At 41.3% G+C, this 72089-nt stretch overlaps 2 protein-coding genes and 1 long non-coding RNA gene across 4 annotated transcripts; 1 reads left to right on the top strand and 2 right to left on the bottom strand.

Moving 5' to 3' along the window:
* Window positions 1-39455: 39455 nt before the first annotated feature.
* LOC106581100 (homeobox protein BarH-like 2) lies at window positions 39456-54257 on the bottom strand. The gene is made up of 4 exons (XM_014162834.2): window positions 53732-54257; window positions 45613-45928; window positions 40904-40988; window positions 39456-40573 (listed from the first exon to the last, which is right to left on the bottom strand). The coding sequence occupies exons 1-4, from the start codon at window positions 53916-53918 to the stop codon at window positions 40274-40276; spliced, it is 888 nt and encodes a 295-aa protein (XP_014018309.1). The 5' UTR covers window positions 53919-54257; the 3' UTR covers window positions 39456-40273.
* Window positions 54258-59333: 5076 nt separating this feature from the next.
* Window positions 59334-62025, bottom strand: rbm7 (RNA binding motif protein 7). Its single transcript, XM_014162835.2, has 5 exons — window positions 61635-62025; window positions 61143-61305; window positions 60957-61038; window positions 60729-60831; window positions 59334-60479 (listed from the first exon to the last, which is right to left on the bottom strand). Exons 1-5 carry the CDS (start codon window positions 61725-61727, stop codon window positions 60108-60110), a joined length of 813 nt encoding a protein of 270 aa, XP_014018310.1. The 5' UTR covers window positions 61728-62025; the 3' UTR covers window positions 59334-60107.
* A 59-nt stretch (window positions 62026-62084) lies between these two features.
* LOC123729285 (uncharacterized) lies at window positions 62085-65062 on the top strand. Of its 2 annotated transcripts, XR_006761003.1 has the most exons (4): window positions 62085-62419; window positions 63353-63463; window positions 64217-64338; window positions 64609-65062. It is a non-coding gene; the product is annotated as an uncharacterized lncRNA (long non-coding RNA). The 2 variants fall into 2 exon arrangements; XR_006761002.1 differs by having other exon boundaries at window positions 64217-65062.
* The last annotated feature ends 7027 nt before the right edge of the window (window positions 65063-72089 follow it).

Raw genomic sequence — 72089 nt, 5'->3', positions numbered from 1 at the left:
ATAGTCAAGTGTTTTGGCGACGGACTGTAGGTTCGAGGCCCCCCTACTCTACTTCTCTATTTCGCTAATTTATTGAGGGGGATTCATATCTCATAAAGAGTAAAAACATGGGTTTTCCTACTGGTTTGTCTCAAATTAAATGGTTGAATCCGTAAATGAAAACATTTATATTGGAAAAAGGATTTTATTACTTTTGAAGACATAATGTTTTGCCATCAAAGGCAGAGAACAACTCTGGTGTATTCCATTGTTGACGTTGTTGCCTGGTGAACTAATATGACAGAGAAGATTCTTGTATGAGTGCTAGAAATGTTTATCCATGAATTCAATCTCAGAGTGAGTCAACCACATCAGGAAACAACAATACAAACCTCTTGAGAGTCAGAATCGAGTAGAGATACCGATCGAGTGACACAACAGAGGGCACTTTTCACACAGTTGATAGATGGCTCGGGTGTCGCCATGGAAACCTGTGGCAACGTTTATGTCTGAGGCCTGTGATTCATGATGTGCTCCAGCCTGATGTGGGAATGAGCTGACAGACCATTAAGATTAATGGAAGTGTTAGTTGAATCCTACAGCCATGGAGATTAACAATGGGAGGCCCTAAGATGCCCTGTGTTCACTGTAAACACTGATGGACTCTCCAGCTGAAACCAGAGGAAAATTAAGCTGCCTGGCTCTCTATCAATATCAATCTGTTTCATTCCCATCTCTCCCTCCTCCTTGCACTCCATCACCTCCTTCTCACCAATCTATTTCTCTTCATTGTTGTTCTTTAGCAGTGCATATTTTGGAGAACTGCTATAGTCGTAATGTACGTATGATACATTGTTAATGTTTCCGTTATCCATACCATGCCTGCTTGTTGATATGGCAACATCAGCCGGACACACAATTAATTTATCCCCCAGCATTATGAGACATATCAATACAACTTGAATTAAAATCCAGCAAGTTTTTGCAAGTGGTGTGTTAGACCTGACAGAATGATTGTTGCACAAAGTGATCAAGACAGTAGTTTCAAATCAAATCAAATTGTATTAGTCACATGCGCCGAATACAACAGGTGAAATGCTTACTTACAAGCCCCTAACCAACAGTGCAGTTACAAAAAATACGGATACGATTAAGAGATAAAAGTAACATGTAATTAAAAAGGAGCAGTAAAATAATAATATATGCAGCGGGTCATAATATGAGCGTTTGGCTTTGCAAAAGGGTGTTGTCACAGCTGTATTGATCGCCAGATTTGCAGCTCGCTCTCGACTCAGTGATAAATGAATGCCAGGAATGATTGTCCTGCTGAGTGAGGTTAACTCTTTTCTCGCCCCTGTGTTTGTACAGTAAGATACCTTGGCATAAATCTGTCTACAGTTAGTTTATCAAATGTACTGTAAAGCATTATCCTCTGCGGCTCTGTAGGTTTCGGTCTATTTTGGGGAAAACTGCCCGAAAACGGTTAATGGTTTCTTCGGTTGATTTGTTTGGGTGATTTGAATTGTCCATCACTGTTGAGGGTCTAGTATATTTCCTTAGGTGTTCAGCAGTATGAAAACAATTATGACAGGATGCTTTAGCCTCTGATTTAATTATTTGGTTAACTTAATAAGCAAATAAAACAAGGCAACAGTACACATGTCGTCACCCCCTTGGCCCAATCAGTATAATTTTGTAAATGACAGATCTCTTTGGCAAGACGTGTCATTCATCCAAGTTTTGTCAAAATCGGGCCAGTGGTGTCTGCGATATCACATGTGACTAACGTTCATGCAGTTGATTACAGAGTCAAACAGATCAAGAGACATAAACAGGTGCCCATTATAGTGCCATCGTGTGTTCGATATGAATGTTCTTGCATATGTTGAGTCTTGACAGTGTTTGCAATATGTGTACCAAATTTTGTTACAATACGAATATCCTTGACTGATTTATAGTGCCTTCGGAAAGTATTCAGACCCCTTGACTTTTTCCACATTTTGTTAGGTTACAGCCTTATTCTAAAATGTATTAAATCATGTTTTCCCTCATCAATCTACACAAAATACACCATAATGACAAAGCAAAAACTGTTTTTTAGAAATCTTTGCTAATTTATTAAAAATAAACATCTGAAATATTACATTTACATACTGTAAGTATTCAGACCCTTTACTCAGTGATTACAGCCTCAAGTCTTCTTGGGTATGACGCTACAAGCTTGGCACACCTGTATTTGGAGAGTTTCTCCCATTCTTCTCTGCAGATCCTCTCAAGCTCTGTCAGGTTGGATGGGGAGCGTTGCTGCACAGCCATTTTCAGGTCTTTCCAGAGATGTTCGATCAGGTTTAAGTCCGGGCTCTGGCTGGGCCAATCAAGGACATTCAGAGACTTGTCCCGAAGCCACTCCTGTGTTGTCTTGGCTGTGTGCTTAGGGTCATTGTCCTGTTGGAAAGTGAACCTTCGCCCCAGTCTGAGGTCCTGAGAGCTTTGAAGCAGGTTTTCATCAAGGATCTCTCTGTACTTTGCTCCATTCATCTTTGCCTCGATCCTGACTAGACTCCCAGTCCCTGCCACTGAAAAACATTCCCACAGCATGATTCTGCCACCATCATGATTCACCGTAGGATGGTGCCAGGTTTCCTCCAGACGTGACGCTTGGCATTCAGGCCAAAGAGTTCAATCTTGGTTTCATCAGACTGGAGAATTTTGTTTCTCATGGTCTGAGAGTCTTTAGGTGCCTTTTGGCAAACTCCAAGCGGGCTGTCATGTGCCTTTTACTGAGGAATGGCTTCAGTCTGGCAACGCTACCATAAAGGCCTGATTGGTGGAGTGCTGCAGAGATGGTTGTCCTTCTGGAAGTTTCTCCTCATCTCCACATAGAGGAACACTAGAGCTCTGTCAGAGTGACCATCAGGTTCTTGGTCACCTCCCTGACCAAGGCCCTTCTCCCCCGATTACTCAGTTTGGCCTTGGCGGCCAGCTCTAGAAAGAATCTTAGAGGTTCCAAACTTCTTCCATTTAAGAATGATGGAGGCCACTGTGTTCTTGGGGACCTTCCCAGATCTGTCCCTCGACACAATCCTGTCTTGACGCTCTACTGACAATTCCTTCAACCTCATGGCTTGGTTTTTTCCCTAACTTGCACTGTGACCTTATATAGACAGGTGTGTGCCTTTCCAAATCATTTCCAATCAATTGAATTTACTACAGGTGGAATCAAGTTGTAGAAACATCTCAAGGATGATCAATGGAAACAGGATGCACCTGAGCTCATTTTTTCGAGACTCATAGCAAAGGGTCTGAATACTTATGTAAATGAATTAACAAACATTTCTAAAAACCTGTTTTTGCTTTGTCATTTTGGGGTATTGTGTGTAGATTGCTGAGTATTTTTCTTTATTTAATACATTTTAGAGTAAGGCTGTAAGGTAACAAAATGTGTAAAAAGTCAAGGGGTCTGCAAACTTTCCGAAGGGACTCTATATGCATTTATGTCCTAGACCATGCCCATGTGAATGGTTATTGTTCAATAGCGGCCATGTTGTTTTAGCCTAACAGTCTGAAAAGTATTGCAATTGGAAACCTAATGTCCGTAGATGCCACATATCAAGTTTCATGCCGATTGGTCATTCGGTGCCAGAAGAGTAGCGTTTTAAATGTTTTTCACAAATCCAAAATGGTGGAAAATTCATCATGGTGGACTTTATGGGTCCCTGAGGCAAATTAGTTCCTTGTGAGGAGAGGGACCTATGTACTGAATTTCATGATTTTGAGTCAATCGAGGCGAGGAGCATAACCTTTCAAAGTTTGCATTGTCAATATCTTGTTATAGCGCCACCATCTGGCCAATCAGTGTAATTTTGTGAATGCCGGATCTCTATGGCAAGACGCATCATTCACCCAATTTTGTCAATATTGGGTCAGTGCAGTCTGAGATATCGCCTGTGACTAAAACATGAAAGTACGAGTGGACGAACAGACGGAGAAAGATCCACAGGCCCCTTCCCAATTTTATGGTGGGGGACAATTCAGATGTTACTGAAAGGGAATTGTGTTTATGTTGCATCAATAAGAAAACAGAAATGATCCTTCAACAGAAAAGTTAACCTAGGCGGGTTGATCTCATCTCATCTCATGTATCGTGCATAGTGTCTAGGCGTAAACACTTATTATTTTCAATTTAAGTACCGTAAATTCCGGACTATAAGCCGCAACTTTTTTCCCACGCTTTTAACCCCGCAGCTTAAACAATGACGCGGCTAATATATGGATTTTTCCCGCTTTCAGTTATTTATTTTTTTAAACACATTCTGTGATGTGCTCAGTTTTTGGGCGGCATGAAGCTTTCATTAGACCAATGAAATTGCCGAACGGGTTAAGGTCAAACAACTTTTTTGTTTACTGTTTAGATTAAATCGAGCGCTCTCAAACTTCCCATCATTCTGATTACGGTAGTCATTTTGTCACCCTCATCATGGCAAAGACACGGAGAAATGCATATGATGCAGCTTTCAAGTTGAAGGCGATTGATCTGGCTGTTGGAAAAGGAAATAGAGCTGCTGCACAGGAGCTTGGTCTTAATGAGTCGATGATAAGACGTTGGAAACAGCAGCGTGAGGAATTGACTCAGTGCAAAAAGACAACTAAAGCTTACTGCTAATTTTTAATTTTTTGTTACAAGCCGTGTTTCGTTAAAGCCTATATATTTTTGTTACAAGCCGTGTTTCGTTAAAGCCTATTTCTTTTTGTTACAAGCCGTGTTTCGTTAAAGCCTGTGTAAAGTTCATTTGTTTCAATGTACCGGTAGGCACCTGCGGCTTATAGACATGTGCGGCTTATTTATGTTCAAAATAAAAAAAAACTTTTAATTCAGTGGGTGCGGCTTATATTCAGGTGCGCTTAATAGTCCGGAAATTACGGTATTATCAAACTGTTTGTGCTATATTATTAAAAATCACCTGCGGTGTGAAGGAGTTGTTCACACCTCAGGTGATAATCTGTTGAAATTGTCAATGCCAAAGGCAGTTTTCATTATTATGATTCTCACTATTAGTTCCTTAGCAACTGTTCTTAATCTTCTCCTGTCCTTTTTGTCAGAGGTATTTCTCACACTTCTGAGGATTAATGAATTACATGTATTGATAGCAAAGTATCTCATCCTGTGCATTCACTGGGAAAAAATGCCATCACACATTGACAGAGGAAAATATATTCAGCAGTGGAAAGTAAAAAAAAGCCCCTTATAAAATAAAGATAACTTCTGATAAAGCCATTCTGAGAGAAGCTGTGCATGTCCAGTCCGGAGGAGCAGTGGCGACCCGTTTAGCTATATATTGTTATTATTTTATTTATTTATTTTGTTTGCCTGTTTTGCATGTTAAATTGGTGATAAGACATGTCACATATCAGTCTGCAAACAATGTAAAAAAAAACATTATTGAGTTAATAAAGTTAATAAAGCCACAAACATGGTCTCTTTTTTGCTTTCTTGTATAAGGCAGTTCCAAAATGCAGGTGTTTCAGCCTAGTTCAGTGCTTTTTGTGGTGGTGGGGCAGCCAGCAGAAAATACGGAGTGTAGGGGTTTGTAATGTTCTCTAGTTGCGCCATGATTGACTCAGTGTTCTGTCACTCATTGGGACACTATGTCACCACAAAATCTACGAGAAGATCTCCAAAATTCAAACCCCTTGGGTGCTGCCATTTCAAGTGCCCATCCAAAAAGTCTCAAGGTCATTGACCACAGATATAATTACGTCAAATCACGTTATATCTACCGTTATATCTATCACGTTATATCTAGCTTTGATTGGACTGATCATGCCAACATCATACTTTCAAAATCTTAGCTAGCAAGCTAGACAAGCAGTCATCATCATGAATCAAATCGACAATCTACTGGAAAATCCTTGTCAAACCTTGTCATATGAAGATAAATTATACATAAAATGTATAGGTGCTCATCGGCCATTGGAAATAAACATTAAACAACAATTCGGAAATTGCAAATTCATTAATGAGTGGTTTGGAAGGAATCAGTAGCTAACTGCAAGCATTGCAAAGCAATCGCTAGTCTGCTATTCAGTGGAGTGGGTGTGTGGTCCAAGTCTGGGTTCAAGGATCTCTTTTCCAAGCTTAAAAGGGTAAACATTCAACACCATGGGCCAGAAAATGTTGAATACAATCCAGCATGACTTCTGCCGCATTCAAAACAACTGGAAACTCAGAACTGGGAAATCTCAGACTTCAGTGAGTTTAAAACCTGTTAGGGCTAGGGGGCAGTATTGACACGGCTGGATAAAAAACATACCCGATTTAATCTGGTTACCACTCCTACCCAGTAACTAGAATATGCATATACTTATTACATATGGATAGAAAACACCCTAAATTTTCTAAAACTGTTTGAATGGTGTCTGTGAGTATAACAGAACTCAAATGGCAGGTCAAAACCTGAGAGATTCCTTTACAGGAAGTGGCCTGTCTGACCATTTCTTGAACTTCTTTTCCATCTCTATCATTTACTAAGGATCTCTGCTCTAACGTGACACTTCCCACGTCGTCCATAGGCGCTCATAGCCCGGGAAAAAACAGAATGTCGTCATTCCAGCCCCAGGCTGAAACACATTATCGCCTTTCTCAAGTGGCCGATCAAGGGACACTGGGCTTATGCGCGTGACCCGACCGCCCCCGCCTTTGGGATTTTTTCCTCTGTTTGCCGAAAAGGAGATTCCCTGTCGGAATATTATCGCTTTTCTACGAGAAAAATGTCGTAAAAATTGATTTTAAACAGCGGTTGACATGCTTCGAAGTACGGTAATGGAATATTTAGAATTTTATTGTCACGAATTGCGCCATGCGCGCGACACTTCTTTACTATTTCGGATAGTGTCTGGAACGCACAAACAAAACGCCGCTATTCAGATATAACGATGGATTATTTTGGACCAAACCAACATTTGTTATTGAAGTAGCAGTCCTGGGTGTGCATTCTGACGAAGACAACAAAAGGTAATCAAACTTTTATAATAGTAAATATGATTATGGTGAGTGCTAAACTTGCCGGGTGTCTAAATAGCGAGCCCGTGATGCCTGGGCTATGTACTTAGAATATTGCAAAATGTGCTTTCACCAAAAAGCTATTTTAAAATCGGACATATCGAGTGCATAGAGGAGGTCTGTATCTATAATTCTTAAAATAATTGTTATGCTTTTTGTGAACGTTTATCGTGAGTAATTTAGTAAAATGTTAGCGAATTCCCCGGAAGTTTGCTAGTTCTGAACGTCACATGCTAATGTAAAAAGCTGTTTTTTGATATAAATATGAACTTGATTGAACAAAACATGCATGTATTGTATAACATAATGTCCTAGGGTTGTCATCTGATGAAGATCATCAAAGGTGAGTGCTGCATTTAGCTGTCTTCTGGGTTTTGGTGACATTATATGCTGGCTTGAAAAATGGGTGTCTGATTATTTCTGGCTTGGTACTCTGCTGACATAATCTAATGTTTTGCTTTCGTTGTAAAGCCTTTTTGAAATCGGACAGTGTGGTTAGATTAACGAGAGTCTTGTCTTTAAATAGCTGTAAAATAGTCATATGTTTGAGAAATTGAAGTAATAGGATTTTTAACGTTTTGAAAATCGCGCCACAGGCTGCCAGTGGCTGTTACGTAGGTGGGACGCAAGCGTCCCACCTAGCCCATAGAGCTTAAGACAACCAGGAAATCAACAAACAAAAAAACAGCTCAGACTGGGAAAATATGTTTTGAACGGTAATTCAACTAGGAATTCCAAGTCGGGAACTGGGGACTCTTTCTAGAGCTCCGACCTGAAGATCAATGACATCATGATTCAAACCATGTTTTTTTCAGAGTTCCCAGTTGTCTTGAAAGCACCATAAATCCAGAGAATGAAAGACTTTGATGACAAAGTTTGATGGCAAAATTTGAAGGACACAAGAAGGACCGCTGCACCACCTTCCTGTTCAAGTGAGCACAGCACAGCAAGGTGAGTCCAAAATGTATGTAATATGCCAGGGAGGTCTGTATACTGTAGCTAAGAAAGTAATACTAAGTGTATGTTGTGTAGTAGACTGTTAATAGCCCATGTGCCTCACCCTTATTATTTGGTCCCTTCCCCCCTCATAACTTAGCCTACTGTTCTGACTTGATGGTGCACATGTAGCCGATAGCCTATTTTAGAGAAATGTAATCATCGAATACTGTAAGAGCTTTCATTGTCTGCTTATTTGCCCCCTTTATTTATCTTACAGTTCTGACTAGGTGTACATGGAGAATACTGTAAGAATGTCTCTGCTGATTGCCAGGTATAGCAGTGGTCAGGATTAACTCCATGGTGCTGAAACTAAAGTCTGCTGTTGGGACAGCTTTATGTAGGCCCTAACAGTTTATGGGCACTGTTTGTCACCGTTATAGTGCAATGAATGTATTGTTTAGTGTTGTGTTGTGTGATGGATTTGCTGGCATGCATCTAAAAAATATATTTTAAGTTTGCCCCACCAAGATTTACATACTAAAATCACCACTGCGGAGTAGCCGTCTCAATCCAGAGCAGTGATCTCACTTGTCTTATTAGGACAAAAATGTACACTTCACAACAAATTACCTCCAGTGGCTTCATGCAATTAAAAATGAAAGCATTATTTCCATAATTATATATGAAAAAGCACTGATAGATTAATACCTATGATGACTTGAATGCCTAACAAAAAATGTAAGTGTTAAATTCCCATTTCTGCTTTTACCATCACTCTGACTGTCAGATCATTTGCCCATAGTTTAGGGATCCTCATTGTTCCTGTGGATATGCCCTTCCCTGTGCATGCCCTAGATAGTCAACCATTAGGGTCAGGGCTAATTAGGGAGGCCACCGCTCCACTGGGCACGGTGACGCAGGAGGGTCACAAGGACAGAATCAGTCTCTTCCTTATTGATTCCCCTGCGTTTCCCATGGTGCTGGGTCTACCCTGGTTGGCCTGAAATGACCCCACTATTTCGTGGGAGCAGAGGTCTCTCATGGGGTGGTCACGAAAGTGCTCGGGGAGGTGTTTAGGGGTTTCCGTCGGTGCTACTACGGTGGAAAGTCCAGACCAGGTCTCCACCGTGCGCATCCCCTCTGAATATGTCGATTTGGCTCTCGCCTTCTGTAAAAAGAAGGCAACTCAATTACCACCCCATCGACGGGGGGATCGTGCGATAAATCTCCTGGTAGACGCAGCACTTCCCAGGAGTCACGTGTATCCCCTGTCGCAAGAGGAGACGGCGGCTATGGAAACATAAGTCTCCGAATCTCTGGGGCAGGGGTACATTCGGCCCTCCACTTCCCCTGCCTCCTCGAGTTTCTTTTTTGTGAAGAAGAAGGATGGAGGTCTGTGCCCGTGTATTGACTATCGAGGCATCAACCAAATCACTGTGAGGTACAGTTACCCGCTACCTCTCATAGCCAGTGCGATCGAGTCAATGCACGGGGCGCGCTTCTTCACAAAATTGGATCTCAGGAGCGCTTCCAACCTGGTTCGTATCCGGGAGGGGGACGAGTGGAACACGGCATTTAGTACCACCTCAAAGCACTATGAGTACCTCGTCATGCCGTATGGGTTGATGAATGCTCCATCAGTCTTCCAGGCCTTTGTAGACGAGATTTTCCGGGACCTGCATGGGCAGGGTGTAGTAGTGTATATCGACGACATTCTGATATACTCCGCTACACACGCCGAGCATGTGTCCCTGGTGCGCAGGGTGCTTGGTCAACTGTTGGAGCATGACCTGTACATCAAGGCTGAGAACTGTCTGTTTTTACAACAGTCCGTCTCCTTCCTAGGGTACTGCATTTCCACTTCAGGGGTGGAGATGGAGAGTGACTGCATTTACGTGCGTAATTGGCCGACTCCCACCACGGTAAAGGAAGTGCAGCGGTTTCTAGGGTTTGCCAACTACTATCGGAGGTTTATCCGGGGCTTTGGTCAGGTAGCGGCTCCAATTACCTCACTACTGAAGGGGGGACCGGTGCATTTGCTGTGGTCAGCTGAGGCGGATAGGGGTTTTGCTCAGCTGAAGGCTCCGTTTACCTCGGCTCCTGTGTTGGCTCATCCGGATCCCTCTTTGGCGTTCATGGTGGAGGTGGACGCGTCCAAGGCTGGGATAGGAGCCGTGCTCTCTCAGAGCTCGTGTACGCCACCAAAGCTCCACCCCTGTGCCTTCTTTTCAAAGAAGCTCAGCCCGGCGGAGCGAAACTATGACGTGGGGGACCGGGAGTTGTTGGCTGTCGTCAAGGCCTTGGAGGCGTGGAGACATTGGCTTGAGGAGGCTAAACACCCTTTTCTCATCTGGACTGACCACCGCAATCTGGAGTACATCCGGGCGGCGAGGAGACTGAATCCTCGCCAGGCAAGGTGGGCCATGTTTTTTACCTGTTTTGTTTTCACCCTATCCTACAGACCAGGTTCCCAGAACGCAAAGGCAGACGCACTGTCCCGGATGTATGACACAGAGGAGCGGCCCATGGATCACACTCCCATACTCCCGGCCTCTTGCCTGGTGGCACCGGTAGTGTGGGAGCTGGACGCGGATATCGAGCGGGCGTTACGTACAGAGCCCACTCCCCTCCAATGTCCAGCTGGGCATCTGTACATTCCGTCTGCTGTCCGCGACCGGCTGATCTATTGGGCTCATACGTCACCCTCCTCTGCTCATCCTGGTATTGGTCGGACGGTGCGCTGTCTTAGTGGGAAGTACTGGTGGCCCACTTTAGCTAAGGACGTGAGGGTTTATGTTTCCTCCTGCTCGGTGTGCACCCAGGGCAAGGCTCCTAGGCACCTTCCCACAGGTAAGTTACAACCCTTACCCGTTCCACAATGGCCGTGGTCGCACCTGTCGATAGATTTCCTGACTGATCTTCCTCCTTCACAGGGTAACACCACGATCCTGGTTGTTGGGGATAATTTTTCTAAGTCCTGTCGTCTCCTCCCTTTGCCTGGTCTCCCTACGGCCCTACAGACTACGGAGGCCCTGTTTACACACGTCTTCCAGCACTACGGGGTGCCTGAGGACATAGTATCTGATCGAGGTCCCCAGTTCATGTCAAGGGTCTGGAGGGCATTCATGGAACATCTTGGGGTCTCGGTTAGCCTTACCTCAGGTTTTCAAACAGAGAGTAACGGGCAGGTGGAGAGAGGTAACCAGGATGTGGGTAGGTTTCTGAGGTCATATTACCAGGACCGGCCGGTGGAATGGGCAGCATTTGTGCCCTGGGCAGAGATGGCCCAGAACTCGCACCGCCACTCCTCCACTAACCTCTCTCCTTTCCAGTGTGTATTGGGGTATCAGCCGGTTCTGGCTCCTTGGCATCAGAGTCAGACTGAGGCTCCTGCAGTGGACGACTGGTTCCGGCGCGCAGAGGAAACATGGGACGCCGCCCATGTTCACCTTTAGCACGCCGTGTTGCGCCAGAAAGTTGGCGTAGACTGTCACCGGGTCTGGCTCTCGACCCGAAACCTGCCCCTCTGCCTGCCCTGTCGGAAGCTGGGTCCGCGGTTTGTGGGGCCATTTAAAGTCCTGAGGAGAGTGAATGAGGTTTGTTACAGGTTACAGCTTCCCCCCAATTACCGCATTAACCCCTCGTTCCATGTGTCTCTCCTCAGGCCGGTGGTGGCAGGCCCGCTCCAGGAGTCTGAGGTGCGGGAGGTTCCTCCACCCCCTCTGGACATCGAGGTGGCCCCGGCATACTCCGTTCGTTCCATACTGGATTCGAGACATCGGGCGAGGGGCCTTCAGTATCTCGTGGACTGGCAGGGGTATGGTCCGGAGGAGAGATGCTGGGTTCCGGTGGAGGACGTGTTCGATCCTTCAATGCTGCGAGAGTTACACCGCCTCCATCCGGATCGCCCTGCGCCTCGCCCTCTGGGTCGTCCCCGAAGACGGTGTCGACGCGCAGCTGGAGCCGCGCGTCAAGGGAGGGGTACTGTCATGACTTCGGCCGAAGTTGATGCCTCTCCTTGTTCGGGTGGTGTTCGGCGGTCGACGTCACCGGTCTTCACCGATCCATTTGTCATTTTCCATTTGTTTTGTCTCCTTTTCCCACACACCTGGTTTTCATTTCCCAATTACTGGTCATGTATTTAACCCTCTGTTTCCCCCATGTCTTTGTGTGTGTGACTGATATTTGTTCAGGTCGGAATCTTCCGGCTGGTTTGTACCGGGTGCTGTTTATCACCCATGCTTTGTGGCACTTTGTAAATTGTTTGCTTTGTGCTGTCGAGTAATGTACATTGTTTCACTCATCTCTGCTCTCCTGCGCCTGATTTTATACACCAGCTACACCCACCAACGTGACACTGACATGGGAATAGTTATTGATTATAATTTAGAGTGTGTATTGACATATTAAAGGAGAGCAACATATAGTGGGATGACAAAAGTTCCAGTTCATGTTTTAACGCTCTCAATATTCAAGATTGATATTATCAAAGCACATTTATACATGCTTTGAACAAGTATATTTTACATCGTCCTATTTTGATTCATTTGAACTAATGAGTGAAGCAGCCCTTCTTTTGAAAGTCCTTATTTTACGAACCAAAGTTTCTGTGGTGATGGGTTTAAATATGTCTCAATAACAACAGCTATGATTTATTTGCAGCAGAAGCTTTGCATTTCTGTCTCTCAGTGCTCTAGCAGGAGAATGATTTACAAACTCATGTTCACGCTCAGCCATGGCCATCTATTATGTGTTGACAGGCTTGCCCGAAATGTGAAGCATTATGCAGATGCACAAACATTGTGTTTTTTCAACCAATGCTATAATTGTTTTAAATTTATAGACTTGGGATGCCTTGGAGGGGAATCTCAGGTTGCAAAAACACATTTGTGAGGGGGTTTGGTTGGCACGGTGACGAGGGATTTGATTCCGTGATCCAGATGACATTACATATATGCTATGTACTGTTTCATCCCATTATGGTGTGATTGATGCTCTTTTGAAAAACATATTTACAGCCAGACAGGTGTCTCTATCCCCATGAATTCTTACACAAATGTTGCTGTCTCTGTATGTTTTATTGGCCTTATGGTGTTTATCCCATAGCTACAGACACACTTCTCTTGTGTGAGGTAAACCTGGAGGGAATATTGATTTCACACTCTGTCAGACATTCTCTAACACAACTCTATTTGAACAGATCCAACACAGTGTTGTATTGCGGCTGAAGTCTTGAGGTCACAGTAGGATATACCTTGTGTAACAGATGCATGTCTCTATACCACTTGATGGGAAGCACATCAACTATTTTGTTAAAAGAGAAAGAAAATGGCCTTCAAATGTGTTGCAGATCATTGTTGTCATCATAGCTTGTTAAACTTCACTATAGATGTCTTTGCATATAAAATCAATGTAGTTTCATAAACATATAATTACTTTGCTGTAGTGGCAGTTATTGCTATATCAAAAGCCACTCCAGTAGTAAAAAGTTAATTAATTTAATGACCGAATCAGGAGCTGTTTTCCTCATATAAATAATATACCGTTGGTTGTGGTTTAGTTAGAGTATGTGCAAAGTAAATGTCCCATGCACCTGCACAAGCTGGCATGCTTTGAAAGCCTCCCTCCCACTGCATAAATGAGTGATTGAGCAGTGAAAGTTACAGTTGAAGGATACACCTGGGCTTTTTTGGAAGGAGACCGTTTCATGTATTCATGAGCAGCCCCATGAACCTCGGGGGACGCTCTCTTGGCTGAATGGCTTTATTAGTGCCTTTGCGGTCATTTTAGCCCCTCTTAAATGGAGCACCACTTAGCCATTTGATGAAGTAACGTTGGGCCCATTAGCTCTGAGCGCTCCACACACGGCCATGATGGTGACGACTGACATTGGCGGCAGCTGGGCCGACCAACGACATCCAGCCAAAAGCGTGAAGAGAGGAGGAGGAGGGTGGTGGAAAACTACGCACCTTCTCCACTTCTCAATGTTCACGAGTATTGTCAATGCTCTTGAAAGGGAAAGAAATGATGTCTGGTTAGTTAGATCCAGCTCTTAGTTTTTGACATGTTTAGTAAAATGTTGTTAAACTGATGTAGCTTTAATGAGGTTTACACAAGTGTATGAGTTCCTCAAGATTCTATGAATATCCCTATGTTGGGATTTGTAAATAAGACATATTCCAGCATTGTATCTCATGTTGGGTATGTAAAGAATAATGTTAGGAATTTTATATCAGAATATGTGCAAAAATATTCAAGGAAAATTGAAAGTTGCACTGTAGTGTACATACATGAACAGGAATGACATTTACTCTTACGGGTGCCCCACCCAAAAACATTCTGAAAAGCCACGCCCCTAACAGGCCATGCTTCCTGAAAACAACCTTTGGATTACATTAAAAATACCCAGCTGCTAGGTCAACCCAACTGATTGTTAAAAAAAAAGAAAAAATAAGATGGTTAAATTAACCCATGTTTGGGTATTCCAAACATTTTTTAGAGTGGAGTATTTTCTTCCTGAAAGCACCCTCCATTGCTGACCATGTTTTGCTACAGTCTTTGGAATAGTTTCAATAGAGCTTCTTGTCATGCTACGTGCCGTGTGTCCATTAAAACTTTAATTGAAGTTGTGGAATGTGGAGGAACTTGAGGAACTGTGACACTTGCATTGCAAGTGTTGAGGTGAATATGGTCAGTCAGCTCTTGTCAAAGACGAGACAATCCAGAGGTTCTGAAACACATGCATCTAAGCCTCTGTGATGATCTCTGTGGTCTTACATACACATTCCACCGCTTAACGTGTCATGCAAAGAAGCACACCACAGGATGTGGTTCCTGTGTGAATGAATTTAGTTGTGTGACAGGGAGTGTGTGTTCTGTAAGTGTGACTCTGGACAGCTAAGGAATGTCCCTGGTCTACCCGGTCGAGTGAAACTGCATTGAAACTGGAGCACAAGTACCACCTCAACCGAAAAGAGATACCTGCAAGCTCGTGGTAACCAAGAACAGATGCCAACCTCACACATTCAACTGCTTGCTTCTTTTAGCATATCTGTCATCTGCAAGAACAACTTAAGCGTAAAGAAAATTACATGCTGCAAGGAAGGTTGAAGGAACTCATAAAGTTCATATTTTCTGCTGCCAGCGGTAGTAAGAGCAAGGCCGTCTCAATGTGTTCTGAAATTTTACAGGAAGGTCTTTTCCTGCCAGAGGTCAAATTATGCAGTTAACCTTTCATAAGTAGACATGAACAGTTTGGTGTCAGACAACAGGGGACATGTTATTAAAACAGACATAATTGCACTTCAGCAGTTTAGAGTGACAGGTGCAATTGCAGACACATCGTAATTTCCCCTCGACCTTTCCATAGATACATACATACATACATACATACATACATACATACATACATACATACATACATACATACATACATACATACATACATACATACATACATACATACATACATACATACAGTATATCCACTGTAGGCATCTAGCTAAGATAACTTGAACAAACAAGACAGGCAGGTGATAGAATATGGTGATTGCCACTTTAATTTCAATTTAACTGCTACTCAGTGATGTTACAGCCTGGTGATGCCTCCATAATTTCATTCTCCAGACAATAAGTTTTGTGGAAATCTGAATTGGAGATCTAAGGATAACATGTCATGGTTCCCAAACCGACTGAGACATATCGATAACCTGCCCTGAGCACACAGTTTGCCTTACAATAACCTTAGCAGGAGAAGGTAGAAGAAAAAAGGAAAACGATTAGCTAGATGCTGGTATTTCACGCTCTGTGGATGATACAAGCCTCGTACTGAAACTGGCTTCTCCGCTCCAATGACTGGGCCCTTGTCCCTCGAGGCTGATTTACACAAACCACATCTCTTTCTCCACTCTATTTGTTTTTGCCTGTTCCCTGGCAACCGTAGGTTGTTTTTCGGTACCGTGACCTGTCTTGTTTTCCCTCTGACAAGCGTAGTAAATCATATTGCTTTATTCATTGCCACATAGCATTTAGTTTAAGGATGGTCAGATGCCTTACATCTTCTATTGGTGTAGACAAAGCCTTTGTCTCCAACTCAGACCATCACTTCTAAGGCAGACAGCGTGTGTTGCCAAGAGTGTGCATTCGCCTTCTTGGTCAAATAGTCTTTACACCGCCTGGAGGTGTATTGGGGCATTGTCCTGTTGAAAACAAATGATCGTCCCACTACGTGCAAACCAGATGGGATGGCGCATCGCTGCAGAATGCTGTGGTAGCAATGCTGGTTAAGTGTGCCTTGAATTCTAAATAAATCACAGACAGTGTCACCAGCAAAGCACCCCCACACCATCACACCTCCTCATCCATACTTCACGGTGTGAACTACACATGCGTAGAACATCCGGTCACCTACTCTGCGTTTCACAAAGACACGGCGGTTGGAACCAAAAATCTCAAATCTGGACTCATCAGACCAAAGGACAGATTTCCACAGGTCTAATGTCCATTGCGCGTGTTTCTTGGCCCAAGCAAGTCTCTTCTTATTATTGGTGTCCTTTAGTAGTTGTTTCTTTGCAGCAATTCAACGATGAAGGCCTGATTCACACAGTCTCTTCTGAACAGTTGATGTTGAGATGTGTCTGTTACTTGAACTCTGTGAAGCATTTATTTGGGCTGCAATCTGAGGTGGTTAACTCTAATGAACGTATTCTCTGCAGCAGAGGTAACTATGGGTCTTCCTTTCCTGTGGCTGTCCTCATGAGAGCCATTTTCATCATAGGGCTTGATGGTTTTTTTTGACTGCACTTGAAGAAAGTTCTTGAAATTTTTCCGATTTTGACTGACCTTCATGTCTTAAAGTAATGTTGGACTGTCATTTCACTTTGCTTATTTGCGATGTTCTTGCCATAATATGGACTTGGTCAAATAGGGCAATCTTCTGTATACCACTCCTACCTTGTCACAACACAACTGATTGGCTCAAACTCGTTAAGAAGGAAAGAAATTAACTTTTAACAAGACACACTTGTTAATTGGTGGCAGGTAGCCTAGTGTTTAGAGTGTTGGGCCAGTAACCAAAAGGTTGCTAGATCGAATCCCTGAGATGACAAGGTAAAAATCTGTCATTCTGCAGCTGAACAAGGCAGTTAACCCACTGTTCCTAGGCTGTCATTGTCAATAAGAATTTGTTCTTAACTGACTTGCCTGGTTAAATGAAAAACATTTTGAAATGCATTCCAGGTGACTACCTCATGAAGCTGTTTGAGAGAATGCCAGAGTGTGCAAAGCTGTCATCAAGGCAAAGGGTGGCTACTTTGTAGAATCTAAAATATAAAACATATTTTGTGTGTTTAACACTTTTTTGGTTATTACATGATTCCATGTGTTAGTTCATAGTTTTGATGTATTCACAATTATTCTACAATGTAGAAAATAGTAAAAATAAAGAAAAACCTTTGAATGAGTAGGTGTCCAAACTTTTGACTGGTACTGTAATAAAATGTTTTTTACAAGAATTAGAACATAGGAGTGAAAGTCTTGTAACATTTCAATTCAGTGAATCAAAACAGCTAAAACAGACTTGCCTTAGACAAACTTGTATCTGGGATTTCACATTGAATCGTAGTACATTAATGCTAAACCATTACATGCTTGCTCATTCTTTGAATGACTGCGAGTGCTGTCAGTGGACATGTGAAAACATCTTCTGAGAGAAAGGTTTTGCAAGACTTAGGTGTGGACCAGGATGATTGCACATTCATTAATCCTCCTTTGTTTTGTTCCTCTGTGTCGGGATTACGTGATGATAAACTTGGCTGTGTATTCAGAAATGATATATAATCCCTTTATAATTTATCCGTCAAAGTACATCTTTACCTTAGGTGGCACTGATTCGAGACGGAAATAGATGTCTATTTATTTAGCCCCACCATAGCAATATTTACACACTATCTTTGTTTGCAACCTTAAGCCCATACACACTGCATTATTGAAAATGTGAAGTCTCTGTGGCGTCTTTTATTAGCAGGCATCTACATTAATCCAAAACTATTCTGCGATTTTGTTTGACCCTGGGGGAAAAGATACTGCTGATGAATTCAGATTAGTATTTTCATTGGTTTGGTGCAATGCCATTCTTGAGAAAAGAATGATCACTCAAATGCTGAGAGACATGAGAAACAACATACATCAAAACAAATAAAATCCCAATAAAATAATGAAAAGGTTTCAGAGAGGATTCAAGACAAACAGGGTGCATCTGACAAATGACTATATTCCGCTAGGTGTTACTGTTTCCCGGAATGTATCCCTACAGGTGAAATAGCTTTTAAAATGGGTACGTACCTTAACAATGATTATTCTTGGATGCTTCACTGGTTACACTGCTTCACTGAATTAAGAGTAATTTGTGCTATTTGTCATGTCAATTACTTCTGTTTTACTAACTTATTACGTCACAAGTTTCTTGGAATTGTCGTTTTTATTGCTCGCTATTTTAAGATAATGACATATAACTGAATTACTCTATGTAATACACATAGTACAATGTGCACAGATAATAAAGCAAAGCTTACACTATGTTATGATGAACACTAAAGACATATTCTGCCAGGTATGAGGTAAAATTGTGAAATTCAAACCACATTTAACATTACTGAAGGTACCTATTTTTAGGCAGGATTGCCTTTACCAGATCATTTTTGTTTGTGCTAATTTCTAAATAATTTAAAAACCAAGTTAAAGCCATTTTATTTTTTTTATGAATGAGACAAAATACAGCCTGTTGAGCTGGCCCAAATCGGGGGCTAAACTGCCTGTTCTGGGCAACTGTGTGGCAACAGGTGCTCCCACTGTCTCCTCTGATGGATATCATAGCCAGGCTCTCTCTGGGATTCTCAGAGGCAGCATAATCCAGCTAAATCTCCCTGTAATTCAGGGAGGATTGGGTTCTTCAGATGAGCTAGTGGAAACCTCCCTGGTTGTGTGGGAGTTAAACAGAACTAAATTGGCCCTGCATGAAAAGCAGACACAGATTTTTTTTTATGTCTCTACAGCAATCCGCCTTTTTCTGCATCCAGAAGCCACAGCCTGGGCTTCTACTGAAAAAACTACTGCTGTTGTATGTTTGCTACTGTTGGTCGTATTGAGTTTGTGTGCAGTCCTTAGAGATAGATTTACACTTGAGTGTACTGCATGTAATTTGTATTATGTTTTGTCAACTGTAGTTTACATTTCTGAATATTCTTTCCACAATTTATTCGGTCACCATAATTCCACCACGTTTTGAATGTTACATTCAACACATGCCTATAAAGGCTAACACACATCTTGTTTAAAAAATAATAATTTGATTAAATCAATTAACAGTAGATACAATATTTTTTCCTTCCTTATCTACAAGACTATCCTCCTTTGTATTGTAGCAGAGCACAGTAGGTTTGACTTGCTCAGTTCGCTCAGGGCCCATTATATAGTTAAAGGGGACTGGTGTCTGAGGAACAGGATGCTCTCTGCTGTCATGTGTCACAGTGTCATCAAGGCAACTCGCTCTGAGCTCACCCAGCAGGTTACTGTCAGCAGACACACACGCCCAAACTAACACACACACATACAGTAATGACTGAGCAATCCACTTGCATGTGCCAACAGTTTCCTTTCACCTGAGAACTATAGAAGAGGAGGAGGAGAGGAAAAAGGAGTAATTGAGGAGGGTGATGAAGAAGATAGTTGTTTATTTATATTGAACATCTCTGCCAAGGTGAAAAGAAGGTTTTTATTTCCTCGCTGTGCGGTGGTCCTGATAGATTTATTGCCTCAATAAAATAAAGAATTTGTAACAAGGATCCTTGTCTAATAACTATTGAGAAATTAAAAACCTTCTGAGATGGAGATCTACAATGAACAAGGGATGGTGTGGGAGGTCTTCAGCCGACTTTGAGGGTTTTAATGAAATTAAGAGAAAATAAAGGGTGGACACACTATGCCAGAGAAGCCCTTTGTTCTCAATTACCTCATCCTAAGCTGCTCTTATGAATGGTTTGTGTAAATCCATTTCATTTGATGATGTTTCGAATGTCGAATAATCTTTTTTTGAAATTATTGATAGACTTTATTTTGGATCATTGGAAAAATCTTTGTTGATGTTCTGCACAATGGAAACATTGGTTTGTTACACGTCATATTATCTTCTCCCCGATTATGACAATCAAATCAAATCAAATTGTATTTGTCACATGCGCCGAATACAACAGGTGAAATGCTTACTTACAAGCCCTTAACCAACAATGCTTTACATACCATCATTACTTCACGTAGAATTAGGAATTAGATTACTAATAATATTGCAATATGACGTCTATGTTCCCTTATTTGCTTGTCATGGCCATTGTGTACATTCAGAAGGGATGCTCATCTTGTTAAATACAGTTTATACTGCATGTTTTAACAGCAGGCAAAAAAGTTCAATATATAGGGTGGAAGACTGTCATCTGATACAGGACAGACATTATTAACATACAGGACAGACATTATTAACATACAGGACTGTTATTACTAACATACAGGAGAGAAATTATTAACATACAGGACAGGTATTATTAACAGACAGGGCAGATATTACAAACGTACAGGACAGATATTATTAACATACAGGACAGGTATTACTAACACACAGGACAGATATTATTAACATACAGGACAGGTATTACTAACATACAGGACAGATATTATTAACATACAGGACAGGTATTACTAACATACAGGAAATATATTATTAACATACAGGACAGGTATTACTAACACACAGGACAGATATTATTAATATACAGGAAATATATTATTAACATAGAGGACAGATATTACTAACGTACAAGACAGATAATATTAACATACAGGACAGATATTATTAACATACAGGAGAGATATTCTTAACATATAGGACAGATATTATTAACATACAGGATAAATATTATTAACATACAGGACAGATATCACTAACATATAGGACAGTTATTACTAATATACAGGACAGATATTACTAACATACAAGACAGGTATTAGTAACATACAGGACAGTTATTATTAACATGCAAGACAGGTATTATTAACATACAGGACAGATATTACTAATATACAGGACAGATATTACTAAAATACAGGACAGATATTATTAACACACAGGACTGGTATTACTAAAATACAGGACTGGTTTTATTAACAAGCAGGACAGATATCACTAACGTACAGGACAGATATTATTAACATACAAGACAGATATTATTAACATACAGGACTGGTATTACTGACATACAGGACAGATATTATTAACATACAGGACAGATATTATTAACATACAGGACTGGTATTACTAACATACAGGACAGATATTACTAACATACAGGACAGATATTATTAACATACAGGACAGATATTATTAACATACAGGATAGGTATTACTAACATATTGGACAGATGTTGTTAACATACAGGACAGATATTATTAACATATAGGAGAGATATTATTAACATACAGGACGGATATTATTAACATACAGACAGATATTATTAACATACAGGACAGGTATTATTAACATACAGACAGATATTATTAACATACAAGACAGGTATTTTTAACATACTGGAAAGGTATTACTAACATACAAGACAGATATTATTAACATACAGGACTGGTATTACTAACATACAGGACAGATATTATTAACATACAAGACAGATATTATTAACATACAGGACTGGTATTACTGACATACAGGACAGATATTATTAACATACAGGACAGATATTATTAACATACAGGACTGGTATTACTAACATACAGGACAGATATTACTAACATACAGGACAGATATTATTAACATACAGGACAGATATTATTAACATACAGGACTGGTATTATTAACATACATGCAGATATTACTAACATACAGGACAGGTATTATTAACATACAGGACAGATATTATTAACATACAGGACTGGTATTATTAACATACAGGACTGGTATTATTAACATACAGGACAGATATTATTAACATACAGGACAGATATTATTAACATATAGGACAGATACTATTAACATACAGGACAGATATTATTAACATACAGGATAGGTATTACTAACATATTGGACAGATATTGTTAACATACAGGACAGATATTATTAACATATAGGACTGGTATTATTAACAGAGGACAGGTATTACTAACATACAGGACAGATATTATTAACATACAGGACAGATATTATTAACATACAGGACAGGTATTATTAACATACATGACAGGTATTACTAACATACAGGACAGATATTATTAACATACAGGACAGATATTATTAACATACAGGACAGGTATTACTAACATACAGGACAGGTATTATTAACATACAGGACAGGTATTACTAACATACAGGACAGATATTACTAACGTACAGGACTGGTATTACTAACATACAGGACAGGTATTATTAACATACAGGACAGGTATTACTAACGTACAAGACAGATATTATTAACATACAGGACTGGTATTATTAATTAAATTAAATCAAATCAAATGTATTTATATAGCCCTTCTTACATCAGCTGATATCTCAAAGTGCTGTACAGAAACCCAGTCTAAAACCCCAAACAGCAAGTAATGCAGTTGTAGAAGCATGGTGGCTAGGAAAAACTCCCTAGAAAGGCCAAATCCTAGGAAGAAACCTAGAGAGGAACCAGGCTATGAGGGGTGGCCAGTCCTCTTCTGGCTGTGCCGGGTGGAGATTATAACAGGACAGATATTATTAACATACAGGACAGGTATTACTAACATATAGGAGAGATATTATTAACATACAGGACAGATATTGTTAACATACAGGACAGATATTATTAACATATAGGAGAGATATTATTAACATACAGGACAGATATTATTAACATACAGACAGATATTATTAACATACAGGACAGGTATTATTAACATACAGACAGATATTATTAACATACAAGACAGGTATTATTAACATACTGGAAAGGTGTTACTAATATACAGGAGTGGGATTATTAACAGACAGGGCAGGTATTTCTAAAATACAGGACATATATTACTAACATACAGGACAGATATTACTAACATACAGGACTGGTATTACTAACATACAGGACAGGTGTTACTAATAAACAGGAGTGGTATTATTAACATACATGACAGGTATTATTAACATGCACAGTTTTTTACAGTTTATCTTAGCAACTGCTCTGTTTGTATAACCCTGACAATGTAGTGGAATACCTGTTGCAGAATGAACAGGCTAGCTAGTTGGATGCGGGTGTGGGCGAGTGTGTGTATGCTTTATCAGGTGTCTCTTCAAATTAAATGGCTTACTTCTTCCAAGGTATTGGCGTTAAGTAAATCATTTCTCTGTCAGACATTGTGTCAGTCATGACAAACATTTTGTCAATTGCTATTCTGGTTATTCGACTTGTTTGACTTGCTCTGGGCCTGTTGATATAGACAGTCATCAACCATTAGTTTACCTGCAAGGCCGTCCGTGAGCAATCATCTATTGTGCCCTTTGCCACTGACCCACCTATAAGATTAAAGACTATCAAAACGCAAGATGTTTCGCTGAGGTTGGGAATAGGAATGTCTAAAGTCATTCATATCAAATTTTTATGATTTACCTTTACTGGTTGCCACTTTTCTTGCTAACATTTTAGAGGATACCCAACATGTACTTTGTATTTTGCATGCTTTACTACCAATCTAGGGGTTGCCATACAATGCGAGGTCACGCCCACTCCATGTCATCCACAACCCTCCAAATTACATAGGACATCTTAGAGGGCATGCTATACCGACACTACAGTGTCTCTGGCTCTTGTCTTCACTACTGCCATACCAATCCCTGACAGCAGCAGACCCTAAGTAAACCTGACTTAAGTCATGGAAGTGGAGCCCCTGATGGCTGTTATTAGAGCAGCACACAAACACTAACTCTCCCGCCCCCGTGTCACAGCACTCATATTTATGGCAGCTCTTCCTCTCGTCACTTCAACCTCAGTCCCGACTGCTGATGGGAAGGAACACTTCATGCTTCGACAGCACAAAATAACTTGTGTCGACAAGACCTGAGCGATATAGCACCATGAAATGCAGAGATATGTGGTTTAAATACCTATGGCCTATCTGAGAGCGGCAGCCAGGGAAAGCAGAAGAGGTGGTTTTGAGGCCAAAGTGTATTCTTGACAGCACGGTGGTCAGGCTCAGTAGTGTAATGCCCCGAGAAAGTGATGACCACTTCACTTTTGTAGACTGTCCTATAATCTTCTGAATGGGCTTCAACATTATATCATGAAAATTAAAGAATACAAAATCATGTAAGATATATATAAAATTATATTTGTGTTTGTCGATGAATTTACTTCCACCAGGTGGCTTTTTGTTAAGGTTTTTGATTGTGTTAAAATGTTTATATGTTGTTGCTCTTGAAGAGCTTTAAAATATATATATATACAAATGCTGATAACATACAAGGCTGAGGGAGCAGTCACTTCTGGTTACTTTCAGTGTATTACCAAGCTGTACTCAACTCATTAATCAAGTGCTAAAATGTATCTTTCAAAGCATTATATTTAACAATATGTATCTCTGCTTTCCAAATCTCTGATGCAACATTGTGTATTGGTTTTATTTACATTAAACACAGGGGCCAATTTTAAGTGTAGGATGAAAATTTGTGTAAGAACATATTGATAATCATAGTCAAAAGTAAAATAATTTCCAAAATTCTGAATGAAAATCAGTAGCAGTTGTGTTGCCTTTTAGAATCACTGAAACTGGACCCGGTGAAGGTGAAGAGGGGTCAAAGCCAGATTTAGAGAGACTACGCCTGGATGTTTGACCTCGCACTCATGTGCTCCGCTGGTTCAACCAGTGGAAAAGAAGTGAAACTAAACAAACACACTTCCACACCTTTCTGTTGTCTTACCCATGTTTACTGTGAAATCAGGAGGTCCCGGAGCAGCAAGTCCACATATCCTGTGTGATATGACACACTGAAGGGCCTGGGGGTCACTCTCCCATCCTATTTCTTCACGCTCAGATGTCCCAGAATGCCATTGCACATGAGAGGATGGAGGATTAGAGAAAGTGTCCTCTCAGATGACTTGTCCATCTGTCACTAGGATCGAGTTATAAAGAGTTGTGATATTGGGACTATTTGTTTCAATCAACAGCAGATCCAGTTCAAATAACTCCCCAACTAAAAAAAAAAATCCCCAGAGGGCCTGTTCCTTTGGTGGAAGGAAAATAGCACAGTGAAGTGTTTTCTTTCTTTCTATTTGATGACCATGAGACTACATCAAGACAGTGTTTTTCTCTCTCTCTCTCTCTCTCTCTCTCTCTCTCTCTCTCTCTCTCTCTCTCTCTCTCTCTCTCTCTCTCTCTCTCTCTCTTACCTCCCTCCATCATTCTTAAAGCCATTCGGGTGGACATTTTGTTAATCTTTCTTCTGTTCCCTATGGTCTAATCAGGAAGCACCTCGTCCCTGCATATTAGGGAAATCAAATCATTACCACCCACACCACAGGAAAGAAAAACATCATCATTCTCTGATGCATTTTCAGACTGCGACTAGAGTATATGTCATTATGGTTTTTCACATTAGCGTGGGTTACTAGTGGTTTGATCTTTTGAGGTTCAGAGACAGCGCAACTTAACAGGTTGATTTATGTGTCTACATTTACGTCATTTAGCAGACGCTCTTATGCAGAGCGACTTACAGTAGTGAATGCATACATTTCATACATTTTTTCTCCGTACTGGTCCCCCGTGGGAATCAAACCCACAACCCTGGCGTTGCAAACACCATGCTCTACCAACTGAGCCACACGGGACCAGTGTTAAATGTTTTGCTTCCTGTTTTTTGTAAAATGCTAAAATGATTTCCTTTCCTCACTAATGAAAAAAAATTGTTAATGTCATTTTCATCAGTGTGTCCTTTCAATGATCACTGGTGAGAGCCTTTTTTGTCAGTTAAAGTAATGACACACACACAAATCATCCTCACTCAGACTCACACAACAATATAGGTTTTTATCTCGGTCCTATCTGCCATGCCCTTTTGTTTCGTCACCTTTAAGTGCTTATGAAATGATCCACATTCACTGATGACTTGAAGCCTTTTCCTTCTGCTTCACCAGCCAACAATGCTGCCTGTTTCCCAATCTCTGAGTCCTCCAGGCAACCGGCCCTTCGCTCACCTTTTCAAGGGCATGGACACATGAGATCCAGCCACCTCCTCCTCCTCCACCTCCAGTGAGCCCTGAATACAGGGCGGCGTGCCAGACCCAAGCAGATAACATCTTGAAGGAAACATTACAGTATTGCATACTTAATGCAAATTACCCAAATGTTTATAGCAACCAGCATCACAACATGGCGAGGGCAGGGGTGCAGAGTGATGTGCTGGCAGCCTCTCTCTTCATGGGACTGTGGTTTCTGATGATTTTGACAGCTACTCAAGAGGCATCTGACTCACCTGAGTGAGCCCTATGCTGTGAGATAATGGAGGTTTTGTTTGGGGAGTGCAGCAGGAGAGCATAGAGAGAGCACACATACTGTACATATGCATACCGTCTGACCAGATAACTATAGGCAGGCCTACAGTCATATGCTCATCAGCCACAATCACTGACACCTCCACACCATCATTTGCTATCCTATTCCTACTTGCTGCCATTGTCTCATGCCCGACACTGCTTTGGACGCTCTTCTCAAGCTGGCAAGACCATAGCTTACATTTTCATTCACCTAATACGAAGCAGCTGCAGTTTAATAAAGCTTGCAATAACTTTGCAATTGAAACTAATGCTTGTAAAACAAAACTGTATTTCAATGTTTTTTTTCTTCTTCTTTTTCTCCTGACCTCAGTTCTTGTGGTGTTGGAACATGGCAGTTTGAATTACTCCTACATGGAGAGCTTGTGTTTTACTGATGGTGCCACAGCATCCACCGCCTGTGCCAAGGGTCCCTTAAAAATATATGAGGCGGGTAATTGTAGTTATCAGGAGTACAGTCATACAGTCTATAAGGTGAACTCGACTTGTGTTTTTTGTAACAGAAAAAAGCAACATCTTACTTCTGTGGTTAGTAATCCAAACGTGTCATTTATGGCAGCGGTCGTATATAAATCTGTTTGAGTTCTGCAGCGACAAGCGCATAATAGGAGGGATGAATCCTTCCTGTATTCTGGTTCACCTACAGATGCTGTTTTTGCTTTGGGTGTTTATGGTTAACCCTCTGTTTGTTTCGGTGCTAAGTGATGCATGCGGCAGCCATGGGTGGCTCTGGGTTTGTTTGTGAGCTGATGCGTTGGCGGCATCTCCTCCACAGTACCAGTGTTCTATTTAAGTGATAATGCCAGAGAAGCCGGTGTTTGGAGGATATATTGGCAAGGGTGTTGTTCTGTATCTACGGATGCAACCCAGTCGTTCATTATAAATGCTCCATTGCCATACTGGTTGGCACTGTTCTTATCCCTTGCTTGCTAGCTAGCCAACTACGGCGAACTTACGGTCACGTCAAACGTAAAAAATAATAACAACAGCTGCATTTGCATTTGTTTAAGCTGTTTTCTAGTGACATTTATTTGGATACTGTAACGGCCGTCGTCAGAATTAGACCAAGGTGCAGCAGAGGATGTGTTCATCATTAGAATTTTAATTCAAAAAACAAGAGAACACTACAAAAATGAACAAAAACGACAGCAAACAGTCCTGTTAGGAAAATACTCAAAACAGAAACAATTGCCCACAAAAGCCAAAGGAAAAACATGCTCCTTATGTGTGACTCCCAATCAGCAACAACGAGCTTCAGCTGTGCCTGATTGGGAGCCACACACGGCCCAAAACAAAGAAATACAAAAACATAGAAAAAGGAACATAGAACGCCCACCCAATGTAACACCCTGGCCTAACCAAAATAAAGAACAAAAACCCCTCTCTATGGTCAGGGCGTTACAGATACATCCATAACAATGAGCTAATGAGGCACGATTTTGCCTGGCATGGAAAATGTGCTCTCTCGTCAGGACACTGTTGTTCAAAGGGGCTAGCCAACAAAACAGCTAACACAATCACTTCAAACACTGAAGCTGTAAAGACTGCAAACTAGCTGCACTTCGTTTCATTTTACCTTTTTTCAATTTACATTTCTTTGTAAATATCCATAAAAATGATGCCAGCTGATTTATGATTTTGACTAGCTGAGAAATGCTGCCTGCCTGTCTGTCTCGTCCTGAACCCCGACCCCTACACGTTCATTACTATGGGACAGCTGGAGATCGAATTTGAATATTGAAACATTGTTGCTAATGTCAGAGAGACAGACAGCAAGGTTTATGCAAATCTCCGATGTTGAAAAAAAAAATGTTGTCTAAAAGAAATGTGAGAATGTCTAGATGCTTTTTATAGTGGAGATCAAGTTCATAAATTGCCTGGCTGGGCTGATGAGACAGTGGATTGCGCAGTCAGATGGAAAAGAGTAAATAAGCATTTTAACGTCATAGATTTAGCCAGTGGTAACTTGTAGAATAGACACTGGCTGGAATGTGCTTTTAACCAATCAGCATTCAGGATTAGACCCACCCGTTATATAAACTTTATTGTGATCACCACCACAATCCCTCCACCCAAGAGAAAGAGCCTTCCTGTTCAAGGACCTGTCACTCACATAGCCAGGCCCTGCCCTTTGGCTGATGGCTGACCCCTGGCTCCTCACTGACATCAGCCAGGCAGCATAGAGGAGCAGGGGCCTTCACAACCACACTGACATGTGTCTCTGTCAGAGCAGAAGACAGAGTAGACGGTAAATGTGCTGTGAAAATAAATAGAAGCACCTCACAGTCTGCCAATCACAAATATCTCTTATTTTTTTCCCCTGTGTAAATATCAAGATACACATCACTCACCTGAGCTCATTAATGCCCGACACAACAGAATGGCTGACAATAAACCTGTCCATACACACCATTCCCTGTGGAAAGAGGCCGTAAGCGTCCACCCCTAGCCAGGGAAAATCTACTCTGTCAACACAGGAAAGTGTCCTAGCTCAAGAGTGAGGATTCATGTCTGAAAGCAAGAATAACTTTAATCAAAGAAAACTTGACTGAGAGGAAACAGGCTTTTGGGGAAGTTTTCTTTGCTTGCTCTCAGAGAAGAGAACAATCAAGAGCCAGATTAAAACGTGACTGACTGTGGAGGGAGTCGTCTGACTGGCACGGCTCCTGATTGACTGTGGAGGGAGGGAGTTGTCTGACTGGCACGGCTCCGGCACAAAAACATTGGCACATTTCATTTCTATTGGGCACAGGAACTATGAATAGGGCTTTCAGCAAATACGTAATTGTGCAGCAATCCTGAAACTCAGTTGATCCCGCATTACACAGTCAGCGGTGTTGCACTTTTTCCCCTCTTTCAGAGACATTTCCTTGGCTTTGCGTAAGCTTCCCTTATAAACCTGCGACTCAGTGTAAAATATAGATTACAAGCCTATTGAGCTTGGGTTTCATGTTGCTTAAATTAAATGCATTAGGAGCTGCTCTTTATCATTAGGGAAAACCCTGAGTGAAAGCCTGGCAAAGGGAAGGAGGTGACTGGAAAAGGAGAAAAGGGAGCGAGGGAAGTAGAGTTGTGTGTTAACAAAGCCCCTGCAGCCAATATATGTTGGCATGGCCTCCTATCCACAGCCCCTGTTGCTGGAGCCTAATGTTGCCATGAAAGCTGTCCCCCCTTGCTCCGTTGCTGAGAGGATTTGAGGGTCTGTGTATCTTATGGAAGGAAAAACACTATAAAACCAGGGGACTAAACCAGCCAATGGAGGTAGTTCCCAGAGGCCTGACCAGGCCGTGATGAAAGAGAAACACATAGGGTCTGCCTGCTCAGCTGTACCTCAGGATGAGTTACGATCAAACTGTGCAATTACTATGACAGTACCCACCACCATTTTAGCCTCCATGCCCTTTTAGTGTTGTTTAAATTTTACTGCCAGCCGAGATAGTTTGTTTGGTTGTCGCAGGTCGCCATCTGCCTGGGAGACGAGTCATTAAGATGAATATATAAGATGGCGCCTGTCATGTGTGCTCCCTCTCCGGCCTCTAGGTCACCAGACTGCTTATTATGGCGCACACCTGTCACCATCGTTACGCGCACCTGTGTGCCATCAGACTCACCTGGACTCCATAACGTCCCTGATTACCTTCCCTATATATGTCACTCCCTTTGGTTCCTTCCCCAGGCGTTATTGTTTATGTTCCTGTGTCATGTCTGTGCGTTGTTCGTGTTTCTTATATTGTATTACGTTGTGTTTATTTATTAAAACACTCAATCCCTGAACTTGCTTCCCGACTCTCAGCGCATATCGTTACAGCGCCAAAGAGAATGGCTGATGTTTTACGTGCTCCTAACCAACTGTGCTATTTTGTTAATTTTTTTGCATTGTTTGAAACCTATTTTGTACATAATGTTGCTGCTACCGTCTGACCGAACAGCGATTACTCACCTCGAACTGGATGAAGCTTTTTCCTTTAACGAGTCCGACGAGAAGGATTTTCCATGCACTGGCAGAACAGAGAAGCTACGTCTGGTAAAACGAGGGGTAAGGGTGTGTGTCTATTTGTCAATAACAGCTGGTGCGCGATGTCTAATATTAAAGAAGTCTTGAGGTATTGCTCGCCTGAGGTACAGTACCTTATGATAAGCTGTAGACCCCACTATCTACCAAGAGAGTTCTCATCTATAGTATTCATAACCGTCTATTTACCACCACAGACCGATGCTGGCACTAAGGCCGCACTCAACCAACTCTATAAGGCCATAAACAAACAAGAAAATGCTCATACAGAAGCGGCGCTCCTAGTGTCCAGGGACTTTAATGCAGGCAAACTTAAATCAGTTTTACCACATTTTTACCAGCATGTCACATGTGCAACGAGAGCAAAACAAACTCTAGACCACCTTTGCTCCACACAGAGATGCTTACAAAGCTCTCCTGCGCCCTCCATTTGGCAAATCTGACCATAATTCTATCCTCCTGATTCCTGCTTGCAAGCAAAACTAAAGCAGGAAGTACCAGTGACTCGCTCAATACGGAAGTGGTCAGATGACGTGGATGCTACGCTACAGGACTGTATTAACACATATTGGCATTTCTTCCGGGATTCATCCAATGGCATTGAGGAGTATACCACCTCAGTCATCGGCTTCATCTATAAGTGCATCGACGACGTCGTCCCCACAGTGACCGTACGTACATATCCCAACCAGAAGCCATGGATTACAGGCAACATCTGCATCGAGCTAAAGGCTAGAGCTGCCGCTTTCAAGGAGCGGGACACTAATCCAGACACTTATAAGAAATCCCGCTATGCCCTCAGATGAACCATCAAACAAGCAAAGCGTCAATACAGGATTAAGATAGAATCCTACTACAATGGCTCTGATGCTCGGCAGGGTTTGAAAACTATTACTGACTACAAAGGGAAACCCTAATGTGAGCTGCCTAGTGATGCGAGCCTACCAGATTAGCTAAATTCCTTTTATGCTTGCTTCGAGGCAAGCAATACTGAAGCATGCATGAGAGCACCAGCTGTTCTAGATGTCTGTGTGATAACGCTCTTGGTAGCCGATGTGAGCAAGACCTTTAAACAGATAAACATTCACAAAGCCGCGGGGCCAGACGGATTACCAAGAAGGGTACTCAAAGCACGCATGGACCAACTGGCAAGTGTCTTCACTGACATTTTCAACCTCTCCCTGACCAAGTCTGTAATACCTACATGTTTCAAGCAGACCACCATAGTCCCTGTGCCCAAGGAAGCGAAGGTAACCTGCCTAAATGATTACCACCCCGTACCACTCACAAAAGGAACACCTATGTGAGAATGCTGTTCATTGACTGCAGCTTAGCATTCAACACCATAGTGCCCACAAAGCTCATCACCAAGCTAAGGACCCTGGGACTAAACACCTCCCTCTGCAACTGGATCCTGGACTTCCTGACGGGCCACCCTCAGATGGTAAGGGTAGGCAACAACACGTCTGCCACACTGATCCTCAACACTGGGGCACCTCAGGAATGTGTACTTAGTCCCCTCTTGTACTCCCTGTTCACCCACGACTGTGTGGCCAAACACGACTCCAACAGTGGTAGGCCTGATCACCAACAATGATGCGACTGCCTATAGGGAGGAGGTCAGAGAACTGGCAGTGTGGTGCCAGGACAACAACCTCTCCCTCAATGTGAGCAAGACGTAAACTACAGGAAAAGGCGGGCCGAACAAACCCCCATTAACATCGACGGGGCTGTAGTGGAGTGGATCGAGAATTTCAAGTTCCTTGGTGTCCACATCACCAACGAACTATCATGGTTCAAACACACCAAGACAGTTGTGAAGAGGGCACGACAAAACCTTTTCCCCCTCAGGAGACTGAAAAGATTTGGCATGGGTCCCCAGATCCTCAAAATGTTCTACAGCTGCACCATCGAGAGCATCCTGACCGGTTGCATCACCACCTGGTATGGCAACTGCTCGGCATCTGATCGTAAGGCGCTACAGAGGATAGTGCGTACGGCCCAGTACATCACTGGGGCCAAGCTTCCTGCCATCCAGGACCTATATAATAGGCGGTGTCAGAGGAAAGCCCATAAAATTGACTCCAGTCATCCAAGTCCTAGACTGTTTTCTCTGCTACCGCACGGCAAGTGGTACCGGAGCACCAAGTCTAGGACCAAAAGGCTCTTCAACAGCTTCTACCCCCAAGCCATGACTTCTGCACAATTAATGAAATGGCCACCGGACTGTTTACATTGAACCCCCACTCCATTTGATTTGTACACTATTGCTACTCGCTGTTTATTATCTATGCATAGTCACTTCACCCCTACCAACATGTACAAATTACCTCAACTAACCTGTACCCCCGCACACTGACTCGGTGCTGGTACCCCCTGTATATAGCCTTGTTATTGTTATTTTATTGTGTTCGTTTTTATTATTTTTTACTTTAGTTTATTTGGTAAATATTTCCTTACCTCTTCTTGAACTGCACTGTTGGTTAAGGGCTTGTAAGTAAGCATTTCACAGTAAGGTCTACATTTGTATTCGGCCCATGTGACAAATAAAGTTTGATTTGATTTAACACCAGGGCTGGACAGAGGGAGAGCTGGGATGAGTGGGATGGTTTGACCAGGGCTTTAGCTAGAGCAAGATGACAGGGAGGCTGACATCACTGTAATAAACACAGTAAATGCATTAGCTGCAGAAGAGACCTTAAAGCGGAGAAAGGAAGATCAGATTGGGCCATACCAAGGTGTTGGTGTAAAGAGGCTGACCTCTTTAAATGAAAGAAGCTGATTAGTTAACAACAGGAAGGGATACAGAAATGGTAAAATTCATTGGGTCTCCTCCACTTATGAATGTCTCCTGGAGTTTTTGAAGATTGCTGTTAGTTGATGAGGAAGACAGGAGATAGGTTGTGCTCATTTTAAAATTGATCCTAATGATAATAAGCCTGTTGAATTGGTTGTAAAATACTAAATCATTTTCCGTATCAGTATCTGTCAAATACAACTGATACTAATACCGAAAATGATACAGTATTTGAATGCCAAGCTTTATGAACATTTCACGACCAAGCTTGCATTGACGTGGGGTGGACCAGTGTACGTGTCATCCATATGAATGGTCATGTACAGTACCAGTCAAATGTTTGGACACACCTACTCATTCAAGGATTTTTCTTAATTTTTTACTATTTTCTACATTGTAGAATCTTAGTGAAGACATCAAAACTATGAAAAAACACACATGGAATCATGGAGTAACCAAAAAAGTGTTAAACAAATCAAAATCTATTTTATATTTAAGATTCTTCAAAGTAGACACATTTGCCTTGATGACAGCTTTGCACAGTCTTGGCATTCTCTCAACCACCTTTATGAGGTAGTCACCCTGAATGCATTTTAATTTAATTTTAACAGGTGTAAATTGTTAAAACTTAATATGTGGAATTTATTTCCTTCTTAATGCGTTTGAGCCAATCAGTTGTGCTGTGACAAGGTAGGGCTGGTATACAGAAGAAAGTCCTTTTTGGTAAAAGACCAAGTCCATATTAAGGCAAGAACAGCTCAATTAAGCAAAGGGAAATGACAGGCTGTCATTACTTTAAGACATGAAGGTCAGTCAATCCGGAAAAAGTCAAGAACTTTGAAAGTCTTTTCAAGGGCAGTCGCAAAAACCATCAAGTGCAATGATGAAACTGACTCACATGAGGACTGCCACAGGAAAGGAAGACCCAGTTATCTCTGCTGCAGAGGACAAGTTCATTAGAATTACCAAAAAATGCTTCACAGAGTTCTAGTAACAGACACATCTCAACATAAACTGTTCACAGAAGACTGTGTGAATCAGGCCTTTGTGGTCGAATTGCTGCAAAGAAACCACCAATATGAAGAAGAGATTTGCTTGGGCCAAGAAACACAAGTAATGGACATTAGACCGGTTGAAATCTGTCCTTTGGCCTGATGAATCAAAATTTTAGATTTTTGGTTCCAAACGCCATGTCTTTGTGAGACGCAGAGTAGGTGAACGGATGATCTCCGCATGTGTGGTTCCCACCGTGAAGCATGGATGAGGAGGTGTGATAGTGTGAGGGTGCTTTGCTGATGACACTGTCAGTGTTTTATTTAGAATCCAAGGCACACTTAACCAGCATGGCTACCACTGCATTCTGGTTTGCACTTAGTGGGACTATAATTTGTTTTTCAACAGAACAATGAACCAAAACACACCTCCAGACTGTATAAGGGCTATTTGACCAAGGAGAGTGATGGAGTGCTGCATCAGATGAACCGACCTCAACCCAATTAAGATGGTTTGGGATGAGTTGGACCGCAGAATGCAGGAAAAGCAGCCAAGAAGTGCTCAGCATATGTGGGAACTCCTACAAGACTATTGGAAAAGCATTCCTCATGAAGCTGGTGTAGAGAATGCCAGGAGTGTGCAAAGCTGTCATCAAGGCAAAGGTTGGCTACTTTGAAGAATCTAAAATAAAAAGTATATTTTGATTTGTTAAATCAAATTTAGGTTACTACATGATTCCATATGTGTTATTTGATGGTTTTGATGTCTTCACTATTATTCTACAATGTAGAAAATAGCAAAAATAAAGAAAAATCCTTGAATGAGTAGGTGTGTCCAAACTTTTGACTGGTACTGTACATGTTCACAGTAATGTTCTCCTCTGTTGCTGTTGAAAACAATAGGGTGATTGTTCCTGTTGTCGGAAGGATCTCCCTCTATTGACTTTAGTACGCCTGCTGTGGCTCCTACCCTTGGTATTTAGAAATTGCTTCCCCTGTCATAACAGAGAAGAGACTAAAACACTGAGAGCAGCCCTCAAATCGTCAGGGCTAATTGCCTGCAGAGCTTGAGTTAAGCTGACAGGTGAAGGTGCGCGATGGATGTCTTACCGGTGGGGGGGGGGGGTGTTAGGGATTGACACCAGCTCCAATCTTTATGACCTGAGTCTGAACCTGTGACAAAATTACAGGCTCTCCAATAAGACCTCTTGTGTTTTACCCAGGGCTGTTTCTGTAACCCTTCTTTACCTCGCCACACAACAATTACCCAGCAGCGGTGCTCTGCTCCCTGCCTGTGGAGACCTGCCGCTCCGCATGGCTCAGCTCACAGCTCCTACAACAGGCCTGCCTGCCTAGCTGGCTGCCAACCACAGCCTTTGTTTTCACAAGGCTTTAATATGGACATGTTGCCCTCGGTCTCTGCAATTAAAACAGATCCACTGTACCTGCTCCAATCTATCTGGTTTTCTAGTCCTAATTTAACCAGGTGACTTGGCTGAGTGAATCACTTCTCATTCAACATCAGCATGGCTCTGACTGGCAAGTGGTGTAATAAATGTAAAATAATCAAACATAGACATGGGCCTAAACAAATGATTGGGAACAGTACAACGCAACAGTCATTAACAAATCAGCAATTCCTTGGTAGATCCTGATCGTGATCCATGGCATCTTCACATCTACGTTTTCGTGCAGTCGACTGGCATGGAAATTTGATTCACAGTCATCATTCTCAATGGTGAGGTATTCTTTTTATTCAATGGCTTAGAATGATGGGGTCTTGACAAAAGCAATGACAGTGAAAACATGACATCTGACAGTGCTTTTTAAAGTTGGCAATTGGCATTATGCTGTTGCCCCTTCCACCGCGTGTCTCTGAAAAGAAGATTAATATTTGTGTAGCTTTAATACAATGGATAGATCTTGCCTTGCCTGTTCAAATCGTACACTGGCTTGTACTATAGTGCTAGGCCTGAAGAAATAGCTACTTCGAAAGAGTTTCCCGTCCCCTCTGTCCTCCACCTTGACCTTCCTCAGACCAGTAACACACACACAGACCTGCCTCTTACCCCCCACCGCACCACCACTTCCTGCCCATAGGGCTGTACTGACAGTCCAAAGAAGGGCCCAGGGGTTGCTGTACGCCTCTAAATACACACTCATAGAAAGCATCCTCACTGTGTTTACACAAGGTGTTAGAGCACATTGCATCTAACTCAGTGTCAACCTGCACTGTTTGCTTTACAAATCATCCATGTCCGGTATCATGCACTAAAAATATACTTTACAGCATAACTAGCTTGCCTGGCCTGGGTCAAAGAGGAGTGTCTCTGTGTGCTAAAGGCCAATGTGCTTGCCGAAAAGATCAAGATGATAAATGTCACAACACAGAGTGCATAAAAGCCTTTGTTCTCTAAGCCTGATTTATGGTCAACTTTTCCATAAAGTATTACGAGCACAGTGCAACTTTGTGAATTATTTAATTCTACTGCAGTATTGCAGGAGTTAAATTGTTTTTCATGAATACAAATGTACATTTCAAACCCATGATATGATGTTGTGTATGTTTAACAATTTACTTGACTTGCACAAATGAGTGATTTACACAACTGTCATTAACTACAGTGATGTCAATGGATAGATTAAATACTGTATGTATTTTTTTATATGACATGCAGTACAGTTGTCCTATTATGCATTGCCTCGCGGCCTCGCCTTCTGCCGTATGGAGGGCCTTTTGTGTCAACTCAGCTCGAACCTCTTGCTGCATGTCGGCAGAGGGTTTAACGTCAATGTAGTTACATTGCATATCAGATCAAATGGAAGATTCCTCCTAGCATAGTGAGAGCATCAAGATATTTTTATGGATGAAGATTAAATAAACCCAGGAGTACACTTCATTCTGGTTCAAATAATGCTTAAAAATACAAATGAGTTTTCCTGAAAGTCAACTAAACCTGGATACCATTCTTGTGGTCTTCTATTCAAAGTTTTTCAGATGAAGATCAAAAATATTCTAGAAAGTAGTAATCAATATAATCATAATAATGTGGGACTTTCATCATTCATATGGAAATGATTGTCATTTTATTAAGTGTATTTAAATACACAAAACATACCTTGTATATGGTAAAAATAAAACAATCAGCATTGTGTTGTCCATGCCAAAACAAAAATATTCAGTAGCTTACCAACAAGCATTATTCACATCAGAAAAATACTGTACCAGTTTATATCAAACTAAATATAGATTATTTGTTTTAAAAAAGGAACTCTTTACAAAAAGACATCTTTAGAAGGAAACAACAGGAGGCCAAAGCGGAAAATAAAAGTGTTGACAAGCAGCTGAAGACAGTTTTATGTGGGGAGTCTGTAAGACAGAGTTAGAGGACTGTTCCGTTGATGCAATGGCCTGCGGGCTGAAAACCTCTCTAAAAGATTTTAAATGTTTGTCAGTTTCCTCGTTTCTTTGGCAAAGGGTGTGATTTATTCATTTCTACAGTCTCTGACAGTTTAAGAGGCTTCCCTCGTGGCAGTAAAACCCCTCCACCCCAGTTTCAAAATAGAAAGTTAAAGGGTCAGATACACTCTATTTTTTTCAAAATGAAAATAGAACTCTTTACCTATACTGCATATATACAGTACCAGTCAAAAGTTTGGACACACCTACTCATTCAAGGGTTTTTCTTTATTTTTACTATTTCCATCATTGTAGAGTAATAGTGAAGACATCAAAACCATGAAATAACACATATGAAATCATGTAGTAACCAAAGAAATGTTAAACAAATCAAAGTATATTTTAGATTTTAGATTCTTCAAAGTAGCTAACCTTTGCCTTGATGACAGCTTTACACACTATTTGCATTCTCTCAACCAGCTTCATGAAGAATGCTTTTCCAACATTCTTGAAGGAATTCCCACATATGCTGAGCACTTGTTGGCTGCTTTTCCTTCACTCTGCGGTCCAACTCATCAAAAACCATCTCAGTTGGGTTGAGGTCGGGTGATTGTGGAGGCCAGGTCATCTGATGCAGCACTCCATCACTCTCCATGGTCAAATAACCCTTACACAGCCTGGAGGTGTGTTTTGGGTCATTGTCCTGTTGAAAAACAAATGATAGTCCCACTAAGTGCAAACCAGATGGGATGGCGTATCGCTGCAGAATGCTGTGGTAGCCATGCTGGTTAAGTGTGCATTGAATTCTAAATAAATCTCTGACAGTGTCACCAGCAAAGCACCCCCACAAAATCACACCTCCTCCTCCATGCTTCACGGTAGGAACCACACATGTGGAGATCATCCAATTGCCTATTCTGCATCTCACAAAGACATGGCAGTTGGAACCAAAAATCTCACATTTGGACTCATCAGACCGAAGGACAGATTTCCACCGGTCTAATGTCCATTACTCGTGTTTCTTGGCCCAAGCAACTCAATTTGACCTTGAAGGCCTGATTCACACAGTCTGCTCCAAACAGTTGATGTTGAGATGTGTCTGTTACTTGAACTCTGTGAAGCATTTTTTTGGGCTGCAATTTCTGAGGATGGTAACTCTGATGATCTTATTCTCTGCAGCAGAGGTACCTCTGGGTCTTCTTTTCGTGTGGCGGTCCTCATGAGAGCCAGTTTCATTATAGCGCTTGATGGTTTTTGCGACTGCACTTGAATAAACTTTCTTATTGACTGACCTTCATTACTTAAAGTAATGATGGACTGTCATTTCTCTTTGCTTCGTTGAGCTGTTCTTGCCATAATATAGACTTGGTCTTTTACCAAATAGGGCTATCTTCTGTATACCACCCCTACCTTGTCACAACACAACTGATTGGCTCAAAGCAATTCAGATATATTTTTGATTTGTTTAACACTTTTTTGGTTACTACAAGATTCCATATGTTTTATTTAATAGTTTTGATGTTTTCACTATTATTCTATAATGTAGAAAATAGTAAAAATAAAGAAAAACCCTTGAATGAGTAGGTGTGTCCAAACTTTTGACTGGTACTGTATATCGTTATCTGACATACATTTTTCATTCCAGAATATTACTACAGTATGTTGCAGTGCATGTCTTTATAGATACAAATTGAAATACAGTATATTGTTTTGGAAACCTATCCAATGTAAAGCAACACAACACAAGTTAATTGACCAAATAAACAAGACGATACTGTAGCTCATGGACAGAAATACAATTCCTTTCAAAGCTTGACAAAATAAGTACAACGGCAGTGTTAACTGTAATTCAGAGCATATAGTAATTATTTACCAAAGTGTTGCTCTTTTTAATAAGCAAAAGTAAAACACTGTAAAAGAACACTTGATATGAATTTGGTATTAATAAACCTTGGTGTTGCTAGACTGGTAAAGCTTGTTATATCCTCTGAGAGAAAAAGGCACTATGACCAGTGTGGTCATTTTGTGTTATATCTGTGGCACAGTGTTGATTTACATATAGCTACAACACTCAGGCAAACTGGATAGCATGTGACTAAAGGAGTCCTCTCTCGGTAAACAAGCAGGTCTGAGGCTGGGGAGGTGATAATGTTGTTCTAAAAGGAAAACAAAAACACAGGGACAAAATGCACTGTACAATTCTGGATGTTTCATTTGTGTATACGTCTAACTCTACATGTAAACTATTTTTTAAACACCATTTTATTACAGTATATGGCAAAAGTGATATGGCAAAACCAAACTGATCTACCGTACCTATGAATGTCACCCACTCTAGTCAAACCTCAAACACGACTGACTAATCAATACCAGACAGGCTTTTTTCAGTGATCCTGAGGCACTACAGTAAGTGCTTCTGTTTTCCAGTCAGCACCAGTCTTTGGCTGTTTCATTCAGACATGAATAACTGTCTTCTTTAGCTGGCAGCATGTGTCTCTGACTGCATTGGGAGTGACTGCTCTTGCTGCTCTCGACCCTCGCTCACCGCCGTGGGATTGTAGGTTTCTGGAGCCCCGGCGACCGTGCTGAGGTCCTGGGGTTCCGACTGGGGTGCTTCTCTGTCGGCCAAGGCCCCTTCGGCTGCCCTCCTCATTCTCTCTTCCTCAGCCAGCCTGGCCAGCCTTTCCTCTGCCTCGATCTCCTCGGTGGTGGGGATGGAGTTCTTCTTAGGCCTGCCCTTGGGCTTGGTGGGGGCCTCCTGTCCTCCCTTCAGCACCTGGAGCAACACATCCCACACAAACACAGACACAGGGCTCAGTGGGGTTGTGATGAATGCTGGCCGTGGTCAAAGGCAACCGTGGTTATTATAGCAATTAAGGGAAGATGTATGGCTCTGAGCTGCTCCATGTACAGTCATTAATCTGGAGAGTTAACAGTTTGAGCCTTTTGTTCTCTGAGCTGCTGACCTGACTAGACTAGACTAGACTTTGGTGTCCCAGGCCCTCATCCCTCATCATCCCTCAAACCCAGACATTTACACCCCTATCACTCCTTCTCTCTACACTGACCCGGGGTCATTGTTGTTATGGGTGTGTGGCGCTCTCACCATTTTCTTCCACTTCATCCTTCTGTTCTGGTACCAGGTCTTCACCTGAAGCTGTGTGAGGCCTAGGGATTGGGCCAGGTCTAGTCTGCAGGGAAACAAAGATGTACAGTACACACGGCAACTCAATATACAGTACATGTTTCTGAAACATGAGTTATTTCTTTATAAGATTAAAAGCAGCAGTAGATAGACAATTGATTTCAGTGGAGGCTCCTCAGAAGAGGAAGGGGAGGACCATCCTCCTCAGTGAATTTCATAAAAATAAAAACGGTAAAACATTTAAAAAGTTATCCTTTTTAGATAAAAATATACAAAATATTATCACATGTCACCAAATAATTGATTAAAACACTATTTTGCAAAGGTCTACAGTAGCCTCAACAGCACTCTGTGGGGTAGCACCATAGTGTAGCTGGAGGACAACTAGCTTCCGTCCTCGTCTGGGAGGAGGACAGTAATTATGACAACTTCTGGAGGACGTCCTCCAACCTATCAGAGCTCTTGCAACATGAACTCACATGTTGTCCACACAATCAAAGGATCAGAGAATGAATCTAGTACTGAAAGCATAAGCTACAGCTAGATAGTACTGCAGTGCATAAAATGTGGTGAGTAGTTAACTCAGAGAGAGAAAGACAGTAGTTGAACAGTTTTAAACAAATTATTTTCTTCCAAAATGAAAGAGAAGCAAGAGAGAAATAGAGAGAGAGATTATAATTTTTTTTCAGTTTCACTTACTTAGCTATCAAATACAGCTAGCTAGTTTAGCCTACTGAAACACCCTGCTCAAACAGAGGGATGCTATGTAAGCTACCTGGCTATGACTTTCCAACACAGCACTGGAACTCTTCCAAGTCAAGGTAAGCTTTTGGTTTTACTAATTTGTTGCCACCAGGGCCTGCTGGTGTAATTGCTTACTGAATGTACACTGTAACGTTACTGCATAATTGTAGCGGGTTTACAAACACGTTAGTTATATTAGCTATGCTGACTATGAAGTTACTTTAGCTAATATGGTGACAACAATGTAGGCTGTGTGTAGCAGTTTGGCTTGGAAAGGTTTTATCGCCTGGTCACATACAGCTGATGTGTTGTGCACTGAAGTCCACAAGCAAAGGGAAGAGGTGAGAGGAGGAGAGCGCATAGATGCGAGAAGGAATACAACGTGGCTGCAATGAAAGAGAACTGTGTCTACGTGTGATCAGTGGTGTATTCATTCTGCTGATTCTGTTGAAAAACATTTCCTAAACGGAAGCAAACTGAACAAAAAGGGGATAAACATACCTGAATTTGTCTAACAGAAACTCTAGTTCGCAACTGTTGGACTAATGATTACACCCTATATCAGCTAGATGTAGGCAAGAGTGAGCAAGGTTGTATCGAATGTCAGTCCATGTGTCACTGTCTCAAATTTGTCTCTAGACCTGTGTGCACCTACGTTGTAAACTGTCATTCATAGGCTAGGTTGTAGCAATCTCATGATGGGTATAGGGAAAATTCAAGTATCATGTAGTAGCCTCAACCTATCCCTGTTACATTGAACTGGGCGAATGAAATATGAATGACAGACATCCAATATGCTGTAATAGAAATAAGGCCATGCTCATGAAAAAAAATTGTCCTCACTCATCTTAAACGACACTGACTGCCACTGATTGATTTACACAGAGAGGGTGTAGCTGGAGTAATAAAAACAAATGAATTAGTTACTTTTGCTTTCCAATCACCTATTGACTATCCTACTTTATAACCACATTCTGGTATGGTGCATCAGAGTACTGTAGTCTCCTTGATACAACCCTGTTATGGTCCAGAGAAAGACTTCACACCTGCAGCATACAGGAGAGACCATATTGAACATCTGTAAGGGATGTCAGCAATCGAATCAAAGCATCTGTTTCTGGATGTTCAGGAGGTCACTTCCTGGACACTTCCACCACATGTGCTCTGATCCATGACTAATAAGGGTATTGGATGGCGTGTAACATGATATCCCAGGAAGGGGGGTCAGTGAAAGAGGGATCAGCCTACAGCGGGAGGGAGCTTTATCAGGTTTTTTAAATGAGATTTCAGCCACATCTCAATTCTATGTCCTTCACACTCAAATGAGTGTGAAGGATTCTTTACATTTGATGTAAAGAGATAGATAGAGAGAGAGGAGGTGAGAGAGAGAGGTGAGAGAGAGAGAGAGAGAGAGAGAGAGAGAGAGAGAGAGAGAGAGAGAGAGAGAGAAAGAGAGGATTTGAAAGAGAGCTAGAGAGAGAGAGAGAGAGAGAGAAAGAGAGACTAGATTACTACAGAGCCATCAGCTTGCCCTCTGATCTTTCCACTCTTCCTATCTTCTCATCCTCCCTTCTTTCCCGTCCTCTCCTTCCCTTTCCCGTCCTCTCACCATCTCTATCTGACCTGATTTGAAAGTATTACATAGAGGGAACTCCAGTCCATACAACAGCATACAGTATTGACAGCTGCACTGCCTCAGTGATTGAGTGCAGAAGAAAAGTGTCTGTGCATACTTTGAAAAACCACTCTACACCAAAAATACAGGCAATCAAGCCGTCCATCATGCTTTACTGTCAAACCGCCCAGTGGAGGGACTGGAGGCAAGGAAAGTAATTGCAGGAGAGGAAAGCACCCCAGTTATTTATGGTCATTAGTTTTCTAGGGGGGGAAACCACACACTTACAGCGACAGGCTGCCATACAGTACTGTACGAATGACTCTGCTGGAGGCACTTAGAAGTCCTCTGTTTGCTGTTCGTCTCAAACCTGTATCAGCAGGGATTTTAGTTGCAGCTTAATGCATAATGATATTGATGATGATGCTTACTATACTAATCTCAATTAAATAAAATCATTATTGCTTAATGATTTAAATCATTACAGACTGTGGTGTGGTGTTAGGGGCTTTTTATATGCTGTTTTCCTCAGAACACTGTCTCAGTCAAAGACCACAGTGTCTCCAAGCCAAGAAATAGCAAAATAGAAAAGTAGAGACAAGGAGTTATCTTTGGATCATAACAAAGTGAACTGGGGAGCACGACACACTTGTGATGTTTTGAAAGGGGATTTTCTCTGTTTGTTTTCCATCCAGCTGTGGGTTTAATTAGTTCATCACAGCCAGTGGGAATTTGATTATTGGCATGATACAGATTTGGCAGTGAGGCCAGGATGGGTCATTTGGATCACCGCAGGGCTGTTGTAGTCTACCTCAGCCTGCCTGGGAGTTTACAGAGGAGCTGTGGTGTGGCTCTTTGGCTAGAACAGAGAAGTGTGATTTGCATTGAAGTAGAGATGCATTGTGTGAGTTTTCCCCAGGGATGGGATGTGTATAGACGGGTTAGATGATAACATCATGAAAACAATGTGCGCACTTCAATGGGCCAGAAGTCTGTGTGTTGTTATGATTCTGGATGGCCAGATAGCTAGCAACAATGACAAGAAGCTGCCATGTGGGGAATCGTAGGTGGCTCATTTCAGCTAGTTTCATCTTGTTCTTGATACCATGTCTTGTTTTGAGGTGTTTTTACTTATGTCACATCTAAAAACATTTGCTAGCTAGCTAATCAACAACTGTAACGATGTATTTGAGAGACAACAAGTGCTCATTGTACAAATGTATTTATGTTTCCAATTAACATTGGAGGCGAAAATAGTTTAGATGTTGTCAACAATCTAAACCAACCCTGTCTGTTTTGCCTCATAGTTGCGCACACGGTGGTTTTGTTGGTAAATCACTATAGACAGGGCTGATAACAAGCATCCTCTCCCAAGTCTTTTTGAGATTCTTCAGGGCCAAGGAGAAGGAACACACAGGTTTAAAATTGTAAAGTTCCGGTAATTACAATGGTGCCTTTTTAGTACAAATCTACAACAATATATAAAATAACTGGCCATTTTTAAAGCATTTTGTGGATGTTGTGTTTTAGTAAAATAATGATTTATCTTCTCTCAGATCAAGCTGTTGTAACCATGTGTTGCTGAGGTTTACTAGCTGTCTGATGTTCTTGTTGCTCGACCGAAGGAAAATATGAGGTTTATGGCTCAATATTAATTTGGGTTATAATGGAAATATGTCCGTCAGGCCAAATCTAAAAGTGGAGTTTAAAATAAAATGGAAAATGTGTTATTGCCGTATGTCAGGTATCGAAAATGACCCAGGGACTGGAGCCTACAACATGGATATTACCTCACCTAAATGCAGTGTACAAAGCTAAATATATTTTATATACACCTTCACATATATTACATGATTGGCAGTAAATCAATGCAATACATTCCTGTTTGCTTGTGTTGGCAGACGTCCCTAGTTTCTTGAATAGAGCAGTGATTCTTTGTTGAGGCTTTTTGCTATTCAAGAGCTTAGGGTTAAAACGTTACTCTTGTCTCAACTAGAATGCTGAGGTAATGCCTGGATTAGAGAACTTAACATTACATGACACATTACCCAGGACATAAATCAAAATGTTATGATGTTGATGCTGAACCTCTAGTCAGCTATTGCATTTCTTTTATGTTTTATGAAGTTTGGTTGCTTTCACAGAATTTCAAATTTTCACAAACTTGAGTGTCACCGGACTAAATGCTGTATGAAATTTAAGGTATTACAATACTGATCTATGAGGAAGGAAGCTTCTTTCAAGTAACCAATCAGCCTCTGGGGTGCTTTCATTTTGGCCTATCAGAGGCGAGATGCAATATGATACTGACCTATCAGGGGTGGAGAGGTACTTCTGTTTCTGGAACTTCTTCTCCAGGCCCATGAGCTGCAGCTCAGTGAAGATGGTGCGGCTGCGTCTGGGTTTCTTTAGCCGGGTGGTGCTGTGCTCCGTGTCTGACTCGCTGCTGATGCTGACAGGTGTCTCGCTGTGGGAGGCCTCGGAGACCCGGGAGTGGTGCTGGGGGGAGAGCAGCGGCAGGTGGGGAACCTGGCCGGGAGATGAGGGCTGGGAGAGGTGAGGGGGCATATTGGGGGGCTGCCGCGTGATGACTGAGAGAAGGGGGTAGGCCCGCAGTGAGGAGGATCCTAAAAGAGCAAAAAGAGAGAGAGGTCAGAGACAGGTGAAATGCAGAGCAATAAATACAATTGTACTTTTAAATGTGTATTGGATGGTAGTTTTTATAGACCTGTAATAATCACTAAGACAGGGTTCTTTTTAATTGCTATTTTTTTTACAATGAAAAGTGTTTTGACCTCTTTGATGTAGAAGGCTCTGATCCTAATGACGCACTGTGTGTTTTACTCTGCCACTCTGAACCCACCAATTGAATAATTATTTTGGGGCTAGATAAAGGATGTCTCTCTGCCGCCTCGAACACACACACACACACACACACACACACACACACACACACACACACACACACACACACACACACACACACACACACACACACACACACACACACACACACACACACACACACACACACACTGTAAATCCGAAGTGACTATGGCCCTCGCCATTTAACTCTCCCCCCTCTCTCTATCTCTTTATCTATGCAGACAGAAGCATCGAGACGCCAGAATCAATAAAAAGTAACAAATGTCTGCAGGGGCCACCCACTGGAGCCAAGAACAAAGACTGCGCTCCGCAATGAACATAATATCTGGTGGTGAAAACCTTACGGCTTCTAATAAACATCAGATCCCAATGGCATAATTCACGACTGAACTAAGACAGACAGAGAAACTAATGCTCTGTTTGCTATGTGGCAGGAGAGAGGGATGTGTTGAGGAAGAAGATATATAAAATCCAATGACAGAGGAGATAGGATATTATGCTGTCACATTACATACACAGCATACTCTTTCCCCTTGTGTGTTCCTCACTGCCTGTGGTGCATCTGCCTCTCTTATCTCTCCATCAACCCATAGACAAGATATATTATTCAAACACTACACGTACAACTGAGAGGATACATCCAGGCAGACCTGGGTTGTAAATGTGTATCCCCTTTCTCTGACATTTTCAGTGATGTTCAACAGTTATGGGAGCTGGTGTGACAGGGGGTTGGTTGGTCTGGGAGGTAATTGAGCATGTGTTCGGACACATGGGGGGGGAAAGTGGAGGGAGGTTACGCGCTGCAGCCTTCCCCTACCATATCTACACCCCCACCCCGAACCCTCCTCTCTCTCAGACAGAGCCTCGGGCTCGTCCCTATATACGTGACATCATCGCAGGGCGCTGAGCACATCACTAATCTTTCACCTCAGAGAATCGCTGCTGCTGCTGTCTGGACATGATGCCTCATTCCCTCCACAACACTCTCTCCCTTTTTCTCTTTCTCTCTCGTTCTCTCTCTTTCTCTGTCTGTCTCTTTCTTTCTCTCTCTTTCTCTCTTTTTCTGTCTCTCCCATATTAGCTCTGTCTTTGATGTTGAGTTGTGACAAACTAAGGGGACCTGTGCAGATAATTGTCATAAATAACTTGTTTATTATCTCTTTGTTGCATTTGAACATAAAGTGCCTTCGGAAAGTATTTAGACCCCTTCACTTTTTAAACATTCTGTAACGTTACAGCCTTATTCTAAAATTATATTAAATTGTTTTTTTCCCCCCTCATCAATCTACACACAATACCCCTTAATGACAAAGCAAAAACAAGATTTTTGAAATTTTTACTAACTTTTTTTTTTTTAAATACATGAAATATTACTTTTACATAAGTATTCAGACTCTTTACTCAGTACTTTCTTGAAGCACTTTTGGCAGCAATTACCACCTTGAGTCTTCTTGGGTATGACGCTACAAGCTCGGCACACCTGTATTTGGAGAGTTTCTCCCATTCTTCTCTGCAGATCCTCTCAAGCTCTGTCAGGTTGGATGGGGAGCGTTGCTGCACAGCTATTTTCAGGTCTCTCCAGAGACGTTTGATCGGTTTCAAGTCCGGGCTCTGGCTGGGCCACTCAAGGACATTCAGAGACTTGTCCCGAAGCCACTCCTGCGTTGTCTTGGCTGTGTGCTTAGGGTCGTTGTCATGATGGAAAGTGAACCTTCGCCCCAGTATGAGGGCCTGAGCGCTCTGGAGCAGGTTTTCATCAGGGATCTCTTTGCTCCGTTCATCTTTGCCTCAATCCTGACTAGTCTCCCAGTCACTGCCGCTGAAAAACATCCCCACAGCATGATGCTGCCAACACCATGCTTCCCCGTAGGGACAGTGCCAGGTTTCCTCCAGAAGTGACGCTTGGCATTCAGGCCTAAGAGTTCAATCTTGGTTTCATCAGAATAGAGAACCTTTTTTCTCATGGTCTGAGAGTCTTTAGGTGCCTTTTGGCAAACTCCAAGTGGGCTGTCATGTGCCTTTTACTGAGGAGTGGCTTCCGTCTGGCCACTCTACCATAAAGACCTAATTGGTGGAGTGCTGCAGAGATGGTTGTCCTTCTGGAAGGTTCTCTCATCTCCACAGAGGAACTCTAGAGCCCTGTCAGAGTGACCACTGGGTTCTTGGTCACCTCTCTGACCAAGGCCCTTCTCCCACAATTGCTCAGTTTGGAAGAGTCTTGTTGGTTCCAAACTTATTCCATTTAAGATGAAGGCAACTGTGTTCTTGGGGACCTTAAATGCTGCAGAATTGTTTTGGCACCCTTCCCAGATCAGTGGCTTGACTCAATCCTGTCTCGGAGTTCTACGGACAATTCTTTTGACTTCATGGCTTGGTTTTTGCTCTGACATGCACTGTCAGCTGTGGGACCTTCTATAGACAGGTGTGTGCCTTTCCAAATCATGTCCAATCAATTGAATTTACCAAAGTTGGACTCCAATGAAGTTGTAGAAACATCTCAAAGATGATCAATGGAAACAGGCTGAGCTCAATTTCAAGTCTTATAGCAAAGGGTCTGAATACTTATGTAAATATGTATTTTTAATTATTATTATTATTATAAATTAGCAAAAAAAATCAAAAAACCTGTTTTCGCTTTGTCATTATAGGGTATAGTGTGTAAATTGCTGAGTTTTTTATTTATTTAATCAATTTTAGAATAAGACTGTAACATAACAAAATGTGAAAAAAGTCAAGGGGTCTGAATACTTTCCGAAGGCACTGTATGTATTTATCTTTCGGAAATATATTGGTATTATTATGGAATAATAAAAAAATACACAGAAATAGCAATACATAAAGAGTCCAAGTGAATAATTACTTGCTGTCACTTTAAATGGGAAGATTGATTGAAAAGCAAGGAAGGAAACATCTTGGTTTCTTTCACAGTCTTCAGGAAATCTCCTGTCAATGTAGAGCTTGAGGTTGTCTTGAGAGTTGTGACAGCCGTGTCTTTTGGATGCTTGTCAGAAGGGAAAAATCAGACCTCATGGTGACTTTCTACTGACAACTGAGCCGGGTTCCTTAGCCCAGATCTGACACATTGTTGACAAGTTCCAGTGTCCTGTCAATAGTCTACAAATAAACCATTTGTGTAGCAAGGAGAGTGCACTCTGTCCATGCTAAAGCACACTGATACTCTTGACAAGCACAATCGGAATGCTCGGACTGGCACATGTGCTTGTGGTAGTCATTACAGAATAAATACCTCCTAATAATAGGTAAAGAATAGGCTGGTAGCATTAGACACACACATGCCTGTTTTATCATATGGTATCGATAACATAATAATTATTGGAGAAAAAAAATAGATTTTTGATGTTTAAATTAGATTTTATGTATAATTAGAAGGTTTTGATAATGGCAGGACTTAGTAGAATAAGTCACCATTTTGCAGTGAAATCTCCAGCAACAAGCTCATTGGTTGTTTGATATTTACTTCTTATTTTCTGCACCTTTTCTCTTTGTTTAATTGGATTCCAAGATGATGATTCAAGACTTGGTACTCAGAGGCCACATGAACTTACAGTAATATGTATTGTTTTGGGTGTATCATGTGGTGACAGGTTGAGAAGTGTTACATTAGACATGTACATTTCTTCACTCATCAGCCATCTTGTCAAGCCAGCCCAAGTCAAACACTGCAGGAATGGGATGGGCAACAGGGTATGCTGCTTTAACTATCATTCATTTCATTGGAGTCATTCACCTGCTTTTGACAGATCAGACCAGTTAAGTGTCAATTTCAACTCAAGTTTGGGTTTTATGAGATGTTTTGAGGTTTCTAGAGTGTTATGTGTAGTGTTGTGGTGCTATTTTCTCATGCTCACAGGCAGTTTTGTCAGATGTGTGCCAATCCGAGGGCATTGTGTTTCCTGTAAGTGTTAACTACATAATTCACAATCATGTGAATTTTACCTTGGCATTCGAAAACAGCCTGCAGTGCAATATACTGTAAAACCGATCTCTGATCTGCCTTGATGCAGAGCTCTGATGATGATCTGATGGCTCAGGAATTGTGTGTGTGTGTGTGTGTGTGTGTGTGTGTGTGTGTGTGTGTGTGTGTGTGTGTGTGTGTGTGTGTGTGTGTGTGTGTGTGTGTGTGTGTGTGTGTGTGTGTGTGTGTGTGTGCGTGCGTGCGTGCGTGCGTGCGTGCGTGTGTGTGTGCGCGTGTGCGTGTGCGTGAGTGAGTGAGTGCTTGTGTATGTCAATGCTTTATGTGTTAACAGAGACGTGATCGTACCCCTCAAGCTAGTCTCATGGTTAATGGCAGGCCTTATTGTCTGTGGTGGATTAGCTGTTAAAATGGGATGAAAAGCCTTTGCTCTCCCTGGTTTCTTCCCTAAACCCTCAGCGGTGGCGTAGGACTATGCTGCACTACCTGGGCCCCTCGAGGTCCACACCCTCCTATTTGGTCGTTTTTCATCGCGCTGTCATGTGAGATTACGCCAGAGTTGGTCTTTATCTCTCTCACCTCCTTCCAGAAATCCCACTAAAAGCCTTGCCCTGGGTTCTGCTGAGAGATGAGACTCTAAATTAAATATTGTAACCCACCATTACACTGTTCACTGCTCCCCTGCAAGGTAATGATCTGCTGGAGGTCAGGTCTATCTAGCAGGTCTATCACTCCTGTAGTTTTACAAGGCACAAAACGAGATCAGAGAATAGGCTCAGAGGTCATCAACCGGTTTTACTGTGTACACTGTCGTAAGGGCATTTGGCTTGGCACAGATAAATGGACCATCGTGAAATGTAAAGCAAGGAGCAGAGAGGTGTGATCCTTGACAGACAAGACCATTACAGAGCAGAGGGGGTTGTTGGATCAAAGAGAGGAGTAATCACTTAGTCGACATGTTGAGTGGTCTCTTACTAGTTGATGCCATATTATATCAAGAACAAACAAACATCTTGTAATTTGGGTAAAATTACCTGCTTGGGACCACTGTCCTATAGCAGCCTCTACTGGTAACTGCTGGAGCAGAAGCTCCACACTGTGAGAATGTAGACACGACTTTCACTGATGGGGAACAGCGGGCCAATGGACTTTCACTGGCTCTGGGCCTATAAGCCTGCCAGCTTCTATATTGAGCGTTACAAGCCATTGAAGTGTTTGACTATACTGTGTCTCACACCCCCTCAGCTAAGTGGTGGGCACTGGGTAGTAATATGTGGGCTGGTTACTCTATCCATCCGTCACGGGGTTGCCAAAACCCTTTACAGTGCCCTCTAGCAAATACCCAAACCCCACATCGCCTGCTATTTATATCTATGTCGCTGTCATCATCAAATTGCAGCAGTTATTATTTCATAGTTTAGGTAATTATCATAATGATTATTTGAGAGAGCAGTAGTCAATGTTGTTTTGACTCACAACAGTAGGATAACCCATTAAGAATGGATTTAGAAATTCTGCTGCATTTGAGGGAAAGAAATGTGTTAGTCTTTCAGGCCAGATGCTTTTTAGGGAAATTAGTTTGTCACTTTCCTGTATAATTTTAATACTGTGTTGGAAGCATTTATGACTGACTGCAGATCAACAGTAATTGTGTGGAAATCACAGTTAGTAAGCCATGATAAATGGGAAGAAAAATAAGTTCATGTTGATGATTTAGAGAAATCAAGTGCTAAGCTACATGTTTTGTGAACAAAGCATTATCTGACCGGCTAAGCAAGTGAGACAGCATTCAAATAGTTCGTCTTCACACTTTGTGGCAATGTTTTGTTTTGTTGCTTTTTCAAATTTGCTTGTATTGATTAAGGAAGAACGTGTAATCATTATTTTATGCACTTATTACTTGTTTTGACTGGCCTTTTGGGATACTGAATGAAGAATGAAGTTAGTCTTCCTAAATGAAACAGTTGGATCAAGCGCAGGTAGCCCATGAATTTATAAGTTGCTGAGATGACAATCGCAATGAATGTCTCTTCATAAAGCAACATACTTCTATGAATGAAGGTCATTGGGGCTGACTTGCACACTTCATCACCATACTGTAACCTTTCATGGTGTTTGCACAAGCAACTGTAGTGTCAGGTAGGATAAATGTCCATCAATGATGACATACTAACCTTGCCCTTAACCACCATGTACCTGCCCTCACCAATATCAAACTGTGGAACTTTGGGCACATCCTGCACCCCATATACCCTCCAGAAAGTAAGTTGGGTAAAGGGCATTGCCCATGCTTCAGTAAATGCAAAGTGGCAGCAGTAAAAGTCATTAGGCAAGGCTCTGGGTTTAGCACTGCGCCCAGATTAATCCTTCTGAATCAGGACAAGTGGCATAGTAGTTACTGCTGTAGAAACCAAACGCCTGCTGTTTCATCTAAGTGCAGGGTTAGTTATTGTGTGTTCTGAGTTCATGTGTCTTTTGTCAGAAGTGAATATGTTAAGTTGACAGTGTCAACATAATTCATGGGGAATCAGGTTTCACCTTACTAACCGCCTTGATCACCACACTGGGGCTTGGTTCATCCTGTATTTTTAACATGAACATAAAAGACTGAGGTTGATAATGATATGAATGTCAGAGTAATATATTAGACTAATAATATAGACTTATTGGAGGAATTTGCTGATTGATTGTGAGACAGCATATTGAGTAGATGTTGCATAACTTTCATAGGCCCTAGTACATAACGTTTTATTTGTGAATGAAAGTATATGGAAATGACAGTTAAACTGTGAAATCATGTTTTGGATTGGAAAAGGGTCACATCCGTTCTACTGTTGTAAAAGGAATTTAAAACGGTCAAGTCTATCAAATAGGTTACAACACTTTAGGAGTCTACATTACATCAACTGTACCTGTTGCATTTATTTGGTGTGCTTTATTTCACGGGTCAAAGTTGCATGATAAATCCCTGTAAATAACAGGCTATCACAATATCAACCATAATATAGCCCTTTGATAAATATAGATAGCAGGCCTAACACGAATATAAAGGTGCACCATGAGTAAAAGTGCAAGTGAGGACAGTCGCCTGAATGAAGTTTACACATCATCCATCGCTATAGTACTCGTCTTGCACAGGTAAACTTCAACATGAATTGACAATCATGACGTTTAATGTGATTCTGAACCTGTCCCTGTTCCTTATTTGCTTATATTAGAGATGTATCGAACAGAAGGTTATGCAAATGAAGCTCCATTTCTTTAAAGCTGTTAATTGACAAGTAACGGATTCTGCACAGGTGTGTTGAGCCATGCTATGGCCTCTATTGACAATTTAATACAAGTTATTTTGTCAATACTCCTAATAAAACCATTAGCCTTATGTATTTCGTGATATGAGTAGACCCATGATGGACGACCGCCTGAACATTTACGAAGCATATGCCTAATAACTCACTTTGTCCATGATAAACAAAATCAGATGTAGTTTTAATACAATAATGATTAGCATTCACTGAATGAATAGCAATATTAGATATAAACCATTAACACCATTATGCATTCATCAGCATCCCTTGATTTGACTGAGAGTTCAAGCATATCCACTTACCCGAACATGAGTGCAGAGGTTTAGGCCTAACGATGAGTGAAGGGCATACTGAGTAAAGAGAAAGTTTCTCAAAGTAATCACAAGTTTCCTTGGAAAGAATTTCGTCAATCATAAAAGTCTTGTAGCGACGCCTGGCTGCTTTCAGCTGCCCGGAGGAGGAGAGTCTCAACTCGGCTTGACAGTGCATGATGTCCCGATGTGCTTGGCTTTCGCACTGTGCCCAAATATTAGTTCAAAATGTCAAAATGAAACCAGTTCAAACTTGAGATTTGGGTGTCTTCAAGCAAATTCGTGTTATTGATACATTTTAGTCGTCCGTTTTCCGAAAAGGCTTGTTTTGTTCTATTCCTGGCGGTACTAACTGCAATAGCCTTCAACTTGAGCCGCGCAGTGTGCTTCAGAGTGGTTATTATGAACAATGTGCCCGGACGCGCCGCTATATATAAACGATCTCCCTACACACATCTTTACTGCAGGACACTCCAGATGTCAATCAACGTATCTCTCTCTCTCTCTCTCTCTCTCTCTAGCTCTCTCTCTCTCTCTCTCTCTCTCTCTCGCTCTCGTTCTCTCTCTCTCTCTCTCTCTCGCAATGTCTCTCTCTCTAGCACTATCTCTCTCAGACTTACAGACACACTCGCACTCTTCCTCAACCCCTCTCGCTCTCTCAGAGCAGCCCAAACCGGTCTCGCTTCTTTGTTCTTCCCTATATCCACTCTAATTGCACAAGGCGTTCAAAAACTTTACAGTAGTAACATTGGCCATATGATACAATATTTTAGATGATTATTGGAGGGATTATTATTATTATTGCCATTATTAGTATCTGCTTTAGTGTTATGCCTAACCTTTAGCAGCTAATTATTGTCTTCATATTATTTCTCGAACATCAATAGGACTATGGATGTGCATAGTTGATTGTAATAGAGAAGTGCGTAGCCTATAAATAGACTGAATTTAAATGTATGGTAATAGAAAAGCATGATATTTGGCCAAACGCTTCAGGCCTATTATGTTATGCCTAACTGGTGGGATTAAAATGAATGTATAACTAGGCTACGCATGAATGAATATGGGCTATTTAATGCATTGAGCTCACACGTAAATCAAAAATATATTATTATTATTATTGCAAAACTATTATTTAAAAGCAATTAAGGGATAACAAAACGACTATAAACGACTATACTAAGTAATCGGATTAAAATGAATGTATAGGTAGGCTATGAATGAGTGTATTTAATGCATTTGGGATTACACATACATTTTAAATATATTATTATTGTAATAGCTATTCTTTAAAAGCAATTAAGGGATAAGAAAAACAACTATAAACGACTACAAACTAACAGTAACACTAAACGTATTTTGCAGTGCAACCCTGCTTTCGGACTACGGGGAAAAACGTATTGCAGCAGGTTGGTATTATTCCTTCTTGTGAGTTGAAAGAGGAACTTTTGTAGCGTTTGTAATTTTCTTATGCACATGTTTTTCGATCGTGTTTTTCTATTACACATTTACTTTCATAGCCTAACACAATAACACACTAATGGTCATTTTTTAAATCCTATTTGTATAGAATTATAATTATTTTATTGTTGCTATTATGCCAATATTTGTTTGGTTATTTGTTTATTATGCCGTTATAACGTTTTGTAAGTCTTTTCGTCAACGAATTTGAATTTAAAACCAAAATGTTATGGCATGGATATATTTACAAGGTGAGTAAACAACCGACATTTCAAACATAAAGATTCAAACATAACGATAAGGTTTAAGTAACCTTATGTTCCTTTTTACTTGCCAAAAAAAATGACGACATTCAAATATGTATTATTAACCCTCAATTACCTTCTGGCTTTATTTCTACCAAGGGTTGTCAAATACCTACTGGCTATAAGATAATAACTGCCTAAAAGCGAATACCTTCTCTATTCTGCAATGACGTGCGGAAAGGACCAGGCAATTACTGTTTCGTTTGTGTCTGTGGGTAACTGTCAAGACAATAGGCCTACTGTCTTTCACATTTCAACTTTTGGGTCTTGAAAATTAAAGTTAAATAATTGATTTCACCAGAAAATAAACTGTTGTACTCGATATGTTCATCAGCTGCAGGGCCATCGAAAGTAATTATATAAAACAGGCCTAAGCACTCATAAATCAGTAGTCCTAGAGAAAAGCATTGCATTTTAATGGTGCGTCTTATATGACCTTGCAACCGTTTAGGCTTTTGTCAGAAATAGTTATACCTGTGACTGGGAACAATATTCCAACCGATGCCAAAATGTACAATAATACAACCTATTATCTTACTCGTGAAGTGAGTTAATTAATATCCACGCCCAAAAGTCAATTTTAACCTATTTTTAATGGCTAGCTATCGATACAAGCGAAATTAGTAATCACTCACACACCAGTTGACAAGTGTGATTCCTTAGTTGGCAGGCTGCATATTTTCCGTATGTTTTCCAATATGCTTTCAGGGGCTTCGTTTTGGTTGGACAAGGAAACTTCAATGGCGCTCCACGTTAGCTCTCAGTGGAACCTTTAAAAGGAATTCTAAAAAAGTCCCTTAGAAGTATCAAAAAACGGAGACTTTAATACAACATATTTAATTCGAAGTTACAGATAGGCTATAATGAAAATGTAGGCTAGTAGATCACCCGATTGCTTTCCTGAAACGGCTCAGATAACAATTTATTGTACTCAATGTGCAGTTCAAAGGGCATGATGTTCATTTCAGATGGCTCATTTTATTCTGTCTGTTTAATGAGAGGAGAGACCACAGCAGCATTAACCTCAAAGAGGATAGTGTCAAGTTTACACTTTGAAATCGTGGCCTGAACAGAAATAATTATATTTTTCCAAAGCCATGGAGGTAAATATAACTCACTGCAGACCCTATGTAGATTACAGCCGCCATGTTCAAAGTGTGAAGGATTATGGTGAGGAAACATGGAGCTCTGCATGTGAAAGCTTGGGCTCTTTTGGGTTTGATAGCTTGATCAAAGGGAGAAGATGAGAACAACTGTGAGAGGCTGGAGGGGGGGGGCAAAGGGGGTTTGGATACTTTGTCACCAATGAACCCTGAAACCTGAGTGCATGGATCCAGGGTGATGGAAGCAGGCTCCCGGGCTGCAGGGAGGGAAGGAAGGGAATGGGGAAGGGGGGATTGGTCGATAATTTCATGAAAGTGCTTCTATATACATGGGTGTCATGCACCCCAAAAATCTAATGGGGCACAAAAATATAAATGCAAGATGTAAAGTGTTCACATGCTATTTCTCTCAAATGTTGTGCAGACATTTGTTTACCTCCCTGTTAGTGAGCATTTATCCTTTGCCAAGATAATCAATCCACTTGACAGGTGTGGCATATCAACAAGATGATTAAACAGCATGATCATTACACAGGTGCACCTTGTCCTGGGGACAATAAAAGTCCACTCTAAAATTTGCAGTTTTGTCACACAACACAATGCCACAGATGTCTCAAGTTTTGAGGGAGTGTGCAATTGGTGTACTGACTACAGGAATGTCCACCAGAGCTATTTCCAGAGAATTGAATGTACATTTCTCTACCTCCAGCGTCGTTTTAGAGAATTTGGCAGTATGTCCAACCGGCCTCACAACCGCAGACCACGTGTAACCATGCCAGCCCAGGACCTCCACATCCAGATCACCTGCGGGATCGTCTGAGACCAGCCACCCGGACAGCTGATGGAACTGAAGAGTATTTCTGTCTGCAATAAAGCAGACACTTATTCTAATTGGCTGTGCCTGGCTCCCAAGTGGGTGGGGCTATGCCCTCCCATGTCCGAGCCCCTGCCCAGTCATGTGAACTCTATAGATTAGGGTCGAATTAATTCATTTAAATTCACTGATTTCCTTATATGAACTGTAACTCAGTAAAATCGGTGACATTTTTGCATGTTGCATCTATATTTTTGTTTAGTATACGTGAGGATATCAAGCCCCATCCATAAATTTGAGAATTTTCAAACAAATGAAACAGCTTTTTCCTGAAATCTAGAGCCATAATCATTATGTATTATTTTATGTAAAAATGTGTTTATTTTTCTGTATATCTAAGCATTCCCCTTGAGCTGTCTGTATACTCTTGACTGATGGATCTTTTTTTAAAGAAACTAAACATGCTTCTCTGCATCTCTGCTAAAATCCGGGTAAACGATTGAAAGGAATGTGAGTCTTATTTAGTACATTTAGCAATGTCTTGCTTTTCTAGTCTACTAACCTTGCCAGTAGGCATGCCAGCTAAGATAGTTTGACAATCCAGCTACTCTAACTTGATAGCCTGACATTGATTATGGTAGCTAGTTATGAGGTTGGGAGATTGGGAACCTATCTGGGCTAGCTAAAGCCAACTTAATAACATTGCTAGGTGGTTAGTAGTATTACAGAGCAACAACGATATATATATATTTTTAAACAGGACAAATCTGAGGCGGTATGTACCCGTGCCCCCTATGGACATGATGCCTCTGTCTATATAAATCCACACAGGAGCGGCCACCTAATCCGGCCACTCTAGGGCTAGAGACGCCAAGCAGATCAATCAATTAAAACATTTAGGCCCCAGCCAGCAGGGGTAATTACAGCCTTCCTGGTACTGCCTGTGACAGGGTACTGAGGATCCTCTTCATTAGAGCCACTTCCAATCATCAGGGCGGAATCTGACGTTTGCCAGATTACAAGCAAGACAAAGGGCTTAGTGTAGTAGGTGCAAATACACCTCCACTTTTGGATCCAGAGCTTTATTGGGGATGTACATGTTGATACACAACGGGAGCCGTTGTTAGCGGCCTAAGCACGTTCAGAAGGGTACATTATGACCTCAACGTGGACTTTTAGGGATTTCGGCAGGCACTTTGTTGTAAGCAACCCTTGTTACAGGCGACACAGGGGCATCACATACAGTAGGGCCACTAATTGTAACATGAGATCCCAATCCTGGGCTGAAACAATGACCAAAGTGGAACTAATTCCATGGCTAAACAATAGTTTTAAATCATATCCAAAGGTTACCAGGCTTTAGACCTATAGCCTATGATTCCAAGTTTGTATAAGTCAGAAATAATACCTAATGTGGATGCTCAAGTGACGAAAAAGTGACACTTCTAGGCTATATGTCAACAAGATGATCGTTCCACCACCTTGACAATAGCTAAGTTGCACAGAATGTAAAGAGAATATACATATTGATCCTATTATTTACCTTGGGTAACTTGACTATGTAGAACTTAAGCAGTCACTTGAATGAGCATTCTAAAGACAGTAGGCTACAGATCATCAGTTGGCTTGGTTATCTTTGTCATCCTAATTGATTCAATAAAGAGGTGTGTGTGGCGCCACCTGCAGATTACTTTCTAACCCACTGCACAAGCATATTGGTTACACATGGTCCATTTTTAGAGAGCAGACAAGCCAGGCATGAGTTTGGGCATAACTGCATGTAATAGCATTAACATGCAATAGTTAACTTCCGTAGGAATGTGTTTGGATGGAAAAAGTACCATTTGTATCAACATTTCATTGACATTTTCATAGTAATGCTTTTCCTGTACAAAGAATACCACAAAAAGTGTGTGGACAAATGATGTTTATGCTAATATTTCATGAAAAGATCTAGTTTCACATGTACATGGAATCTGTTGGGTATCTTACAATACTATTCTTAAATTAATAAAAAGACACTAATATAAAATCCATTTTCCATTTAACCTAACAATCAGGAAAACAGTCAATTTCAGCCTACAGAGTAAGTGTTGCTGGTGGAATTAGATTACACAGCTGAAACATGCCAAAATAATTCCAAAACCTTTTTTTTTACTGAATAACTGAGCAATTTCCCACTAAAAATAGTTGAGCACCATACCTTGTATAAAAGGAAATGTACACAGTAATACCAATACTTGACAAACACAGCAAATCTTTTCAAACAATTCTCGCCTTCAAAAAGCTATAACTAATAGGGTAGAATGGTTTAACAATTCCCCAGGGGACGGTATAAAAAAAATCTATCATCTCTAATGAATTTTTTTTAAAATCACAGTAAAACAATTGTGGAAAACCTCACGAGTAAATTTAAAATAACCAATCAATATTTTGTTTACTTGGACACAGTCCAGTGCATTTAAAAATTGTCAATATCATCCTAAACATATGACTAACCAATTGTAAAAAATAAATTAAATAAAAATGCATTTCAAGCATGAAAATGTTTCTCAATATAAATTCATAATTCTGTTTTGATTAGGATTTACATAGTGAGTATGTGACAAATCTGTAAAATACTCAAATGTCCTTTAAAAAAGTGAAAAATATTCACAATTCTGTTCTTAAATTCCCATAGTGCTTCAGTATCGTCTCCACCGGCCATCTCTGGAGCCGTCCCTCCACCTGTCATCTCTGCTACGGTTGCCTCCGCTGCTCCCGCTCCTGTCGTCATGGTTATAGTGTTCACCTCGCTGGCTGCGGTGGTGACGGTTGGAGCCGGTGTCGTCAGAGCCTCCTGGGTACCGCTGGTCCCTGCCGTAGTGGCTGCTGTTGTCCTGCTGGTACCCCTGCCTGTTGCCTCGCTGTGAGGAGCTGTCCGGTTGCCAGGACCCACCACCTCCACCACTCTGTGGCTGTAGCGGTTGTGGTGGTGGCTGCCCCAGAAGACCAGCTGGGAAGCCTCCATTCACTCCCTGGAGCTGCTGCATCTGGAGCTGCCACATGTTGTTAATCTGTTGAAAGGGACCAAAGAGCATTACTTTTACTGATCCATGTAGACTGGTTAAATGTTCGTGACACAGTCCACATAGTTATGTAGTCAAGTTTGCCTTATGCACAGGATACACAGTACAATGAAATGCTTACTTGCAGGTTCACATGTCAACAATGTGACATAAGTGTCACTCTACTGGAGATGAGGACAGTGTGTAATTGAATGGCTTGAAAAGCGTAATGGTCAGTGTGGATGGCGGTAAGCTCACCATGGCCTGTCTCTGCAGACTATCAGGAGAGGAGAAGGACCTCTGGATGTGCTGAGAGGGTGAAAATGATGGGGAGCCCATCTGGTCTGGGCTCTTGTCAAACCTGCATAAGAAACATGGCGTTCCATATCAACTACAGAGGAATAGAAAAGCTATTGATGCATAAAAACATCCCCTACATGCATACGAACATTGTTTTGTAGGAATTTGCATTATGTTACAACATACATGCCCGCAGCCCCATGTGGATTGGGAGTATTCACAGTGCTTTGATTCTGAGAGTGCCCTGGACTGTTAATGTGACTGCTTCCTGTAAATATGTATCGAAAGAATGACAGTTCAGTTGCAGGCAGACCCAAATTATCCATTAGCTAGTCAATTCATGTGACTTGTAAGGGATTTACATTAGTTTACCTGCTCTGAACTGTACTTTGAGAGTCCTTCCGAATAGAGTTTCCCCATTGAGCAGGTTCATGCCATAGGGTACGGACACCTCATGTTTGAAACAGACAAATCCAAACGCTTTCTGTTTTCCATCATTGTCTTTTGGGATTTTCACTTTGAACAGAGGTCCTGCCTGCAACAAAGAGAAAACACAGAACAGACGATGGAGAACAACTGTAAAATTGAAAAGCGACACCGATCAGAGGCAACCCTTAGTCGTCGTTTGATATTCCAGAGCTAGATATGTGTTCGCTAATATATACTTAGCTAACGTCGTTGCTGCAAACGAGTACCTAGTTAGTTAAGGATGAAGGAACTATATTGATCTAGATGGCTAGATAATTACGGGCCAGAGACTTCCTGACCATAATTATTTGTTGAATACTGAAAAAGTATCGCAAATAATTTAGCTAGCTAACGGTAGATATCGTAGCGTAGGTAGCTAATTCAAAGCTACTGCACCTGTAAAAATAGCTCGAATAAAAGTTCCTCCGTCACTTTTGGATCCAAATTTCCAACAAAGAGAGTCCTGTCTGTTTCATCCGCTACTCCCATCTCGTTTTAATTATACCTAATGCACTTTATCGGGTTGCAAATTTGTAAACAAATTACAATGCTGCGATTTTTAAACAGGAGATCCGTGGTACGGCCGTAAAGCAAAACTGACGTAATTCCTTAGCTCGAGTTGCAATAACCATCTTGTTTTACGACAGTAAAAAAAAAGGGCATGCCATCAAATAACATGTCATTAGTTTAGTACACATGAGCTTGGCCCCATTAGCTTCCTGTTACGTTTGTATTTACTGAATGTTACAATATGCTGATCAGTAACACACAATTAACAGTTAATAGTGAAAAAAGTAGCCTTGGTGAGAGCTTTCTTTTTTAAATGATCAGCTCAAAATGTTTACCATGCAAGGATTCCTGAGCCTCCCTAGACCTGCTACCTTATCCCAGATCTGCTGTTTCGACCCTCTCTCACACCTGCTGTCTCGGCCTCTGAATGCTCGACTATGAAAAGCCAACTGACATTTACTCCTGAGGTGTTGACCTCGCAGTGTTGCCAACTCCTCAGTAAGGAAAGTAGCTATTGGCTGTCCTAAAAGTCGCTAGAAGTCGATAAATGACGTCATCGCCGAATTTGCATAATTGGCCATGTTCATGTAATTGTGATGGAGGTTTTGTGTTCGTGTCGCATCGGGGGAATCAAATCAAATTGTATTTGTCACATGCATCGTAAACAAAAGGTATAGACTAGCAGTGAAATGCTTACTTCCAGGTCATTTTCCAACAATGCAGAGTTAAGATAAAGATACAAAATTAAGTAAAAAATAGAAATAGCGACATGATGAATAAATACACTGTGAATACAACTGTAGCATTTTAGCTAACCCTTCCCCTAACCCTTATTCTAAATTTAACCCAATTCACCTAATCTGCTTACGTAAATTCACCTAATCTAACTCATTTTAGTTTCCCTAACCTTTCACATAAATTGTCCTATCCTTTTTTGTTAGTTCACCTAACCACCTACCTAAATTCTCCCCCTAATTGTCCTTTGTGGTAAAGCAACAAGGAACCTGGTCTCAGTGAAAGATGTAAAATACTATTAAAATAATCAAACTTGTATGCTATTGTACGACCGGTTAAGACATATGATAATATACGTCCTCTAATTTGTATGACATTGTGAGACCGCTATTCTATTCATCATGTAACTTAACGTAACATATCATACTTATCATCATCATTTTTGGCTCCCGAGTGGCGTAGCGGTCTTAGGTACTGCATCTCAGTGTATGAGGTGACACTACAGACCCTGGTTCGATTCCAGGCTATATCACAATTGGCTGTGATTGGGAGTCCCATAAGGCGGTGCACAATTGGCCCAGCGTCGTTAGGGTTTGGTCGGGGTACACCGTGATTTAAAATAAGAATTTGTTCTTAACTGACTTGCCAGGTTAAATAAAGGTTAAATAAATAAAATACTAAATGAAGAATTAAAGGTTTACATATAGAATATTACGAATTGCCATGAGACCACATTGCATAACTTCTTCTGGGGTTCTCTGACATTTCCTGCAGCAAGTAGCCTATCCTTACTAACAGCTTTATAGAGTAGAGAAGGTGATGATTCTGACAAGCTGTAATAGTGTGCCCTACTCTAACTGTGTGTATAGGTCTCCTCATCCCCCTGGAAGTTGATGTGCATGCTGATAAGAATTTCCTGTACAAGTACATGCCACAGTCCGGTGCATGCGATCGGATCACTGACTCAAGCACCCTGCGAGGTATGCCCCTGGCCTTGTGGTGATGGCAGCATCATTATAGCGTTGAGGTCAAATGAGCCGTGTGAAAAGCTTGACTTCCTCTCTAATCAGGTGGCAGTTGAACTGTGCGTGGCTGCTATATTAATTAGATTGATTAAAAGTCTAATGATTTTCCCCATGCCTGGAGAAATCCCATAGAGATTGTGATTGCGGCTGTGCATGAGGACCACACTGTAAAGATAAGAGGGACTCTTTTGAAGGCTGTTCTTTTTCCTGCTTTCATGGTCCATGAGGCAGAATTCTTTACAGGATACCCACTATTAGGTCTATTTAACTAGGCAGAGAGTGTTCGTGAAATGGGCTGTACACTAAATGTTCTATGTTCTAGGAATTAGTGAATCAAATGAACATGTCATGTAATCTGTATGACTTATTTATGTCATTTTCACAGGATTTATGGCTATCATTCATAATGTGGCAATAAAATCTATAGTTTAATACTAAAATCATCAATTCTTTTTACAGCCCAGTTTGTTATGGGCATCACGTGTCGTGTACAGTATAGGGTAGTTAACACTTGATGTATCGGCACTTTCACATAAAATATTTATGATTTCAAATGCAGCACATTTTTGACATCTGACAGCAATAAATCTATACCATAAAACCACACCTGTGCAGCAATGCACTCTGATGACTAAGGCACAATCTATTTTTTGACCCAGAATAGTTATTAGCCCATATATCTCCCTGATGCCTTTTCCCTTTTTATAGAGTTGGATGGAATTCATAAGCGCACTAAGGAACAGCAGTTCCACAGAACTATTGGACTTAAAGCAGAAACAGATGAAAATAGGCATGAAATGGAGTAAAGTCGGGAACAACAAGCGAACAGGGTGAGCTAGTGAGGGAGACCGAGCAGAAAGAGTCGCTTTGAGTAAGATAAAAATGAAGAGATGCTGAAAGAAAACAAAGTTTGCGCTGAGCCTTTTTTATTTCACGAATACATCTGCTTAGTAGACTTTCTCCATGGAATTTTGGATGAAACCTAAATCTTGTCATATCTCAGATTCATAATATGAAACACCAATTGGGATTGCTCTCTATTCCAGTGGAATAGTATTATTTTGTAACAGCAGGGAGTTAACCCATTGATTTCTCTCCAGAGTGGCAGCAGATGGCAGTGTTGTTCCGATGATAGACTGGATCCCTATGGAGAACACACTGGTTTGATTTGCTTGCTGTAACAAGGGCATAGCCTACTATTGAGCTTGTTTAAAAGCAAAAAAAGAGAAAGAAAAAACAATCTTAGTGGAAAGAGAAATATGCACGTTTGAGTCTGGCCTTACTGAGTGTACCTGGATTCTATTTCATAGACAATCTCATTCGCACATAACACAGCGTTAGATAGTGGAACTGACCAATGATGCAGTGCAGATAGGGATTGAATATATTGGAACTGCAACATTGTGTAAATTTTGAAAAATGATGCTACATTGTGTCATGCAAGTAGCTTCGGAAATGTAAAACTGTTCAGCTAATTATTCTCAGAATGACATCCTGGCATATTTAACTACAGTGGGGGAAAAAAGTATTTGATCCCCTGCTGATTTTGTACATTTGCCCACTGACAAAGAAATGATCAGTCTATAATTTTAATGGTAGGGTTATTTGAACAGTGAGAGACAGAATAACAACAAAAATATCCAGAAAAATGAATGTAAAAAATGTTATAAATTGATTAGCATTTTAATGAGGGTAATAAGTATTTGTCCCCCTCTCAATCAGAAAGATTTCTGGGTCCTAGGTGTCTTTTATACAGGTAACGAGCTGAGATTAGGAGCACACTCTTAAAGGGAGTGCTCCTAACCGCAGCTTGTTACTTGTATAAAAGACACCTGTCCACAGAAGCAATCAATCAATCAGATTCCAAACTCTCCACCATGGCCAAGACCAAAAAGCTCTCCAAGGATGTCAGGGACAAGATTGTAGACCTACACAAGGCTGGAATGGGCTACAAGATCATCGCCAAGCAGCTTGGTGAGAAGGTGACCACATTTGGTGCGATTATTCGCAAATGGAAGAAACACAAAAGAACTGTCAATCTCCCTCGGCCTGGGCTCCATGCAAGATCTCACCTCGTGGAGTTGCAATGATCATGAGAACGGTGAGGAATCAGCCCAGATCTACACGGGGGGATCTTGTCAATGATCTCAAGGCAGCTGGGACCATAGTCACCAAGAAAACAATTGGTAACACACTACGCCGTGAAGAACTGAAATCCTGCAGCGCCCGCAAGGTCCCCCTGCTCAAGAATACATATACATGCCCGTCTGAAGTTTGCCAATGAACATCTGAATGATTCAGAGGACAACTGGTGAAAGTGTTGTGGTCAGATGAGACAAAAATTGAGCTCTTTGGCATCAACTCAACTTGCCGTGTTTGGAGGAGGAGGAATGCTGCCTGGTCGCAAATGGGTCTTCCAAATGGACAATGACCCCAAGCATACTTCCAAAATGGCTTAAGGACAACAAAGTCAAGGTATTGGAGTGGCCATCACAAAGCCCTGACCTCAATTCAATAGAACATTTGTGGGCAGAACTGAAAAAGCGTGTGCGAGCAAGGAGGCCTACAAACCTGACTCAGTTATACCAGTTCTGTCAGGAGGAATGGGACAAAATTCACCCAACTTATTGTGGGAAGCTTGTGGAAGGCTACCCGAAACGTTTGACCCAAGTTAAGCAACTTGAAGGCAATGCTACCAAATACTAATTGAGTGTATGTAAAAACTTCTGACCCACTGGGAATGTGATGAAAGAAATAAAAGCTGAAATAAATCATTCGCTCTACTATTATTCTGACATTTCACATTCTTAAAATAAAGTGGTGATCCTAACTGACCTAAGACAGGGAATCTTTACTTGGATGAAAAGTGAAGAATTGTGAAAAACTGATTTTAAATGTATTTGGCTAAGGTATATGTAAACTTCCAACTTCAACTGTACCTTTGACACTTAAGCATATTTAAAACCAAATACTTTAAGACTTTTACTCAAGTAGTATTTTACTGGGTGACTTTCACTTTTACATCAGTCATTTTCTTTTAAGGTATCTTTACTTTTAATGATAATTGGGTACTTCATCCACCAGTAGAGTACTGCATTTCTTACCTATTTGATTAAGTGAACAGGACACACACACAAACACACCACACACACACACAGTTAGTTCCTGTGACATTGTATCAGCCCATTTCAAGGCCTCCAAGGATGGATGGCGGAAGATGCTGAGGCAGGCCTCCAAGCACATTATTTATTTAATATTGCACCATGTTTGTTATCTGAATATCACTGCTACATGCTGACACCCTGATATGCTGTGACTGTTTCCAGACTGTGACTCTGACTGCACAGAACTAGTGTATGCAGAAGGGTGTCAGCCTGCCTGTTGCCATAGGACTATGCTACTGCAGTGCTGAGTAGAAGCACTTGGCATCAGCGCCTTGCCACCAACTGCGGCTATAGGCGACAAGCGCTCCAACCCCACATCACTTACGTCTGAGGACCCCCCTTTGGTCCCAGGAGAAGTTTGATTACTTAAATGAACATAAATAATTAAGAGCATGGGAAGGAGCGCAGGTCGTAATAAAATGAATCAAGGGGGCAGCAGTTCATTTTTTACATCGCTTCCCTCTTCCTCTTCACGGTTTTAAGAAATTGAAAGCTCTGCAAATCCTCACCCTCTCTCACCAAGACCACCTGTTGAGACACAAAATAATACCCTCTGCCAAAGGGGCCATATGGAGAGTACATTATAGAGGGAAGATGGAGGGGATTACGACGTTCTTGCAGGAATAATTAATAAGAGATGGATATCCAGAGTATCAAGCGCATCTCATCTCACATCTCACAGCGGCTCTGAAGATCCCTCTCCTCCACTCCCGCTGCTTTTGAAGCCTCAACGCCTTTGGAGAAGATAATGAGCTCTGTCAAAATATTTTTTAATTTTTAAAATGCTTTTTTCCCCACATAATCAACAGTGTGGTGTCCCACATTTCAGCAGTTAAGCAAAAGATTGCCTCATAACCAGTCAATATCATAGCTAAGACAACATTGCATTCAGGAAGTGAGGGCTTCAGATCTGAATGTCCTCTGAGAAGAAAAAAATAATTTTAAAAATCACCCACTTTTCCTTTGAAGGCATCAGCAATATGATAATCAGTTGATCAGGGGTACGGTTTGCTAACACTGACTCGTAATGCAGGTATTTGTTCTGCCAGTGGATCTGATGGACTGAAATCGGGTGATTGTTTGTTTATTGGTAACCAAACCAACAATGTCATTTCTCTGATGACCATCTAGAGATTAAATTAGTTGGTACAAATTAGGAATCAATGGTTAGTCCCAGGAGGAGATCTTGATCCCTTACAATCAAATGTCAGATGTTTAAACAACGCCATTGAGGAATTCCCATCAAACCACTAGAGTAGCATTTGCAGTGTACAGCCAACTGGCACGTGCCGTGATTAAAATATTTTATTTCCATGTTACAAACCTGATAGATTAAACTGGTTGACAATATCAAATATCTATCCAAAGGGTGAACATACATGGTAAAGTCAACGATGGACCATGTCTACCGTATATGATGCACATACATTACAGCATGCTTAAAAACCCTGGTTCAGCCTTGGTTGCCAAATTGCCACCTCCAAAAAGTCAGTGATGGAATTGCAGGAGTGAAATAAGACTGCATTTAGACATGTAATTTAATTGAGAAGCTATTTGTATAGCCGGGTCATTTATGGAGTGCAAAATAAGGTCAAAGAACTCTCAATCTTGTTGGTAAATGTATTGCTGGTGGAGGCTTTATGGAATAATTGAATTGACTACCGGCCTTATATCGGCCTAAAATTGCAGAGCTAACCTTCAGAAACTCAGTGAGCTCTCAGGAGACCTCTCTAGTTTTTTTCTCCTCACCCCAAGCTCTACCTCTTTATCTTCACTGTCGGGATAAACCACATTACTTCAAACCCATGCAGGAGTAGGAGCTCCTTTGGGCTGTGTGTTTTAAACTCTAGAGTGAAAGTTCAAGAGCCATTTTGACAGATTTGGCAAGATGGGACCATGTCAAATCTGTAAGATACTGCTGGATCTATCATTGTCAAAACCAATATGATGATTGTTTTCCGCTATTTTTGGTTTGTCTGTTTTCTTTCCACCTTCATTGTTCACTGCAGTGCCTAATGTAGTCACAATAATTGGTGTTTTATGCATTCATGCTAAGAATTGGAAGCAATTTAAACAAGGGAATACATACCAAATGAAGGGTGGAATGAAACACGATGGGAGATATTAATTCGCTTTTAATCATTTAGTACTCGTCCAGAATTTGTTTTGAGGTACAACAGAGGAACTGTTGCTTTGAGGCAGATGCAATAATATCTCTTTAATCCTTCAATCTGTCATAGATAAACAAAAAACAGTCAGGCATAATTGAGGCACAGTGGCACACACAATTTCCTTGATAATCAAAGCTCATTTTTCTTACACCACATTTATAATATTGTATTTTCAAGAGTGAAATATATTGACTTGCTGTGTGAAATCTATCATTATGGTAATTGAATGTACAGAACATTAACTTCATTGTGTTAACCTAAGTGGAAGTTAATGCATGTATTGGTGCTTTCCTTCACAAATAATAGTTCTAAATTGAATTGAGAGATACTATGGTTTATTCACAAAGTACTCCATGTCAGTTACATAGCAATGAGGACCTAGTGATTGTATTTGGACCGGCACAAAGATGGAAAGTTATTGTGACATTGCTTTTCATTTACCAGACCACTGTGATGCCAGCACCGATGCATCAGTCAGTTGGCCAGGCCGCTAGAAGCTCTGAGGAGAGAACTAGGAATCCTCCAAAAATAGCCTTTGTATCAACACCCCCACAAGCTGGTTCATGCTCGGCCTGGGGACATCAAATTTCATCAATCTTTCAGCCATTTATTGACGGGATGTCCACACAAATTTGTCTGACAGGCGATGCAGCACTATGAAATATTAATTTTATGTTATCTGGCTTGTATTCCTAGATGTGGGGGACAAAACTCTTCCCTCTGGCAACCATTTCATACATTAACCCATAATGGCTATGGGAAGTAGAACAGTAGGACATGTAAGCCTATTAATGTTAGGCGGTCTGCCGGTCACTACTACCCATGCTGTAAACACCACATGTAGTGGACTGGGAACAGTTATGTGGAAGTCCCATAGTAAACTGAGTAAAAGTGCTGCTCTCTCCTGACTACCTTTCCTGGGTGTTGAAATCAGACGTCAGCAGTGATGATGACATTAGGTCTCTTCCTTAATTCCAGTTTGATTGCTCTCTCCTCTGTTTATGTGTCCTTTCCATGTCCACTTCTATATATACGGCCCATAAACTTGCATATCAAAAGCATCATAATGGAAAGGCTTATAATGGTCATATTCATAGGAGTAGACTACTTGCTGACGACAAACAAAAGAGGAAGTCACCATCGTACGCTGTAGCCTTTGCCATGGTTTATAGAAAGGCATCAGATTTGCACATCCCCACTCTTTTTTTCAAAGTGACAGCGACTCAACTGGACTTGCAAGATGTGCCAAGGATATGCCGTGGTTTGGTGCTTCTTATTTAAAAACGTTCTGAAAGTAAATAAATTCTGAACATCAATCTGCGCAGCAAGTGCAATAAAAATGCCTTAAGTACAATTACAGCACTGGATATGGATTTGGAATGGAGGGATGATGGGAGTGTTCCATAAATAACATATGTTTATTACACGGCCCAGCATGTGTATCTAATAGTATCACATGGGCTATCTGTGCTTTTATGGTAGCACACTCAAAGCCTGCAACCTGTACAATGGAGATGATGCAAGCACATTATTGTACAGGAGGAAGTGTACATTGGAGATTTACTGCTTTTTGCTATTGTGTTTTACAAGATGACTGGACAAAGCCATAAGCTGCATGGCAAAAACTCTAAATCAATATCATGCCTGCAGGCAGGACCAGGAACAAATCAAAGAATGGAGTCACTGTATTTATCCTGGAAATGACGGGAAATGGATCTCAGATATTATTATGATGAAGGGTAGCTCTTGCCAAATCAATTTACTTTCCTTAGAGAGGTAAAGGTACTGCCAGGGCAAAGGGTGTAGTGGGAGATTGGGGATGGCTATAGAGTTCCCAGGAACAGCCACGTGGTCAGACACCCAAAGCTGTTAAAATGAAAAATGACTTTATTAAAAGATCATAAACGAGAGGAGAAATTAGGACTAGGCGTTCCCAGAGAGGAACATTTCCCCCATCCATTCCAAGCCTCTTATCCCTGACATATTTTTAATACTATAATGATTCTGGGATTAGATAAACTGTTGTCTAGGTCAAATGGATTGAATCAATGAAGCTATCTAGCCTACCCAAAGGCTAGGGTTTTGAGTTGAGAGGGTCAGGATACAGTAGTAATTTGGTGGAATGTAATAAGTCTTGTTATGTTATTTAAAGATCGCATTAGATTTTAGGGACAGGATTTGATTTTGATTTTAAGCAGATCAAGGCAGTCCCTTCAGAACTTGATAAGACTTCTATAGCTTTTGGCATGTCTTCTCCCATGTGTGAAGTTAAACAAAGCAAAGCATTCTACCTTTTATGCTCTTAGAGGTTTTCATAATTGTAATTTTTTTATACCTCAACTGTGCATGTAGAGTTTTATTTTCTCTCTCTATTTTAATCTTGTTTTTTATGTTTTTTTGGCTATGAGCACATAAACTAAACTCTGCTTTTTTTTACCCATGAAGCCTTGCACTGGGGGACGACTTCATATTAACTCATTTTAATAATTTCCATCTGCCTAATGAGGCCTTATTTTCATGTGCCCAGAGGTGCAGCTGTTTGTGTTGTTTGGTTTAACCACTTGGTTAAATGTTAATTGAGTTTCTTCATATCATTTGCATTGAGTTAATGTCTCACTTAAAGGATTTGTCCCAAATTATCTTTAAGGATCTCTGCAGGTGTTTAAATTCCAGTCATATTGTTGGAATCGCTGTTGTTAAATCATGTTTGTTCACTTGGGCCATTTGCAGGGCTTGTAACAGCCAAGACATTGAGCCATTGACTGACAGTCATATTTCTCTTGTTTCTCTTCTCAAAATGTTTATTTTCATGGAAGTGATTCACTCAACAGCAACACTTTATTCGATAGCCTCATTTACTTCACAACTATACTCCGGCTGCAAATGGATTTTGTTCCCCTCTTCGCTGTAATCGATGAGCTGTTGTATCCAACCCTCAGAACCCTTCTGTGAGTCGACACTGTAATTACTCTGAAGAATTCCACACACAGTCCTATTAGCGTACCGGTATGCTAATTGCTGCTGGAACGATAGGCCTGTGCGGCTGCCTGGCTCCTCGCCGGATGGGCTGATTATGAACAATCTGCAGGATGTATGGCTCTGCAGTGTGGTGCCACGCCTTCCCCTGATTAAAACAGTTCCAAGTGGAATGTACGCTGTGCCTCTTGTGGAGGGCTGATGCACTTGAGAAGGCAAGGCAACCCACTGTTTGGATGTTGTTAGTGGGTTTTAGACACGAGGTTGGAT

The sequence above is a fragment of the Salmo salar genome, chromosome ssa20 (assembly GCF_905237065.1).
Source record: "Salmo salar chromosome ssa20, Ssal_v3.1, whole genome shotgun sequence".
In the NCBI taxonomy this organism is placed as follows: Eukaryota; Metazoa; Chordata; class Actinopteri; order Salmoniformes; family Salmonidae; genus Salmo; species Salmo salar.
The sequence above is the reverse complement of the archived record's forward strand: the minus strand, read 5'-3'. Positions and strand labels throughout refer to the sequence as shown.

Bases quoted from the DNA above. Each gene is read 5' to 3' on its own strand.
- LOC106581100 (XM_014162834.2), bottom strand. From the start codon at position 53,918: ATGCACTGTCAAGCCGAGTTGAGACTCTCCTCCTCCGGGCAGCTGAAA. The intron at 40,989-45,612 runs GTCAGTATCATA...GTTTCCCTGCAG, and splicing joins TACCTCTCCACCCCTGATAG to ACTAGACCTGGCCCAATCCC. The intron at 40,574-40,903 runs GTGAGAGCGCCA...GTGTTGCTCCAG, and splicing joins GGATGAAGTGGAAGAAAATG to GTGCTGAAGGGAGGACAGGA.
- rbm7 (XM_014162835.2), bottom strand. From the start codon at position 61,727: ATGGGAGTAGCGGATGAAACAGACAGGACTCTCTTTGTTGGAAATTTG. The intron at 60,832-60,956 runs GTATGTTGTAAC...TTTCTTATGCAG, and splicing joins CCACATGGGGCTGCGGGCAT to GTTTGACAAGAGCCCAGACC. The intron at 60,480-60,728 runs GTGAGCTTACCG...CCCTTTCAACAG, and splicing joins GTCTGCAGAGACAGGCCATG to ATTAACAACATGTGGCAGCT.